This window comes from Tiliqua scincoides, chromosome 5, assembly GCF_035046505.1.
Source record: "Tiliqua scincoides isolate rTilSci1 chromosome 5, rTilSci1.hap2, whole genome shotgun sequence".
NCBI classification, from domain to species: domain Eukaryota; kingdom Metazoa; phylum Chordata; class Lepidosauria; order Squamata; family Scincidae; genus Tiliqua; species Tiliqua scincoides.
This window is the reverse complement of record NC_089825.1, coordinates 103433828-103495135: the sequence shown is the minus strand read 5'-3', so window position 1 is coordinate 103495135 and position 61308 is coordinate 103433828. Positions and strand designations below refer to the sequence as shown.

General features: G+C 46.1%; 2 protein-coding genes and 1 pseudogene across 2 annotated transcripts; 1 reads left to right on the top strand and 2 right to left on the bottom strand.

The window, feature by feature from the left end:
• The first annotated feature begins 16648 nt into the window (after positions 1 to 16648).
• Positions 16649 to 33954, top strand: LOC136652756 (vomeronasal type-2 receptor 26-like). The gene is made up of 8 exons (XM_066629678.1): positions 16649 to 16900; positions 21056 to 21268; positions 21645 to 21771; positions 23953 to 24832; positions 32451 to 32570; positions 32668 to 32813; positions 32977 to 33093; positions 33722 to 33954. The coding sequence occupies exons 1-8, from the start codon at positions 16649 to 16651 to the stop codon at positions 33952 to 33954; spliced, it is 2088 nt and encodes a 695-aa protein (XP_066485775.1).
• A 3928-nt stretch (positions 33955 to 37882) lies between these two features.
• Positions 37883 to 38002, bottom strand: LOC136654837 (5S ribosomal RNA; annotated as a pseudogene).
• A 556-nt stretch (positions 38003 to 38558) lies between these two features.
• LOC136652755 (vomeronasal type-2 receptor 26-like) lies at positions 38559 to 49918 on the bottom strand. The gene is made up of 4 exons (XM_066629677.1): positions 49881 to 49918; positions 47401 to 47689; positions 41309 to 41435; positions 38559 to 39469 (listed from the first exon to the last, which is right to left on the bottom strand). The coding sequence occupies exons 1-4, from the start codon at positions 49916 to 49918 to the stop codon at positions 38559 to 38561; spliced, it is 1365 nt and encodes a 454-aa protein (XP_066485774.1).
• Between the last annotated feature and the right edge of the window lie 11390 nt (positions 49919 to 61308).

Sequence of the window (61308 nt, the reverse complement as noted above, 5' to 3'; positions counted from 1 at the left end):
CTGTTTTAGAACTCCTTTCCCAGAATAACTGCTATAACATCTGCATTTGCAGTCTTTATGAAGTAGGGGTGTATTGATTAAATAAATGAATATAGAAAGATTTGTTTCTCTTTTGTTCAGGGAGGGCTGTGAGTCACACACCAGCAGTTCCTAAGTTTTGACCAAGCTCAAAAGATTTGCCACCACTGGCTTAGTTTGATCCCTTCTCTCCATTCTAAGAGTGAGAGATCACACTGTGTTTGCTTATGGGTAAAGGAAAGGCACTCTGTTCATGCTCAGAAGTACTTCATTCTATTTCATAGCCACTGCCTTGAAAAGGGGACCTGGCCAGAGATGGACCATTTAGTAGTGATAAATGAGCCTGGATAACTGAAAAATAGCATGACCCAAACCAGCACTAACTATAAGGCTAGCCAAGATGAAACTTCAACCAGTCCCCTTAGTCCCCCTAGTCACTTGGGGAAGGAGTAGTATATACTACATACTTCATTTCAAACTATCTTTGACAGCGGAAGTCCCACCCCTCTTTACCGGAAATCCCACCCCCTAAGGGGGTTCAAGTGACCCCTCAAACAACTTCGCCAAGACCGTCGACCACTTGGGAGGGGTTTTGTAGCACCCCGACATTTTGTATGGTGGAAAAGGAGCCTGCCAATAAAGTGTAGGAAAGGGGTTCATGTGACCCCTCAAACAACTTTCCCTGTCCCCGCCGACCACTAGGGAGGGGTTTTGTGGTGCCAGGATATATGGTTTGGCAGAAAGAAGAGCCAGCAAATGAGCTGCGGGAATGGGGTTCATGTGACCCCCTCAAACTACTCACCCCATCACCGCTGACCAATAGGAACGGTTTTCGTAGTTCTTGGACCACCGCAGGGACCCAATGGGAAAAGGGGTATGGGAACAGGCCTGGGCATGCCCCATGTATTTAAGACCCTGGCTGTCAGGGGATGGAGAAAACCTTTCAGCCTGCTGCAGCCATGGCCTCCCCTCTGAAAAGCTCACCCACTTTGCCTGCCAGGATCGAGATTCCCCAGATGGAGTCTGAAACCCCTGCTAGGGAATTGCTCAAGGTGGAGAGCCCTGAAGAGAAGGAGAACATGCCGCCTTCTGGGATGGGACTCCCCAGAAGCCCCCCGCTTGTGAAAGGCATGCTCGGCATGCTTGGCAGTTGATCAAGATGGAGAGCCCCGAAGACCCGGAGACCCTGGTCAGCCCGACTGATTCTCAAGGCCCTCCCGAATCTCCTAACACCAGGGTTCTCAGATCAGTGTTTGAAAACCTCCCCCACTCGGCTTCATTCTCTGAGTGTTTGATGGGATCTCCACCAAGGAAGAAAAGCTGCTGTTGTGAAATCGATGTTAGTGAAGAATTTTGTATGCCGATACCTATGGAGCTTCTTTACACGCTAGCGTGGGATGAAGAGACTGTGCATTTTCCCCCAAATGGCTGTGACTATGGGTTTGTGCTTTTCCACACAGTATCCAAGTTTCCGGAGGCCGTGGCAATCAAGAGTGCGCAGGTAACATTTTTTTTTTTTTTTTTTGCAGACATGATTGATACTCGTTGTATTAATGGGTTAGAAAGACAGAAAATACTAGAAATTAAGTTTGTTTTTTTATTTGTTAAAGGAATCCCCAGAGGAGAAAGACTGTCCCGGTTCTCCAAAGACCCCGAAGGTTCCAGGATATCAAGAAGGCCGTACAACTTTCTTTGACATTTTGGGCCTTCAGAAGACCCCTGTGGAGCATTTCAGCCCAGACTGCCGCTCAGGCGCTATGAAATCACTAATCAGAGCTACGATGTATGCGATTCTTAAACATTGTTATAAGGGGTATTTACTTGACTGTTGCTTTGGATGTAAAATTAAATGCAAGGGTGAGGAAGCCCACAGATGCAGAGATTGGGATAATTGTGATAGATTAGGTTTATTCCAAGTTGTGTGTCAAAGAATCTACTTGCAGGCAATTCTGAACACAGTGATTAATATAGCTTACAGTTTACGGTTTTTGCACGTGACCACCACAACCGTTGATTATATTTTAAGCCTGTTCACTAGCATGAAGGCTTTTCCTGACACCCTGAAATGGCTTGACTCACTGATGAGTGAGGAGGATTCCACTTACCTTGAGTATATACATCTCGTGGTTTCAAAAAAAAGTATCAAAAGTTTCTTGCAAGAGGCCACTGTCATCTAAGTGTTTGTAACAAGTGAAGGAGATGTAAGAAAACAATGTATGTTTTTAAAAAAAAAAAGAAAAGAAAAGAAAATGGAAGATCCGCAATGATTGCTTTTTGAGGGGGAGGAGGGGGGTGAGTGATGGGGGGGTGGGAGGAATGAACCAATAGGAAATGGCTTACAGGAACATGTCTGGGCATGCCCGGCAACAGCTATGTATTTAAGACCCCCACCTGAGTGTAAAAAAATAAAAATAAAAATGGAGACCGTAGACGGGCAGTGCTTAGGTACAACTATCAATTTTTATAACGCTGTGGATCCATACAGTAATTCACTCAAATGGGGTACACAAAAGGTTGATTTAACTGGAAAGGTCCCCCTTGAGAGTGAAGAACCAGAACCCTATATTGGACCTCCAGAGAGGCTTTTATACATGGGTAATTCTCTGCCTGAAAACCAGGAAATTGGATTCAGCACCCTATTGGACGCAATCCATGGTAAGCAAAAGTGTTTTTTGGGGGGGGAGGCAGGGGGGTTGGTTTCGATACTAGGCATATGGGATGGGGTGGTAATAAAATGCAAATTTCTTTTTTTAAAAAACCAGATGCAGGAACTAGATGTTGCGCCACTAGATTGGTCGGCTGATGGGGATACCGGTGAAGATATCTGGAAAGTCCCAAAGAAGACAAAGCCCTGGTGTCCGTGCATGTCTGTATGTAAAATTTTACGGGGGGGGGGGTCTGAAATATAACTAGACACCTCAACCACTGAGGAAAAAAAAATGTGAACGGGGTTGATGAGACATGATTTTTTTGTCTTGTCTAGGAAATTAAAGAGGCTGTTGGGGGTCTTGAAAAACTGAGTCTCAGTGAACTGCTAGGCCGCTCCTGCTCCCCTAAAATTCCGGAGGAATGAAAATAATTGTGAAGGAAAAAAAATACAATTGAATTACATTTTCTGATTGTGCGTGTTTCTGTGCTAAACTGCAGCCATGGAAAAGCATGAGGAAATTTTAAAAAATATATATTATACACCTGAGGCTGTCGGGAGCTTTGGAGGGGTAAACACACTCTTTCAAGAGGCCAAAAAGCATAGTAAATCTCTGACTCAAAAACATGTTTGGGAGTGGCTTGCAGAGCAAAATGCTTACACATTGCACAAACAGCCTCGAGTACGATTTAAGAGAAACAAAACGGTTGTTTCAGGATTGGATGCACAATGGCAGGCTGATTTAGTGGATATGCAGCAATTTTCTAAGTACAACGTGGGGCACAAGTACATTTTAACGGTGGTGGATATACTTTCTAAATAAGCATGGGCCAGAGGCTTGAAAGACAAAACAGGCACAAAAGTGGCTGCCACTTTTCAGCACATTTTCAAACAGGGGAGAATACCACACAAACTGCAGACTGATTCTGGTAAAGAATTTCTAAACCATACTGGGAGAGAACAATAAAAAAACAAGGCGTCCATCACTTTGTTACAGGGAATGAGGTCAAAGCGGCTGTTGTGGAATGTTTTAATAGAACATTAAAAACAAGAATGTGGAGATTTTTCACAGCTAACAACACTTTTAGATACAAGGAAGTGCTGCTGTGGCTTATAAGCAGTTATAACCATATGGTGCACAGAACAACCAGGGTTCGACCTGCGGATGTGAACCATTCCAACACCGTGTTTGTCTGGAAAACAGTGTACGGAAATTGGGTTAGAGGAAGAAAAGAGGTTTCTGTGTTCAGAAAAGGAGATCATGTGAGGATCTCTAAGCTCAAGGGGGTATTTGAAAAAGGTTATGAACAAAGCTTTACCAGTGAGATTTTCAAAGTCGACCAAGTCAGCAGCAAGGGGAGAAGGCCCATGTACAGCTTAAAAGATTACGAGGGAGAGAGCATTGCAGGGACTTTCTATCCTGAAGAATTACAGAGAGTGAGGGCGGGAGAGAATAGGGTTTACAGGGTTGAAAAAGTTCTAGCTATGAGGGGGAGGGGTAAGAAAAAGCAACACTTGGTGAAATGGTTAGGGTGGCCTGACAAATTTAATAGTTGGGTCGCAGACTCTGAGCTGCGTGAAGCTAAGTAGTGAAGGGGGAAATGGCAGAAAACGATTTTTACATCACCCTTCCTAGCAACGCCTGCAATAAAATTTTTCAACAGAACAACAGTGCTGCCTTCACAATCCATCTGGCACGCTCCCTGGATCTGCCGGGGGAGTGGGAAGTGGGATTAGCGGAGATACAGTATCCTCACACCTGGGACACACACACAGATGATAGAAAGTTTCAAATTGATGACGGAAGGACAGAATGGCTATTCACTCTACGGAGGGGATATTACGCTTCAGTCCCTGACATACTGGAAAATATGAACAAGGTAATAACAAACCATATAAATCCACCACCTGATACATCTCTGACCTATGATTCTGTGGATAGGAAGGTCTATATTAACGCACCATCGCTTCACAAAATTGAAGCAGAAGCGGAACTGTCTCATATATTAGGGTTGAACACGAGCTTAGCCACCAGAAAATCAACCTTCACTGAGGATATTACAGGAGGGTTTAGCACCCTGTACATTTACACAAACATTATAGACCACCAGGTCGTGGGGGACTTTTATGTGCCTCTGTTGCGATGTGTTCCTATTAGTGGAGAGAACGGTGAACAAGTCACAATCACTTACGACAGACCGCATTATGTGCTCATAAACAGGGTCCAAATAGACACCATCACAGTGGAGATAAAGACAGACCAGAACAAAAATGTGTCATTTCGTTTCGGCAAAGTGGTTGTGAAGCTGCATCTCCGTCCAAGGAAAAACAGGTTATTTTAAACATGGTCCTTTTAAAACGTTATGGGGATCCCACCCTTTATAGCAACTATTATAGGGTGCAGGCGGGGCAAGGCCTTCAAGGATTTTATGGAGCACCTGTTATGTATGGGGCGGGGGTCGGTGGCATATTCCGAAGTCTTTTTCCAAAGGCAGTTCCCCTTTTGAGGAGGGGATTATAGATTATTAAGCGGCACATAAAATTAACTGCCCACAATATTACCCGAGATGTGGTTGGTTTCTCAGGCCGTGTTGAATAAAGCTATTCCGCAAAGGGGGTTGGGACTGATGTACATGAAAAGAAGGAAAGCGGTTAAATGAAAAGCATCACGAGCACTGCTGACAGGCCCACCCCATTCCTTTAAAAGAAGGGCTAAAACTCGAAGAATGAAACAGAAGAGAAAAGCTCGGAGACTGAGGTGTAGAAAGAGAGCCCTCTCTAGAGACATATTTTAAAACGATCATGGCCTTTATTCATGGCTGCTCAGAAGAGTGTACAAAATCTGAACTAGACCTGTTCCAAATAGCCCCTACGCAGACCAGCATTGAAGGTAGCGTTTATGTGGAAGTGCCACCATTGATGGCGGTGACGGAGTCCTCATCTTTGGAGTTTTTCATTGCTGGAAATGGGGAGGATTATATGGATTTAAACAACACTTTACTATACCTGAAGTACAAAATTGTAAAAGAAGATGGCGGCAACATCGACAGGCAGGCTGAAGTGGCGTTGGTGAACTACCCGATCGCTTCCATTTTTAGTCAGCTGGATGTGACCCTGGGAGACAGACTCATCCGTCAGAGTAACAACTGCTACCCCTATAGGGCTTTCATCGAGGCGGTGTTAAACTACGGCGAAGACACGCTATCCAGCCAGTTCTCTGCAGGGCTGTTTTACAAAGACACTCCTGGTGAACACGACTCAGCGGACCTGGACGGCCACAACCAGGGGTTTATTAAAAGAGCAGGTCTGACTGCTGAAAGCAGAAAAATAGAACTCTTGGGTCATCTCCACGCGGACCTCTTTTTTCAAGAAAAACTATTGTTAAACGGCGTGGACGTGAAAATTAAACTCACACGGAGCAAAGACAGATTCTGCTTGATGACTGATGATGTGAACGTATGCCACAAGTTGAAGATTTTGGCGGCGGCGCTATTTGTAAAGAAAGTGAGAGTCGCTCCGGGGGTTCGGTTGCGGCATGCTGAAGCTTTGCTTACTACCACTGCCAAGTACCCCGTGGACCATGTCAGTATGAAAGTGTTCAGTCTCCCTGTGGGGAGTCGTGTCAGTAACCAAGAGAACCTGTTTCTTGGGCAACTTCCGAAGATGGTCATAATCGGCCTGGTGGACAACGACGCTTTCAGCGGGACCGTCAGCAAAAACCCGTTCAACTTTAAGCATTATGACATCAGTTTTTTGCTATTTACCTGTCAGGCTACCAAATCCCAGCGAAGCCATTTCAGCCAGACTTTCAAGAAGGAAGCTGTGTGAGGGAGTACATGAGCCTGGTGCATGCCACTGGTAAGCACCTGAAAGACAAAGGGCTGATAGTCAACAGAGAAGACTTTGCGAGGGGCTACACGCTCTTCACCTTTGACCTGTCCCCTGACCAGGAATGCAGCGAACACTATTCGTTGATCAACATGGGCAGAAGTACGGTTTGCCAAACCCCTCTCGCAGACCGTTAACATGATCGTATATGGGGTTTTTGACAATATAATCAAAATAAATAACCAGAGGAATGTTCTGTTAGATTATATGTGACATGGACACTCTACAGTTAATGCAGTTGCTGTCCGCTGACCCTGCCACCCGTAAGGTATTCAAGGGATTGTTTTCATGTGACCAACTTCCTAAAGCGAATCAGCTACAGAGACCCGCAGGGCTGGTGGTCAACACGGACCCTCACGACTGACCGGGAGAGCACTGGCTAGCTTTGTACCTGGCAGTAGAAAACCACGTAGAGTTTTTCGACTCCTACGGACATCTGCCAGACCATCCCCGATTCCTGAAGGCAATTATGGATTTTTTAAGAAAATGTGGCCCTGTAACAACATTTCAAGCAAAACAAGTACAGCCCCCGGACTCTGTAACCTACAATTGTATGTTTTTTTCCACGCCAGCTCTGTAAGGGGCTAACTTTCAACCAGATTCAAGAACTCTATTCCGATGATTTGCTAAGGAACGATCGCATGGTAATGCTTTTTGTAAAAAAGAAGCAGTACATGCCACGGCTTGCCCCCCAGTTTTTTTGTCAACCCCAAACCTGTGTGTCATGTAGTAATTTTCATGGTTATGTTTTTCAATAAGAAGATACTCCCGCTGAGGGGTTTAAAAGAAAAAAAAGATCGAAGCAGCTTGTTTTTTTTTTGTTTGTTTTAAAGTGCTTTTATTTTTATAAGGTGAGCCACAGTACAGAACTGGACTGTCTCTGCTTTTTAGAAGATCTTCTGGAAGCCTTGGGGGTATGTTTTAATTCTGTCACAGGGCTGTGGTTTTTCAAGTTCTCCAAAGAGGCCCTGTTTCCAGGGTTCCCAACAACCGTGGAAGGGATATTTAGTTCAGCCATCGCCTTCAGAAAGACATCCCAACCTTTAGGGGTGCGCGCAGATGGCAGCGCATGGATTTGTGTGATTCCTTTCACCAAGTCCAGCATGTTGGAGCCAGGGATAGTTTCCCCTTTGTAAACAAAAGTCCCCTTTTCATTCCACGAAGAAACAGAATTGTTTTGCAGCATTTTGTTTAGCACTATCTTTGCAGGGTTCTTAAATCTGACGGACAAACTGTCCAAGACTTCATGATACATGCTGTCTGGAGCTGGAGAGTCATGTGCTGCGGTAGTTGTCTCAGGGGCTGATGTTGGTGGTGGCGATGGTAACAACAAGCTCAGATGTCCTTTTTCAGCTTCTCCGTTTCACATGAGTTAGATATTTTTGAAGCAGAACGGAATATTGTTTCGCCTTTTCATAGTCCATTAAGTCCCTTCTCTGTAAAACATTTCACATGTCAACATCTAAGGAACTGAGGGTTATAGTTCTGATGTTTTCTTCTCCCTGGGAAGGATTTTTCAGTTGCTCTAGCTGGTGGCTAGGTACAAGGAACATTTTTTCAGCGTGTTCCATCACTGGTTTCGTAAAAGCTCTGTGACTAGGGGAAGAGCGATACTTAACAAGGGTGCTAGAAACCCTCCAGACTGATTTACCAGCTGTTTCTTTTTTCTTATTGATAGCCATTTATTACTCAGTTTTCTGATGAGCGAGCGGTTTTTTCTCAGTTGAGAAATCTGTCTGCCGGATTAGGGGATGTTACCTTTTAAAGTGTTGAGTGCAATTTCTGAGATAGCCGAGACCAGGTCGTGAGGAGCCGCGCACAGAATGGCTTTTCTCTGTCACGGCGGGGCCTTGATAAGCATCTGCAAAAGGGGTAGATTTCTTCTCACGCAGTTAGACATGTTGCCATGAAGAGGACGCGCTTACATTTGAAGGGCGTTGGGGTTAAATCACTTGCTTTTGTAAAGGGCTCCAAGTTTCTTTTTTTTATAGTGTAGACAACCGGCCAGTCTGGTGGGAAAAGCCCCGTCCTCAATCTGTAAGACTCAGGCGTGGAAGCATTTAAGTCTACTAACAGGTAGCCATAAGGTTTTTCTGTCGCATCCTGAAAACTCTCTTGAAAGAACTGAACGTTTCCAGGGTACATCTGATGCGCCAGTGTAACGATCTGTAGTTTGTCCCTGGGGTTTTTGAGGAGCACCATGTATTATGCGTTTAAGGTAATGGTGCAATTGGATTTTCCCTGGAAGAAAATGTTCTGTGTGATGAAAAAAATACTTAAATTACGATGATGCACATACTTGGTAAAAACATCAGCGATCTCAGTGCTGGAAGAAGCACAGGCCATGAGGTCATCCATGATAAACAAGATTCACTTTATTGGGGGGTAATAATTCATCATCATTAAATGTCACAGGGAGCCCTTCCATAAAATGTATGTGGGGGTACTTCTGAAGGAGCTCTTTATACATAGGCTGCCAGCATACATAACACCATACAATATTTTCAGAAACGACAGAGAGCACAGTACGCACATGATCCAACTTGTTTTTTTTATGAAATACGTTTTCCCGCAGTTGCTTGGGCCTGCTAATATGGCCGAAAAGGGGTGTTTCCACTGTACATCCATCTTAATACCCATAAGGTAGAGTTCTGAAGTCTTTCAGAAGGACCCTCTTATCATATACGACCCTTAGCATTTTCTTCAGACCGCCTGTTTCGATACACCACCTTTTTTTATTTCTCAGAATGCCCCTCTGCTGCAGAACAATTTCTTTAGATCCCGTTCCATAGTCCAGAACCAGTTGTTTCAGACTATCGAAATGGACCCTTTCAAAATTCTGTGCGTGGAGCGTAATGCCCTTCACCCGCATGTAAGACCTCGCTGAGGACAGATAATATTCACTGGCCCAAAATTCTCCCCCTTTCAGAGCATGTCTGATCTCGATGGATTCTTTGTGCTCCAGATACATCAGCCATTGTATAGCCGGAGAGGAAAACCTTTTTCCTCTCAGGAGATAGTTGTCCCACGGAAGAATAGCGATGGTATCGCTTTCTAAAAACATGTATCTAAACATGGCCATAGCAGTGCTAGCGATGGTTTGGTACTGAAAGGGGTCTAGCCCATCCCCCTTCTTCAATTTAGTCATCCCTAGGATTTCATCCCTGAACAGCATACAGGCCTTCTGCAGTATTTTTACATCCTGCTGGCAGTAATGCGCTAGCTCTTTCTGGAGATTAAAAGTGTTGTTCTTATTTTCCTCATACCATGCAAGAAAATCTTTTTTCTCTTCAGGCATCATGGTGTCATACCGTTAAAATTTCGGGTGGGGGAGAGGCCTTTGGTAATCCCAGTTTTCAGCAGTGTTAAAAAAGCGGGGAAAATAACCTTTGTAGCCCTCAAACCCCAAAGCCTTGGGAAGCTTCCCAAGCTTCATGGGGAGGAAGTTTAAGCTGTCTACAAAGCGAATTTTTATTTTTTTCACTGCCACACACGTAAGTTTTCCTCCCTGTACAATGAGATTCACCTCCATCCTTTCCTTCACCAGCTGGTTTAAGATAAAGTATTTGTCATAGCCCTTTGCATTATGTGCCAAAAATGTGAATTCTTTGAAATCTGGGGAAATAAAAGTTGTGATGAAGTCTGTAAGACATCCTTCACCCTTGAACTCCCAAGTTGCCCCTTCTGTTGTCCCCATTGCATATATGTAATTGGGGATGTGAATATATGTCTCCTGTGTACATTCAAAATCATAAAAGATATAGTTGTACGAAAGTTCAGGCTCCCTAAGAGGGGGTATGTGACAAAAATGACCAGGAATAGGTATATTAAGACACTCCAAACACATTTGCGGCTTGCAATAATGTCCCATAACAGAACACATTAAAAAGCATATTCCCTGAATAAGCCAGCATTTGGAAGTTTTACTCAGGACAAGAATGCCAAGAGCACATGAAAATCATTTCAGGCCAATCAAAAATTTTTTTCCCCCATTACAGCACACACCACCAATGCTCAGCTGAAAAATGTTCAAATTTCAAGACAGACAGCCCCCATGAAAAAAATCAACATTTCAGAGCAGAAAACTGACTAGTCTGACCCACAGGCCTGAATAAAAAGCAGCAGAATTTAAATCTAACAGGCTCACACAGTCACACACACCCTACAGTGTTGGAAAATTCTCAAATCAATCCCAACCCTTCCAAAAATCAGAGATTTCAAACAAAAATGCCCTGACCATATGTAAAGTGAAAAGACAGACAGGACCAATTTTGAATAAGAGAAACCTCTGATCACACACACACACACACACACACACACACACACACACACACACACACACACACACACACACACACACGCGCGTGCGCACACACGGGCACACCACCAATGCTCAGCTGAAAAATGTTCAAATTTCAAGACAGACAGCCCCCATGAAAAAAATCAACATTTCAGAGCAGAAAACTGACTAGTCTGACCCGCAGGCCTGAATAAAAAGCAGCAGAATTTAAATCTAACAGGATCACACAGTCACAGAGACCCTGCAGTGTTGGAAAATTCTCAAATCAATCCCAACCCTCCCAAAAATCAGAGATTTCAAACAAAAATTCCCTGACCATATGTAAAGTGAAAAGACAGACAGAGCACATGCAATCATTTCACCCCCTCCTCCTCCCCAAAAAAGTGAGTAGCATGACCCATTGAATAGAGACAACAATTTTTAGGGAATCTTAGTTTCACAGAGCCACATAGACACAAACACACACACACAGAGACACAGAATCCTCAGGCAGAATACATGTTCAAGAGAGGCTTATACTCACCAAAAAAGCTGCAGCCTTCTTTCTTTCTTTCTTTTTTGGAAGATGTTCTGCCACAAAAAAGGTGTTCCCTTTTTATAGGAAAAATCTCTGTACCCCTCACATCTGGACATACCAATTAATTTTTGTTCCCAGGCCCTTGCAAAAACAAAAATAATGGTATGATACTGTGTTTTTAATTCCATAAAACTTAAATGAAGTCACGGATGCTTGGATGTTGATACACGTGAAAAAATAGTTTGAATCAGATCAGTTTTCTGACCCCTGGTCATGAACTTATAAACTACCAAATTAGCTGAATGTATATTCACGTGGGTAAACAGGGCAAATTCTCTTCCCATGTCTAAGAATTATAAATTCCCAAACTATTGGAATGCATTTACATGTGAATAAATAGAATGCTTCAGAGCATTTTCTGACCCCTGGTCATGACCTGATAAACTAGCAATCTATTTATGCACGTGAAAAAACAGGCCCCAGAATTTGCTTCCCATGCTCCTGGATTGATAAAATAGCAGATATTTTTTTTTCCCCATCTGGAACAGATTGTGTGATCAGTTTACACATGGGGGGTAAGGACATTGTGTATCCCTGAATGAGCAACTTCTTCTTCTGTTTTATTCTCAGATTCCACCCCCCGCCCCATGTCTTCTAAATTCATTTGAATTAATACTTAATAAGTCCCAGAAAGCAACAAACACACAAGACTTTGATTTTTATTTGATTTTTATTTCCACACACACACAATCAGATGAATCTCCAATGGGATCTTTTATTTCAGATTTCCCCCATATCTCTTCTCTATACTTCTAAGTAAGCATCAGCCCTTATGTTCATTTTTTCCCCTAACATGCATTTAAGCCCTGTTTTTATTTTATTTCCATACATCACATAGATCAATAATAAGCAATCAGCACCAGACATTATGTTGTTAGCATCAGACATTATGTTCATTTTTTTTACCCTAGCATGCAAGATCTGTATTTTAATTCATACAATCCTATTAATAAGCACCCCCCACAACCCCTCCTCTCAGATAGAACCCCCACGATTTTGCTCTCACTACTTTTTCAACAGAAATTAAAAAAAACACGATCTTCAATTATGATCATTTTCTCAATTGCAATGCGAGGTTCAGAACCAGATTGTATTTGTTGAAGCATGCGCATCAAGAATTCTGGGAAATCCTGCTTTATTTCCAGACACCCCAGTGAAAACGCAATACACACGATTGTATGGAGAATGCATGAAATATCTAATTTTCTCATAACTCTGCACATTTTCTCTCTTATGAAGTCTTGAGTCCATTCAAAACAATCATGAGCATCCTGGGCAGGATCCCGTGTTTTGTACCCCTCACATAACACTTCGAAATATTTGGACAGACAGTACTTCACAATAGTGTACAGGCTTGCTCTCAGCACACTTTTTGTGATTCTTTGCCTTGTTTGTGATGTCAGATTGTTATGTATGTCCAGCAGGACAACCCCCAGAATGTTACGTAAAGTTTTGAAAGCGGCTTGCTTCTCATCCAATGGAATAGCCTACAGAAAAAACACAAATAAGTATTTTTTTACCAATTTTAGATTTTACAAATCAGTCAACACAGACACGGACGTGCACACGCATGCAGTCATGCACACAGATTTACCTTTGGCTCTGGCTCATTCTCTGCATCAGTTTCAGGAGGTACAAGTGCATCTTCCACTGCAAACTGGTAAACAAGGTTCAGAGATGGGAACGGTAACACGTCTGACGTTTCATCATCATCATCATCATCATCACGTTTGCGTTTCTGCTTCTTCATAGGTGCTCGCGGTAGGGTTTGAGAATCAGTGGGTCTGTCCGGGGTCTCCAGCCTAGAAGGCGGCATGTTCTCCTTCTCTTCGGGGCTCTCCATCTTGAACAGGTGCCAAGCATGGTTTTCACATGCGGGGGGCTTCTGGGGAGTCTCCATCCCAGAAGGCGGCACGTTCTCCATCTCTTCAGGGCTCTCCATCATGAGCAATTCCCTAGCAGGGGTTTCAGACTCCATCTGGGGAGTCTCGATCCCGGCAGGCGAAGTGGGTGAGCTTTTCAGAGGGGAGGCCATGGCTGCAGCAGGCTGAACAGCTTTCTCCCTCCCCCAAAAGCCAGGGTCTTAAATACATGGGGCATGCCCAGGCCTGTTCCCATACCCCTTTCCCATTGCGTCCCTGAGGTGGTCCAAGAACTACGAAACACCTTCCTATTGGTCAGCGGTGATGGGGCAAGTGGTTTGAGGGGTCACATGAACCCCTTTCCCACAGTTCATTCACTGGCTCCTTTTCCTGCCAAACCATATATCTTTGCGTCACAAAACCCCTCCCTAGAGGTCGCCGGGGAAGGGAAAGTTGTTTGAGGGGTCACATGAACCCCTTTCCTACACTTTACTGGCGGGCTCCTTATCCTGCCAAACCATATATCCTGGCACCACAAAACCCCTCCCTAGTGGTCGGCAGGGATAGGAAAATTGCTTGAGGGGTCACATGAACCCCTTTCCAACACTTCATTGGCGGGCTCCTTTTCCCACCATACCAAATGTCGGGGTGCTACAAAAACCCTCCCTAGTGGTCGATGGTCTTGGGAGAGTTGTTTGAGGGGTTACTTGAACCCACTTAGGGGGCGAGATTTCCAGTAAAGAGGGGCGGGACTTCCACTGTCAAAGATAGTTTGAAATTAAGTATGTACACTATACTACTGGAAGGGCTGAAGGCCCACTGAAGGATCTCCCCCAATTCAATGTGCCTGCATTTAAAGGATTTAACTGGTTCATCAAGGGGATGATTCAAATATCCCTACCCACCCACCATGATGCACCAGTGTGCCAGAGGTGTGTGTGTGGGGGGGGGAGACCTGAACATTCATACTCTTCTCCCCATGCAGCAGTCATACTGTATTAAACAGCCGTAAACTGTGAGCATCAACTCCCTGGCTCATCTTGGCCAAGAACTCACTCAGTGAAGTCTTATTTTCAGATCCCCATCAGTGCTATTAATATTGCATTAATTGCCCAATCCTACTTTTCAGCTTCTATGCAGCTGCAATGCAGCCCTAGGTAAGGGAACAAACATTCCCTTACCTTGAGGAAGCCTCCATGACTGTCTGTCCAACACAGGATGCAACACATGCCCTATTGGCACAGCTGCATTGGTGCCAGAAAGTTGGATTGGGCCCTAAATTAACCCTAAATTAATAGGTTTGCGTCAAGGATTGTTGAGGTTATGTGAAGTGTTTCATGTTAGGATTCTGGTTGGTGGAAGTTTAGGGGGGCAGTAGAATTTTCACCCCAAGCTCCACAGAAATGTTGACAAGAGACTTGAGAGTGGTCAGGGAAGTGGGGCAGGCAGAAGAGAAAGAGAAACACTGAAATGTCTGTTTTTGAAAACATTAGAATAAGCTTTCAGGGACAGCACATGTAACACAAAGCAGTCGACATGGAAAAGCAGGGGACTGGAGAGCCACACAGTATTCTCCTCCCAGGAGGACACTCACAGCAGAGAGTAAAATTTTGAAGACAGGCTGCTACTTAAACTGGGTCTTGCTGTCCCTCTAGTGCAGGACGATCTCCAAAGCAACTACCAGCAGGATATGGAGGCCAGCACTACATATGGTCATTGGTAGAGGTGGGTGAAAATGGTTCTATTTTTTATGAGATTTTGGTGTTTTCCAAAACTGGAAGTGCCGAAAGCAGTGTTATGTGCTTTTATTGCAAGGGAGCTTTTATATAAATTATAATTATAAATTACAATCCCTTTAAAAGACTACTAGGTAGGTGATAAAGATGTTATAATGTTAGCAAATGCAGCCACATGCAGGTAGAGGTGTTAGAGAATATGGAGAAGGCGTTAGAGAGTATTTTTCCCCCTGCAGATTTGAGAAATGGAGAACATGGTGCTATCTGCATGACCCCAAAACCAACCTCTAGTCATTGTTTTTGTCCAAGCATTGTATAGCTCTCTTACACATGCACGTTTTTCTCCTATTATTTCACAGAGAAAGTTTGGCTGAGATGGAACAAACATATCTGTAGTCGCACCATCTGAGCCTGTGTGACCTTAGGGAGAAATGTACGTCTTCTGCCTCAGGGAAGTATTCATCTGCTCCATGATTATTAAAATGACAGGTATTTTCTTCCCTTCCTTTAAAACAAAATTCAGGTGAAAAACGTATGCAGTTAAATCCTCAGCTCACTCCTACGCTTCATGCAAAGGGTCACTCAGCTGTGGAGGGGAGGCGTCACTCAGAAAAGCTGTAGGACTCATTCTGTCAGCTATTGTGCTTCTGGAGGTGACTGTTGCACTTGGGAATGTGATGCTGTGGCATGGCTACACATGTATTCATAGTTAGGGTGCTGTTTGTGGGCCTGTTTTTCCAGTTGATGTACCTTCCTGTCGTGTGCCAGGGCAGAAATGAGTCCTATGATTCTAGTACTTTCCAAGACAATGTGTATAAGCCAGGAGAAGCCATTATTGGGGGGATCCTTTCCTTAACAATTTCTTTATCAAATTTATTTAATTTTAGAGAAGTTCCAGGTAACAGTCATATCATTACTGTGTAAGTTCTCCTTGATTATTGTTTAGTGAAATTGCTATTGGCCTAATGAGGTCCAGAGTATCTACCAGCTGCATGCAGAAGTTCCAGTTTACCTGGAACTCTGATTGAGTTTACCATGTAATGAATCTGTAGTGATTGGGACAGACGGATCCATTCCATTCCTATCTATAATGAATTTATTAGAGGCAAAGAATTGTTCAAGTTATTCTAATTTCCTAATTTTTCAAGTTATTAAAGGGCTTGCAACACTAGAAATGAGCCGGATCAAATCTATTGTTGGAGATTTCAAAATGTCTACCTGCTTATAGACTCTAATACTGATTAAGATTTAATTTTACTTATGATGGTTGCACTTTTGGCCTAATAAAGCATAACTTCTGAATTCTGTCAAGTGTGAAAAATAAACGAGTCAACATTTACTGACCCTGTCTCCACGGGTCAACTTTTAAGCCAAAATATCTATATCTGACAGTAAAAATATAATAATAATAATAATAATAATAATAATAATAATAATAATAATAATAATAATATACTGAATTATACAATTATTATAAGTAGTAATCATGACACATATTTGTGGATCTACAGAGCAATGGTGGTTGTTAAATGTATATTATCTCAGATAGCATTTTCTGAGCCTTAGTGTTAACTTCATTTCAGAAGAGAGATTCGATATTACAGGCATGCCCTGTCCTTGATGTTTGCCATTCACGAGATCAATAAAAATCCCAGGCTCTTGCCCAACACCACCTTGGGATTCCACATCTATGACAACCTGTTTAATTCAAGGAGCAACTACGAAAGAATCCTGGACCTCTTATTCACACAGCCAAAGCTCGGCCCCAATTACAAGTGCGATAGGGAAAATGTGTTGTCTGTCATTGGGGGATTCACTAAAGAAAACTCCCTCCAAATGGCCAATATGTTCAATGTCTACAAGATTCCGCAGGTATGTGTATGGGGCATGGAGGGGCACTTTCCATGTAGATTTAAGGCCCAATCCTATCCAACTTTCCAGCACCGATGCAGCTGCAATGCAGCCCCAAGGTAAGGGAGGAAAGTTCCCTTACTTTGAGGAAACCTCCATGACCGAGTTGGCACAGCTGCGTCAATGCTGGAAGGTTGGATAGGATTCGATCCTTTCTCTTCAGATAAATTACAGTGAAAAGCCTTTTTACTATACAGCAACAGGGGATTATTATTTATAAGCATAAACACTGTATGCCTCATACATTTCTATGACTTATGCTCACTATATTACATTTGCTCAGAGACATCTTCATGCATGCATTTTCATAGTAGCATTTTAAATTTCACAACAGTCAGCTGAAAAGTTGCTGCATTTTCCTTCTTATGACTGGAAAAGGAGGAGCAGAAAATTGAAATTGTCACTTTGGAAGCCGGAAACATTTTCAAGACCCACAGCTGTGTCCTATGGGCCTTCTATAACAGTGGGACTCACATCCTACTGGAGTAAAAGGCCCTTCCACTCTGCCAAGATTACATGACTGCCGGGAGGCTACTGCAAGGCAACTGTAGCCTGCTGCTGTGGATACCTAGACAGCAGTAGGGCTTGTAGACTTGTGTGGAGGGTGGTTCATGGGTGGGGACGGGAACAAACCAGGGGGATGTTGAAGGCAGGTGGGGGTGGATACAGTGTCACTGACTTTCTCTGGATCCTATCCCTCAATTTGCAACCCATCTGCCAGCTCTTCTGGGCATCCACCAGCCAAATGGCTCATGAGGGTCTGAGGAGATCCACAGATAAGTGGATGGCCTACATACCTCCTGCAGACTGTCTGATCGCTCCCTCCCACCATTGCAGGCAGTGTTGTCCATTGGCATGGCGGCATGCTGTAATGTAGTGGGGGAACAGGATTGGACTTTCAGTTATACTCCTGCAGTGTACCTTTCATTGACTGGATGAAAACATACAAATTAACAGAGTACAGGAGGCCCATGTTATCCACAGAACTGGCACTAGCTGATATCATAATCTGCTGTACCAAACCAGGCCCCCCCTCAAGCCCTCCAAACGTAATCAGAGCTGTGCTCCAGTCAGGTCCAGAGGCTTTTCTCAGGCTCACAGCTGCTTCCCACAGAGAGGCCTCAGGGTATACATGTGTTGGGAATTACAATGACCATTGCCCTCTGCTACACGCTGGGGGTAGGGTGGGAGGATTGCTTCAATGGGCCAGCCCTCAACCTCTACCTGGTCACCAGCCACCCTCTTATATAATTAGCCTCCCTGAGTGTCATCAGGGTCTTCTAATTGCCCCATCACCCTTTCTATTCCACCTTTTCATCCCACCATAGCCCTGCCTGAGGCCATTCCCAATTAAAGGGCCTTTCAGCTGCCATTTCCTTACCACCATGGCTTGTTCATTAGATGTCCAATGAGCAGGACCTGATGAAAGGTGAGACAGAAATATTCTCATCAATATGATAATAAATACCTGTGGGATATAATCAAAGTAGAAAGAAGAGAAAGATGTATGACTGAATCATTTGAGAAACCATGTCAGTGGAAACCTGTTATATCTTCTAGATATAGGTAATATTCTTCCTTTCTCTAGTTCACTTATGGTATAGCTGAGAGGCCGGTCAGTGGAAGAACTGACTTTCCTTCCTTTTACTGGACTGCACCAAGAGAATCTCTCCATCACATTGGGGTTGTCCAGCTAATCCGGCATTTCCGATGGACATGGATTGGCCTTGTGGTTTCAGATGATGATGATGGAGAAAGCTTTGTTCAGAGTCTCACACCTCTACTTTCTCTGAACAGCATTTGCATTGCATGGTTGCTGAGGAATGGAGAACAATATTTTGATGAAAGACATTTTTCAAAAATCGAGAAGGTGAAATCCACCATGTTAATAACTAAAGTCAAAGTGATTGTTGTGGGTGAGGACTCAAAGTGGCTCATATGGTTTACATATTACATAGAAATTATTGATTCTAATCCAGGGACCTATATAGGGAAGGTCTGGATCATGCCACCTAACTGGGCTATTGGTTTCATTGGAAAAGCATTGGTAGGGACAAACATTTTACATGGAACATTCTCTTTCTTATTTCACACAAATGCAGTACCAGAATTTGAAGACTTCCTTCTGATGTTAAAGCCTGATGAAACACTCAGGAACTTTCTCTGTATGTTATGGGACTTTGAATTCATATACTGTCAAAAATGTAAAGGGGGAAATAAACTGAGGAAACCGCCCCTGTCCCTCTTTGAGATGAGTATGTCTGGTGAGAGCTATGGTATCTACAATGCTGTCTATGCTGTGACACATGCCCTGCATGACTACATCCACTTGACCAAAAAACGAGCCCTGCAACACAGAAGCAAATCCAAATCTTTCATTTTTCAGCCATGGCAGGTAAAATCACTGTTAGAATGAACATGAGTTGATGTGATGTGGTGGATATAACAGTGAGCTGAGGTTTAGGACTGAATGGATCTCACCTCTCCATTATCACTAAGTGTTGTTAGGCAAGGCCCCCCCCCCTCTCTCTCTCAACTCCCCAGCTGCAATGTGGGGATAATTTGTGATCTTCCCTGATGTCTGAAATCACACAGCAAACTGGTCAGTAGAAAACTTACTGCAAGAAAGTGGGTACAGAGTAGGATAAAAATAGCCAACATGAATGAATACATGTTGAATGTTGTCTAGCTGATAGGAAAGTCTTATTCCTACCCAAACCTAAATTATTGAATAGCAGAATCAGGTGAATCACTGCAGGTTCTTACCAACTTTCTAGCAATCTTTCTAGCAATCTAGCAACAACTAGATTCACTAATGTTGCTAAAGAACACCCCAGTAGATACATACCGCAGTAAATTCATACTGACAAGAAATGATGGCATGATGGAGAGCTGACAGCTGCCTTAATGGAATCTCTTTCTATGCACTTCAGGTACAATGATAAAAAGATTGTATGGCATCAGGATGCTAGACTGTGTGCTTAGTGATTATTCCTGGCAGCTATTTCCTGATTCTATCCCCATCCCAAATGATGTGCTTTACAAATGTCGTAAAGCTGCCTCTCCCAATGAGCGCAGTGGGCCCACCAGTGGGAAGGCCATAGTGACCTCTTGTGCACTTGTGGGCCCATGGACACTCGCTGAAGCAGAAAAGCCCACATAGGGGGTTTGAGGGATGAAGGAGGGGATATACCATGGTAGGGGTGGGTGGAATGGGGAAGAAGTGTGTTGAAAGAGAGTGATGGGGGAGGAGGCAGAATCAATAGCACGGCAATGGCCAAATTCCAGCTCCCTTTCCAGGCCTAATTCACCTGCACAGAACAACATCGACTTGCACCAGTGATTGACCTGGTGTGGGTCTGAGTTGTCCTGTAGCAGCTTCTAGGATGTACACAGGGTCAGGGGGACAAATGTCCCCTTACCCTCAGGAGACCACCAGCAGACAAAAGTCCCCTGTGGAATGCAGTGAAATCTGCATTGCTTTACAGGCACTTAGGTAGGATTGGCTGTAACTGAGCTGTTGCATGACCAGTAGGAACTTCCACTTGTACCACTGGGATGTGGGTTTCCTGGTTTCCCAAGGTTCCCCTGTTGAGGTGTAGCTCTTTCTGCCACATGGCATGCTTTTCTGAAGGGTTTCTGAGATATCTTGTGCAGTGGGCAGAAAGCATTGGAAGTTCCCAATCTGTGTGAGCGGGATATCTGTGAGTGCAGTCCTGCTTGTGCTGTAGGATTCAAATTCAGAAAATTTCAGTCCAATTCTAGGGGGCCACCATGTCACAAAATGTGATGCACCATAGAGCGTAGCCCTGCCTCCACCCTAAACCGTGAGCAGCCATGCCAAGCAACAATGCCGTCTGCAGGAATCCCACTTGGGATGTCTGCAGGAGTTCACTTGGACTTGCACCCGCAATATCGCTAGTGCAAGTCAGAGTATAACCACTGGGCAGCAGAGACCCTGGGACAAGGGAACCTTGACTGATTTAGGAGAGACCTCCATCATTGCCATCCCAACGTAATGAAGCTTGTATACTGGTAGTTCAGTTGCATCAGCAAGGCGGGGGGCAGAGAATTTTGATAGAACTATTCTGTTAATGGTATTTTGTCCCACTCTAGCTCCACCCTTTCCTGAAGAACATCCATTTCAACAATGGTGCTGGACATCCAGTCGTCTTCACAAATGGAGAATTCATCTCTGGCTATGATATCATCAACTGGATCACTTTCCCCAATCAAACCTTCCTTAAAGTCCCTGTTGGAATGATTTCACCCAGCCAAGAATTCAACATCAGTGATGATGCCATTGTGTGGCACAAAAGATTGAAGCAGGTATAGATATACTGCAAATCTGAATTTGGAATATGTGTTGCATGATTATTTGCCATTTTATCTATCCAATTTGTCCATGAACAATTGAGCATATGTATGTTTTCATCCCCATCAGTAGGGCAAGCAGTTGCCAATTCAGTTCCTAGTTCAAAGTCCTATCAGTTGACCTCTCCTACTTTAATTAGACTTCTCATTAGTTTCTTTTCCCAACTTGTTATTTTATGTTTCCTTGCCTAAACAGCCATGATCAGTTTCTTCCTTAGATCTTATTTTGCAATGTATATAAATATGCTTTGCATAACTCAACTGTACTATGAAAGAGTTTATTTGCACAGCTCTGCCAACAACAGAATCATCCAATTGTTTTAATGATTAGGTGCCGCCCCATTCCACATGTGTTGAAAGCTGTCATCTTGGATACAGCAGGATAGTTGAGGAGGGAAAACCCGTTTGTTGCTATGATTGCACACCATGCTCAGAAAACACAATTTCTAACCAGAAAGGTAAGTGTCATCATAGATTTGGTAGATGGTGTCATTTTGAAAGATTTCTTGACATTTTGAAAGACTGTTGCAAACATGCTGTAAAGTATGCTTGTCGGCCCTAGCACCGGGCGAGTGCTGGACCGCTGAGCAGAGGAGAGGTAAGTGGAGGCTTGGGGGGAGGCGGGGAGAAGGCATTCCAGGGTGAGGTTAGGTGGGCAGAGGATTGGGAGAGGGCGGGGAGGAGGTGTTCCGGGGGCAGGGAGAGGGAGGGAGGTGGGTCCGGTGGAGTTTCGCTTCACCTGATCCACAGCCACTGTGCTGGGCTCGCCGCACTACACAGAGGCTCTTGATTCACCGACGATCTTTGGGTTGGTGGTGAATCAAGTAGCCCCATTGCGGAGCTACTCTCTTTACCTGGGGGAAAGGGACAAATGTCTCCTTCTCCTGAGAAGCTGGCGGTAGCTGTCAGGAGCACGCAGGATGTGGCAGCAGCCATTTTAGGTACCATTGCAGCCCCACGCACCGGGCAGCTCAGGATTGGGCTGTCGGTCATTTGTTGGTAATAATCTGAGATGGTTAGAAGTAATCAAGACAGATCTGAGAAGTTCCATTGAGGACAAGGCAGTGGTGGCATAGGTAAGTTATAAAGTATCTTTCTATCTATCTACCTATCTACCTATCTACCTATCTATGTATCCTCTAGCCTCTGTGCCGGCTTCCCCTTCGGTGCTTGCGTCAGCCCCGCAAGCAAAAAAGTTAGGCGTGGGGGGAGCGGGGAGGTGGGAGGGAGATGTTCCTGGGCAGGGGGGAAGGAGGGCAATGAGTGGCCCTGGGAATGGTCGGACGGAGAGCGGCAGGTGGGGCTGGGATCCGGCAATTACGCTGGATCCCAACCCTCATTCCCAGGGAGAACAGAGTGGCTCCCCAAGCCATTTAAGAGGTGGCACAAGAGGCTCAAGAGGTGGTGCAAATCCAATGAGACCATAGGTGCCAGCAGCCCTTACCCAGGGGTAAGGCGAAAAGATTCCTCTTGCCTCTGGCTAAGCCGCCGCTAGCCACAATCCTGCGCTGGATACAGCACAAACCTCCAGGCGTGCCTGTTCCAGTGCAAGTTAGGATTGCACCCTAACACTATCCATCCATCCATCCCTTCCTGGTCAGTGGCTCATAGCTAGCAGCCAGGGGCTGTATCAGCACTGCTGCACAACCTGGGCTGGCACTGGCTAGGATTGGGCTGTCTAGGAATTCATTGCCAGTTGCAGGACTTGTATTCCTAATAAACCACTTGGGATATGCCAAATGTGAAGAACTGTGTATTGAGATTATGGAAGGTGCTGTGCACTGGGGATTTCATGTCTTTGATCTTGCCCTCAACACACATGAGTCTGTGGTGCTTGGTAACTCACATAATTTTGACACATCCTTTCCCCATACTTTTGCCTGTGCATTTTGTTCGTCGCATTACACACCCCTTTCCCATATAAGGAGTTCTTTTTCCCTCCCCTTCTCTCCACTTTGTAGATAATATTTAGAACCAAGCTGCATGATTGCTTTTTTACACAATCAGTTTGTTACACATTTCACCAAGGCTGGATTATGACATTATGACAAAGCACTGAAAAGATTATGGCACCACAATACATACGCAAGTCAAAAACCATAAAATAAAGCATTATCTTTCGTAATAAAACGAAACTTACAGTAAGATGTATTTACAGCAAACATACAGCACCAGTATTATATTGCATTAAAAAATGTGACGTTAAATTGAGAAGACAAAGACGGCTCTAAATCCAATACAGGGAAATTCTGATGTGTGTGTGTGTGTGTGTGCGTGTGTGTGTGTGTGTTCAGTGATTCTCCCTTCTTTTTCCAGACTTTGTTTTGTTTAACAGGGTCTTTCTGCACCATGGTCCCTGGTAAAGAGGCCAAGAATATGAGACTCAGTTTCCTCATGCTGATGGATCGTACTGCAAGTTAATGCCTGTTTAAAGCACTTGCGATAACAAATTTTGCTTCATATATAATCTCACTGATCACTAATCTAATTTAAAAAACTAATCAAAATCAAAAAGTAATCAAAAATTAAAAATTAATCAAAAACTAATTGAAAACTAAATGCTTTTGACAAGTAAATGCATGTATTAACTATCAGGCTATATGACTGAAACCAGCTCCACACCACACGTGTCCTTTCAGATGCAGATCATTGTGTTCCATGTGCAGAAAATCATTATTCAAATGAAAAGCATGATCAATGTGTTCTGAAAACTACAACCTTCCTTTCCTACCAAGAGCCCATGGGGATTGTGATGGCTTCCCTTGCTACTTCCTGTGCTGTGATCACAGGTCTGGTGATGCAAACCTTTCTTAAGAACTGGGATACTCCCATTGTGAAAGCCAACAATCGGAACCTCACGTGTGCTCTTCTCAGCTCCATTCTGCTTTGCTACCTCTCTTCCCTGCTATTCATTGGGAAACCTGGAAAGATGACCTGCCTTCTGCGACAACCAGCATTTGCCATCAGTTTCTCTGTGGCTATTTCTTGTGTGTTGGCAAAAACAATCATGGTGGTCCTTGTTTTCATGGCCTCCAAACCAGGAAGCAAGATGCAGGCATTTCTAAACCAGAAAGTGGTCAACTCCATTGTTCTATCCTGCTCCTTCATTCAAATAGGTATCTGTACAGCATGGCTGTCATCCTCTCCCCCATTCCCAGATGTTGACATGCACTCACAGATTGGGCACATGATACTGGAATGTAATGAAGGGTCCTTCATTATGTTCTACTGTGTCCTCGGCTACATGGGCTTTCTGGCCACCATCAGCTTCACTGTTGCTTTCTTAGCCAGGAAACTACCAGATGCTTTCAATGAAGCCAAGTTCATCACCTTCAGCATGCTGGTCTTTTGCAGTGTTTGGATCTCCTTTCTCCCAGCTTATCTGAGCACCAAGGGGAAAACCATTGTGGCAGTGGAAGTGTTTGCCATCTTGGCCTCCAACACTGGGCTGTTGGCTTGCATCTTTTCCCCCAAGTGTTACATTATTGTTTTTAGAGCTGATCTCAATACCAAGAAACTGTTAGTAGAGAAAAGAAATTATGGACATTGATTTTAAAAGGCTAATTAATTGTGATCCTCTGTATGTATCTGGGATCAACAACTGTGCTTATCACAAAACAGTTTAAGAAAGATCTTTGTAAAGAAAGAATTGCAAAGTAATTTTTGAAAGTGGGGTGTATATTGAGACTGCCACTAAAACAATTCAGATGCTTCAAGTAGGCCAGAACATCACCTACCAGATTGCTGACAGAGATGAAGAGATGGAAGCAGATACTTCCTATTCTGCACTGTCTAGACACGCTGGCAATTGGTTTGCTGGCACAGTTGAAGCTATCTTGGCCTGTAACATTTTTAAAGAAGAGGCAAGAAGAGGCAGGCCTTCTTGGAAGTGTTCCCTCTGTTGTAGAATTCCCTTCCCAGAATGACCGCTAGAACACCTGCACTTGCAGTCTTTTAGCAAGAAGCTGAAAATGTTTTTATTTGACAAGACCTCCCCAACTTTGTAAGCAGTTTAACTCGCACTGTCAGTATTGGTTGTAATACTGCTTCTGTAATGGTGTTATTTTTTTGCTAGAACATAAAGAAAGGACCTCTTGGTTTCAGACGTCATTTCAGGTGCTTTTCATTTTCACTTCTGCTCAGTGCTTTTTTTGTAAAAGAAAAGGTGCAGGAACTCACAACTTGTTAATCTTTTATTTATTTATTTATTTATTATTATTTATTTATTTATTTATAAACCATTTTTTTATTGGAGAAATAAAATATTTTTTTATGTGCTTCCCCCTAAAGATGAACTTACTTCTGAGTAGACATGCATAGGATTGGGCTGTTAATCTCCACATCCCCTCCCCCCTAGCTACTTTTTCTACACATGGGGAAAAATACTGTACAGGTGCACTTGTAGCATGTAGTATGTAGTGTGGCACTACTTCGAGGAGAGGAAGCAGTGAATGGATTCCGGAAAATGGCTTTCATGAGTTCCATGTAGTAAAATTACTCTAAGCAACTGTGGTAGTAAGAACAAAAAAGGAATTCTTACACGAGAGGGGTCCTTAGGTGCACATAGAAACAGCTACGTTTGCAAACAAGCAATTAAATATGGTTTAATTCAGGTATCAGAATACTCTGTGTCTTTGGGAAGGTGCTTGGCATGCAATTGTATGTTCTCTGCTGCCCTGAGCAGCTGCTGTGCATTGCTGGAGAGGAGCTGCAAACGCTGGCTGGCAGAGGGCATGCTTATGGGGGAAGGATGAGGAGGATCTCTGGCAAGGCTGGACAGCACGTTGTACACACATAGAATCCCTTTTCACCTGCCCTTAGCATGTGAAAACGGGTGCAGATATATATCTCTGCCAGGATTAAGAGCCCAATCCTAGCTATGTCTACTCTGAAGTAAGTCTCATTCTAGTCAATGGAGCTTACTCCCAGGAAAGTGCCTAGGATTGCAGCCCAAGAGCCCAGTCCTATGCATGTCTACTCAGAAGTCCACTTTAGTGAATGGGGCTTACTGTGGATAGGATGGCAGCCTCAGGGCCCAATCCTGTGCCTGTCTACTCAGAAGTCAGTCCCATTAGAGTCAATGGGGCTTCCTCCCAGGAAGGTGTGGAGAGGACTGCAGCCTCATAGCCAAAGCCTATGGCTGTCTCCTCAGAAGTCAGTCCCAGTAGAGGCAGTGGGGCTTCCTCCCAGGAAAGTGTGGAGAGGACTGCAGCCTCAGAGCCCTTCCTCTGCCTGTCTACTCAGGCTGCAAGGCTATGACACTTTCCTGGGAGTAAGCCCCATTGAACACAATGGAACTTACTTCTGAGTAGACATGCCTAGGCTTGGGCTATCAGGCTGAAAGGCTATGCACCCTTTCCCAGCAGCAAGCCCCACTGAGCACAATGAGACTTACTTCTGAGTAGACACACCTAGGCTCATGCTGCAGATTGGCACGGCCCCTGCAAAAAGGTGCCGGAACTCCGTCCCCCCGCGTTCCATTAGAAAAAAGCCCTACTTCTGCTCAATAAAATGTGGAAACTGGAATTCAACGTGTTTACCAAAAATTCTGCCTGATGTGAGAAATGCATACTTTGTGTAGTCTTCTAAATCAGTGTTTCCCAAACTTTTTACCACCAGGATCCTCTTTTTTAAATGACATACTATCAGGACCCACCTAAATTCACAAACCTTAAAAGAAAAAGAAAAATGTTTCAGCTTACTAGCTGCTCAAGTCTCTGTTTTTACTGTTTTTACCATGGAGGGGGAGACAGACGACATTTTCTTTTGTCAGCTTTCACTTTTTTTTGGGAGGGGGGGTATGCTTTCATCGGATTGGGACCATTCTGGCGGCATTGCTTTCCTCTTAGCCGGCCCCTCGAAACGGACAGACACACAATCACCCACTGATAATTAAACATGCAAGTGCAGTTAAGTTTCACTTCCCATGGGGCTCAATACATTTTCCTTTTTTGCTGTCAGCTAGTCAGTTTCATGACCCACCAACAATCAGTTCGTGACCGACAGGTGGGTTCTGACCCATAGTTTGAAAAACACTGTCCTAAATTATACTACATTTACAAATTAGGATCTAAGCATTCAACCTTTGCCTTGATCATTCCACTCAACATTGGGCAGGGAAGAAATGCATCCAGGCAGAACAGGTAAAGCTTGCAGGTCACTTGCAAGGCAGGATATGCCTGCTGAATGTGTGCTGTGTTTGAGTCATCAGTCCTACAGTAGGAAACTGCCCTGGAGCCATCAGGAATCCATTAGGGTAACCATTTTCAACCACTGTGCTGTGGCACTCTGGTGTGCCATGGACGGTCCCCAGGTGTGCCGTGGGAATTTGGGGGAGGGTCATTTATCAATAGGACCATTGGGGATGTGAGCCCCCATTGACAGCACAGTGTGCCTTGTCAATTGTCAAAAAGCTGATGGTGTGCCTTGACCATTTTAGTGCCTTGCCAGTGTGCCTCGAGTTGAAAAAGGTTGAAAATCACTGCATTAGGATATGTAAGCCTCAGTGGGTAGACCAGACAAGGTGGTGCCGGTCCTGCCCCCCCCCCAGGCCTGATCAAGCCCCATTCTGCCCTCTCCTGTCCAGAAACACCTATTCCCGCCATCCTCCCCAAACTCCTAAGTTGTACTTCGCCTTACTTACTTGCACCTGCCACCCTGGGGTCAAGATGCAGCACTGGTGGGATGGCACGGGCCTTCCCACTGGTGTTGCTGATTCCCAAGTAATCACGGGTATGCCTTATGGCATGTCTGCGACCCACTGGGAAGGTGCAGCGGCTGCTGTGCTGACCGGAGAGGACAATAAGATGGAACTGAGAGTAGCACGATCGCCCCCTTTAAGGAGGTGATCGAAGTTTGTTATGCCTGACCAGGACACGAGAGCCCCTCCCCAAGGGGGAGGTGTAGGGGGCTGGGTTGGGCAGTTACGGTGGTCCTTTAAAAGGGGACGAGACCCAGCCCTCTGTGGGAATAGAGTGGACCTGACCCCATTCAGCCACCTTAGGACCAGTGCAACTCCCGAGGAGGCCTCCTGCGATGGATCTCATGTGCAGCGTGTTTGATCTGTAAGGTGGGAATGGGGGTTTGGACAGGCTCTGCCCAAGGAAGGATCAGGTGCAGTCCAGGCACACTTTCCTGGGAGTAAGCCCCGGGAGTGCAGGGGGACTGGCTTTCTTGCGAGTAAGCCCCAGGGAGTTTCCCACTTTCCTGGGAGTAAGCCCCGGGAGTGCAGGGGGACTGGCTTTCTTGTGAGTAAGCCCCAGGGAGTTTCCCACTTTCCTGGGAGTAAGCCTTGGGGATGGCAGGGGGACTTGCTCCAAGCAGATATGCTTGGAGTGTGCTCTCAGTCCCTGGCCTGGTGGGCGGAGCCGCCTTCTAGCTCAGAGCCAGGACTCCCTGCTGGCCTTGCCCGGGTCTCCAGCGCACATGGCGCTCCTGCTGCTGCTTCCTGGGAGGGTGCCCACAAAGGTTGCAGGAGAGGGACGCTGTGAGCGCAGGGCTCCTGCCTGCCCAAGTAGCAGGTCGCAGTGCGCTCCACATGGGAGCAGGCTCTGCATTGCAGGAGCCCTCCTGAAGGCGCAGGTGCCTGACCGTGCAGCTGCAGGACTGCTGCAGCTTCCTGCATGCGGCTGCAGGCCAGCACAGGAGCCCTGAGCCCTGTTGCATGCAGGATCACGCACATGGGGAGTCGCCATGGGAGGCTGCGCCAGCTCAGCGCCTCCACATCACCCACTTTCATGCGAGTAAGCCCCAGAGACCATAATGGGGCTTGCCTCTGAGGAGCCAGGCAGAGGCTTAAATGCTGGGGCTGCAACCCCAACCACGATTGCCAGGGAGGAAGCCCCTTAGACTATAATGGGGCTTGCTTCTGAGTAGGCATGCAGAGGCTTGGACCATAGAACTGCAGTCCTCGCCCCACTTTCCAGGGAGTAAGCCCTTTGGACTATAATGGGCCTTGCTTCTGAGGAGGCAGGCAGAGCCTTGGACTCTGGCCGTAATCTTATGCCCCATGGTCTATGGGCCTTGATTCTGGGGAGGCAGGCAGAGCCTTGGACTCTGGCAGTAATACTACACACACTTTCTTGAGTGTAGGCCCCATGGTCTATAATGGGCCTTGATTCTGGGGAGGCAGGCAGAGCCTTGGACTCTGGCTGTAATCCTACACACATTTTCTTGAGAGTAAGCCCCATGGTCTATAATGGGCCTTGATTCTGGGGAGGCAGGCAGAGCCTTGGACTCTGGCCACAGTCCTGGAAACACTTTCCTGAGAGTAGGCCCCATGGTCTATGGGCCTTGATTCTGGGGAGGCAGGCAGAGCCTTGGAGTCTGGCCACAGTCCTGGACACACTTTCCTGAGAGTAGGCCCCATGGTCTATGGGCCTTGATTCCGGGGAGGCAGGCAGAGCCTTGGACTCTGGCCACAGTCCTGGACACACTTTCCTGAGAGTAGGCCCCATGGTCTATGGGCCTTGATTCCTGGGAGGCAGGCAGAGCCTTGGACTCTGGCTGTAATCCTACACACACTTTATTGAGTGTAGGCCCCATGGTCTATAATGGGCCGTGATTCTGGGGAGGCAGGCAGAGCCTTGGACTCTGGCCACAGTCCTGGACACACTTTCCTGAGAGTAGGCCCCATGGTCTATGGGCCTTGCTTCTGAGGAGGCAGGCAGAGCCTTGGACTCTGGCTGCAATCCTAGACACACTTTCCTGAGAGTGGGCACCATGGTCTATGGTGGGCCTTGCTTCTGAGGAGGCAGGCGGACTCTGGCTGCAGTCCTACACACACTTTCTTGGGAGTGGGTCCCATAGTTGAGCACTTCCTTTGCTTAAAGTCTCAGTCATCAAGTTTCTAGTCCACAATGAGGATTTTTGGTGGCTTGCTGAATGGCTGGGCAGGATTCTGGGCCTTTGTCCCCAATAGACAATGAGCCAACGTGGTAAAGAGATTTTCTGCTTTGTTAAATACATAGGGTTGCAAAAAGGTTACAAAGGCAGCAAATGCTAGAGGCATAAAAGCTTCTAGGAAACATCAGCATAGAACAGCAGAGCTGACTGGCTAACTCTATTGATCTCTGACTCTCACCTGGGTCATCTTCTTTTGTGGATCCTCAGTTACCTAAGAGGCCACATGGTCCTGGTGGGGCAGGATGTGCACCCACCACCTCTCTCACTAGAGACAAGGAACAAAAACCCTGTCCTTCAGAAGTGGGGCTGGAAGCTCACCCTCTCAGCTCTTCCCTCCCCCCTGGAGATCTACAGCTGCATTCCATCCTTGATGGATGGGCGTCTTTCTGGCCGCCCAGGTGCTACATTATCACCTTCTATTGAATTGTAAATCCTGGCAGCTAGGACTGCAAGCCCCTTGCAAGCCCCTTCTGTGTTACTGGGTTACGGTGGTTCAGGCTTTGCAATGTTACTAGGCCTAAACTGTACATATTCATGACAATTCTGAACAGGCACACAGAGACTCAGTCATAGGGTTGCAGTCCTCGCCCACTTTACGGGGAGTAAGCCCCTGGGGGATAATGGGGGCTTGCTTCTATTGGGGCATGCAGAGGCTTGGAGCATAGGGCTCAGATCCTGGCTCCAACTTCCAAGGAATAAGTCCCAGGAGTATAAGGGGTCTTGTATCCGGGTAGACATAGCTGGACTTAAGGCTACAATCCTGTCCACACTTTCCTGGGAGTGTATTCCATTGATTTTAATGGGACTTAATGATGAGTATACGGGCATAAAATGAGCTCCAATGAGTGCAAGCCAGTACAGATACACCAGCCCAACCACCCGCAACAATCTCCTCCCAGGCACCTGACCTCCTCCTTGTTAATACTTCATCAGTTTTGGAGGATATTTAGAGGCATATGGGGAGCCCCTGGCCATCTCGGATTGCTTACAGCATACACTCCATCTATGTGGGAGCAGCTTTGAAAGCTGCCTGGCCAGGCTTCAGCACCCAAGGAATGGGGCAGAGTGGATGGGGCATTTAATATGTGAGTATAGCATTTAATATTATGTTTTCCCTGGGCATCAGCAGGGCATTTAGTAACTCGCTTGGTGGGCATGCTGCCCTTGCTCCTTGAGAGAGGAGATATGTGTGCCACCCCCTACACCTTTAAGGGAAGAGTGGCGTTCTATTACCAACCTGCTTAACAGGCATGCTACCCCTTCTCCTTAGGGGAGGATGATGATCTGTTACCAGGCTGCTTAATGGGTGTGCTTACCCGACTTTGGTGGGGTTGGTGGTGTTCGGTCAACAATGTGCTTACCAGGAGTACTGCCCCTACTCCTTTCAGAGAAGGGGGGTGTTCTGGTGCAGACCCACTTAGTGGGCATAATGCCACTAGGCCTTTGGAAGAGGGGAGGAGGTTTCTGTTAACAACCCGTGTAGTCGTTTCTCCTTAGAGAGGGGTGATGTTTCGTTACCAGCCCACTTAATGGGTGCACTGTCCCGGCTCCTGGGTGAGGGGCAATGTTTGGTTACAACCCCCCTTACGGATTTGTGGCCCCTTCTTCTTTGAGAGGGGGCGTTCTATTAGCAACCGTTTAATGGGTGCTCTGCCCCCACCCGGGAAAGGGGTAATGTTCTGTCGACCAGTATTGCACGGTTCACTTCAGTGACTCTGGTGTTCTGGGCATTCCCCAATCTGTGGGGGAGCAGCGTGGAAGGGATGCCTTGCTATAACCTCTCTGCTTTCATCTTGCAGGACGCTGTGGTGGCCCAGGGCGTGTGTTAAGCTGCGGCAGCAGCAGCAGCAGGGATACCTTGCATTAACATCTCTGCTTTCAATTTGCAGGACACTGTGGTAGCCCTGTACGCGTATTAATCTGCGGCCACTCCATGGTCTTTTTGGGCCCGCAAGAGGGCGGCTGCAACCCCCCCCCCTCAGATCGCACTTGGGCCTCAGCCCGGCAGTGCAGGTCGCTTGGTTAGCCAAGAAGGGGATGAGATGGGGCCAGCTGCTGCCCACGTTGATGAAGTTACTGAACCGCCAACCGGATGTTTTGGGTGCTCCACCTGGGCGAGAATGACCTTTGCAGAATGTCTGGTCTGGCTCTGATGAGCAGAGCCCGTGAGGACATCAGCACCCTTATGCGTTGGCTGCCTGGTACCGCCTTGGTCTGGCCGGACCTCTTGCAGCGTTGTGGATGGCGAGTTCCAGAACGCCTCGGTGCGTTTTTGGTGCGACAACCAGGCAGTGGTGGCTGTAGTGAACTCGATGTCTTCCAAATCCCCCAGGGTCATGAGGCTGGTGTGGCAGTTCGTATTGCAATGCCTGCGCATTAATGCTCTTTTTGTAGCTCAGCACGTCTCAGGGGTTGAGAATTGCATCGCGGATGCTTTGTCTTGATTTCAGGAGGAACGATTTCGGGAACTCGCCCCTGGGGCGGCGCCATCCCCGGACCGCATGCCTCCTTGGCTCTGGGACCTTGGCTTACAGAAGTAAACGAGGTCATATGCGCCTCTCTGGCGCCCAGCACGCAGAGGGGCTACTCACGGAAGGTAACTGAGTTCGCTGATTTAAGACTGACAGCCGGCTTGCCCAGCCTGTGGCCAGCAAAGGTTGAGCGCCTGCTGCTTTTCCTTCTACACCTGCAGCGGTCAGGAAGGGCGGTTAGCTCCCTCCCGGGCTTCATGTCTGCCATAGCTTTTGTTTCAAAATCAGGGGGCTACCCCGATTTCACTCAGGACTTCAGAGTGCGGAGGATGCTGGAGGGTTTCGCTAAGAGAACACCCCCTGTCCGGGACCACAGGCGCCCCATCACGCCAGAGTTGCTCAGGGGTATCGCAGGGACCTTCACGACCCTTTGTTCATCGCCATATGAGGTTCAACTTTTCAGGGCAGCATTGCTTACAGCCTTCTTTGGTGCTTTCGCCCCAGCGAGTTCCTGGCAAAAAACAAGTCTGATAAATCAGCGCGGGCCCTCCTGAGGGCGGACCTAACCTGGGTGCCCGGAGGAGTCTCAGTTAACCTCAGGCAGTCCAAGACGGACCAAAGGGGCATTGGTTGCTCGGTGACCCTTAGGGAGGTGGTGGGAATGCCATTGTGCCCAGTTGCGGTGTTAAGGGAGTATTTTGCACTCTCGGGGGAGCGCTCAGGAGCCCTGTTCCACCATAGGGATGGTTCTCCTCTCACGCTGTTCGTTTTGGGCAATTTTCTCACGAGCCCTGGGGGTTTTAGGGTTGCAGCCTAGGGAGTTTGGCTTACACTCCCTCCGCATTGGCGCAGCCTCCGCAGCAGCTGCCTTGGGGCTGTCAGGGGAGGACATACAAAGGCTAGGCTGTTGGCGTTCGTCAACCTACAGGCGCTACGTGCGCAAATGACGCGTATAGAATCCGGGCATACCCCACCTGTGGGGCGAACAGCGAAAAGTGGATGCCTTGCAATAACATCTGTTTTCATCTTGCAGGGCGCTATGGTAGCCTGATACGCGTGTTAATCTGCGGCCACTCCATTATCTTTTGGGCCCGCAAGAGGGCGGCTGCTACTCCCCTCGGAGTGAATCTGGGCCTCAGCCCGGCAGTGCAGGTGGCTTGGTTAGCCAAGAGGGGCATGAGATGGGGCCAGCTGCTACCCGCGTCGATGGAATGTGAATGTGAACCCCCCACCGGACATTTTGGTGCTCCACCTGGGCAAAAATGACCTTTGCAGGATGTCCGGCCTGGCTCTGCTGAACAGAGCTCGTGAGGACATCACCACCCTTATGGGTTGGCTACCGGAGACCACTTTGGTTTGGTCAGATTTCTTGCAGCATCGTGTGTGGAGGGGGGCTTTCTGCTGCGCTAAGGTTGAGAGGATGCGCAGGAAAGTTACCAGGAGTATTGGCAATTTGGTGTCTCGCGCTGGTGGCAGGGTGGTCCTGCATCCTGCGATTGTGTTCTCGCTGCCTGACATGTATAGGGGCGACGGAGTTCATTTGTCAGAGAGAGGCGCAGACATCTTTCTTAAGGACCTGCAGGGCGGCCTTAAGTCGCTTCTGCCCCTGTTTGGGAGCGGGGGGGGTCAAGCGCTAGGCTGACCCCTCCTTGTGGCAGGTGGTGCGGGTTTGGAGGCGTGAATGGGACTCTGGCATGCACCTTCAGGCGGCTCAGGCAGGGCAGAACCCTATTTCAGTCCTCAGTGGCTTGGCGGCACGAGGACTTGGACGGGGCCCTGGCCGGGATAGCAGATCCCACCTCAGAGGCTTAGCGGCTCGAGGTGGTGCAGGCTGCGGTCCAGCTGCCTTTCCCTTAAGGGATAGACATGGACGAGACGCGCCGTCCCAGCAGCGGGGCGCGACTCGGAGTCGGGTGCATGCCCACCTGGGGGCAGAGGTTTCTGGTACCGCCCAGAGGTCCCCTCCCCGCACCACAAGGGGCTTTCGCTGCCTCGGGTACTGCAGGTCTCAGCCTCTGCTCCTCTTGTTTATGTTAAATAAAGTGGCCCTTTCTTCCATATCTGTTGTCTCGAGTGTTCATTGGACAGTGCGGGAACAAGCACGATCGCCCCCTTTAAGGAGGTGATCGAAGTTTGTTATGCCTGACCAGGACACGAGAGCCCCTCCCCAAGGGGGAGGTGTAGGGGGCTGGGTTGGGCAGTTACGGTGGTCCTTTAAAAGGGGACGAGACCCAGCCCTCTTCCTCTTTGTGCACGTGGGCACTGTGGGAATACCCACCCGCCCGCCCTAGAGACAGTCTGAGTTTAACTGGTCGCCGTTCGGGGCCGGGTAGGAATTTTTTGCTGCCTGCCAAGATTGGCCAAGGGGCAGGCAGTTTTTTCGCCTACCCCAGACTGTTAAGGGCTAGGGGTTACACCCCCCTGTTTACAAACTGCCATCGGTCACTTTAAGAGGGCAGGTGGTGCGGGTTTGGAGGCGTGAATGGGACTCTGGCATGCACCTTCAGGCGGCTCAGGCAGGGCAGAACCCTATTTCAGTCCTCAGTGGCTTGGCGGCACGAGGACTTGGACGGGGCCCTGGCCGGGATAGCAGATCCCACCTCAGAGGCTTAGCGGCTCGAGGTGGTGCAGGCTGCGGTCCAGCTGCCTTTCCCTTAAGGGATAGACATGGACGAGACGCGCCGTCCCAGCAGCGGGGCGCGACTCGGAGTCGGGTGCATGCCCACCTGGGGGCAGAGGTTTCTGGTACCGCCCAGAGGTCCCCTCCCCGCACCACAAGGGGCTTTCGCTGCCTCGGGTACTGCAGGTCTCAGCCTCTGCTCCTCTTGTTTATGTTAAATAAAGTGGCCCTTTCTTCCATATCTGTTGTCTCGAGTGTTCATTGGACAGTGCGGGAACAATAAAAAGGTACTTAGACTCATCTTGATTTTGTGTACTGTGGAGGGAAGAGGGATGGAGCTTTTCCCTGAATTTTTCTGATTTTTAGGGCCACCCCGTTTTGAGCACCAGGGGTGCAATGTTGACAGTTTCAGGTTTCTGCCCCTCTGAGCATTCAGTGTTTCCCCCAACACTGCAATTAAAAATCCACTTGTGACATATTTTGAAGGGTCAGGGAGTAAACTTTGTAATTCACTTTGATTAGAACCTCTCATCAAAAGGTAAGTGCCTATAATCAGCAGTGCAGCATAGTGTTGCATTCTTGCTTCTTTGGGACTTGCAGATGTCAGAGCCAATGGATTCCTCTCCAGGCCTCTATGCCTCATCTCCTCTTGTTCTTTTGGTGCGTGTACTGGTTATTATTCACATATATCTCTGTCAGTTGATCATGGGAGAGGCTCAGTGAAATCAAGGTAACATTTCAGGCATTTGTTTCAGTCATCAGCTGCTTTACAGCTCTTTTGACAGGCGATAAGAGAGCTAAAACTCTGAGCTATTCAGATGCTTCCTTTTTCAGGACAGCTGAAAGTACTCTGAACCTCTCTACTCTCTATTGAGAAAGACACAAAAGATGTGTGTGTGTGTGTGTGTGTGTGTGTGTGTGTGTGTGTGTGTGTGTGTGTGTGTGTGTGTGTGTACATGCATGTGTTTGAATCCTTGTCCTCAGCTTATTTATGCCACAAGATTTATGCCAGCAGAAAAATTTCAGGTGTTCCCATATACTTGAAAGAAAATGTTGCGTTTCTGCAACTCGGAGACTTTGATGGGTCAAAAAGCCTATCGACTTGCGTTGTAGCTGTCAAAGAATGTTACTTTGAATATGTATATAAACCTTTCCTTAATAAAGTGACCCTGCTTTATACCAGGTATTGCCTTGTCTTTTGTGATTTTTGAGGGGCGGGGGGTACTTGGGCAAAGATGAACTTACATGACATTCTCACAACTTTTATCAGGAACTTCTGTATAATTAAGTAAATGTGGAAAAGTAATTATTGAGAGAGAATTCCCGCCAATGATAACTTCTCCTGACTTATATGCATTGACTTGGTTGCTTCCAAAATGACATTTACCCTCTAAGTCCAGGTACAGAAGAGGAAGGAACATTAACTGGTGTGACAGCAGCAGTAGCAACCTGAGCAGAAACACAGGGCTACCCATGTCATAACCTCTCATCTGCCTTCTTCACCACTCTTTCCCTGCTCAGGTTTATATATTCCTGCAGAACTAAACCACTGAGAACCTTCAGCATACACAATTCAGCAATTGTCCAGATTCATTCAATTTAAAAGACATCAGCTACTGGGTCTGCCTTCATACCAATCATTGTTTTTGATCACCAAGGATTCATCTGCACATTGGTTTAAAACTGTGCATTTGAAGGCATTTGCTTAAGTTTTCTTTAAGCCTTGTCAAATAAAAACATGTTCTGCTTCTTCCTAAAGGCTACAAGGGCAGGAGTTGCATGAGTCATTCTGAAACAGGAATTCAACATCACTGAGGCCATCTCCAACAGGAGTCTGCCTTTTCTTGCTGCCAGGTTGTTAACAGTTTTAAAGGTGGAGACAGTTTTAATTGTGCCTGCAATCAAAATGCCACACAGTGAAGAAGGTAGAAAATAAGTACTATAAGCTTCCAGTTATCTGTCTCTGTGGCTAATCTGGTGGTGGTGCTCTGGCACAGTTAAAGCTTTGCAATAATTCTCAATCGCAACCCCACATACAACCCATTAGGGTACTCTGACATAGAGGTTTCAGAACACGGATGATACTTCCTAGTGGCCCAATCCCATTGAAAGGCAGAGGCAGCAGAATGTGTTTTCCAACAGCATTGGCTGTCACTAAAGCATGGTAAAGCACATTGTGGCAACATAGGAACTGATGCACCAGCAAGAAGGCTGAAATCTTCCCACATTAGTCAGCAGAGTGACAGAGGTCCGCTAGAGCAGATAAGCCCAGGTAAGCCACTGGGGTGGAATGGGGAGGGTGGAACAGGGAAGAGATGGGAATGGGCGGATTGGGTCCAGCAGGGGGTGGCTTTGGTGGTGAATCCAAACCCCTTTTCTGGGGCTTATCTGCCTGCATGTATCACTGCAGGCTTGCAACAGCGAGACTTCTGGTGCAGGTTGGAGTTGACTAGTTGCAGCTGCAGGAGCTTACCCCAGGGCAAGGGGATAAATGTTCAGTTGCCCTGAAAAGACTGCCAGCAGGAAAAGTCCCGCAGTGGGAGGCAACCTTCAGTCTCGGAAGACTATGGTATAAGCCTACAGCACCCGGTATTCCCAGGCAGTCTCCCATCCAAGTACTAACCAGGCCTGACCCTGCTTAGCTTCCGAGATCAGACGAGATCAGGCACGCACAGGGTAACAGTTGCTGCTGGGGATGCAGTGGAAACCGCCCTGGCAGTGCTTCATCGCTGCACAGGATTTAGGTAGAATTTCAAAGTAGGAGCACAACTGAAGAATCAGCCAAAGCTTGCAAGAACAATCCAAGTGACAGCTGCCACTTGGGGCTTAGGGACAGTGGGGAGCACAGGAGGACTGGCAAGCTGGGAGTGCATATATTCAGTGGAAGTGCAGGTCCATCCCAGAGTGACCGGAGCATTTCCTGCATAAGTCACCAAGGCCTTATTTGAATTCTGCTTCAATTTTTTTTACCCTGAACAACTCTGACTCTCACATGGTCTATATTTGGTTTCTGGTTTCTGCTTGTAGCTTAGTTGCAGTAAAAAAAATGAACAGGGAAAACCCTGAAGACTTTTAACATGTGCAATCTGATATACATGGAGATGTTACTACAACCATGTTATGTATTATTATTTTGAAGAAATTCTTTCCAGTTCTTTTTCAAAAAGATCTTTGTTGAGCTACCCTCTAAAAGATACAGATAACCATCCCAGAAACATAAAGAGAACCATATATATGTAACCTTTTTAAATCAATGCTTATAAATTCTTTTCTCTATTAGATGTTTCTTGGTGTTGAGATCAGGTCTTAGAATTATAATATAACATTTAGGGGAAAAGATGCACACCAACAGCCCTGTGTTGGAGGCCAAGATGGCAAACAGTTCCACTGCAACAAGTGCTTTCCCCTTACTGCTTAAATAAGCAGGAATAAAGAAGATCCAAACACTGCAAAAGACCAGCATGCTGAAGGTGATGAACTTGGCTTCATTGAAGGCATCTGGTAGTTTCCTGGCTAGGAAAGCCACAGTGAAGCTGATGGTGGCCAGAAAACCTATGTAACCCAAGACAGAGTAAGACATGAAGGCAGACCCTTCATTACATTCCAGTATGATTTGCCCAATCTCTGAGTGCATGTCAGTGTCTGGGAATGGTGGTGAGATTGATAGCCATGCAATACAGATGGCCACTTGGATGAAGGAGCAGGACAGAACAATGAAGTTGGACACTTTCTGGCTGAGAAATACCCGCATCTTGCTTTCTGGCTTTGAGGCCACAAAGATGAGGACCACCATGACTGTTTTTGCCAAGATGCAAGAAACGGACACAGAGAAACTGATGGCAAAAGCTGGGTGTTGCAGAAGGCAGCTCATCTTTCTAGGTTTCCCAATGAATAGCAGGGAAGAGAGATAGCAAAGCAGGATGGAGCTGAGAAGAACACAGGTGAGGTTCCGATTGTTGGCTTTGACAATGGGAGTATTCCAGTTCTTGAGAAATATTTGGATCATAATGCTTGTTATAACTGAAAACGAAATTGCAAGGGACACCAAAGCAATCGCCAAAGGTTCTTTGTAGGAAAGGAAGGTTATAACCTTAGGAAAGCAGTGGTCATGAATCCTGTTTGGATATTCCTCTTTGGGGCACTGGAGACAATGATCTGCATCTGAAAGGGACAAATGCAGTTTCAAGAGCTCATTAATATAGTGCTATTTATGTTATGTTGAAATGGTTAATTGTCAAGGGGCAATGGTATTTACGGATGCCTGAAATCTCTCATTGTTTTCTTATTGATGGGTTTTCTTAGTGAATATTTGCAAAAATTCCAGCGCTTTCCAGAGGTTCCTTGAAACTCTTGCAAAGGAGGACAGGCGATCAAAGGGCTACCACAGCTGAAATGTCAAGGAGCAATTGAGAGAATGATCTTCAGCTGAAACAGACTAGCACGTTTTCAACAGCTCATTAGTCTTAGCTTCAACAGTCTTAGTATCTATGCAGTATAAAACTTGATCACATGTGCACTGACCTCCTTTATATAGAGAGTAACTGTTATCTATAGCTGTGGTTCTCAATTTTTTTAAGGGCCCTAGAGGCTGCTGCCTGGTTTATAAAGGGGTGTGGCTATAATTGTGATTGGGCAGCCATGCCCCCCACCCACATAGCAGCTTTATTAACCCTTGATGTACATATCCTAAACTGTCCTCTCAGTTTCACAAAACGCCAAAGATTGGATCATTGGTGGGTTCCGGACCCACAGTTGGTCTATAGGTAGAGAAGTGTTTGAGAACAGTGTTACTTACCTTACTCAGTCCATTATGTTCAGTAAGACTTGGACGGTAATCCTATCTTACTCACCTGAAAGACACACCTCTATATAGATTACAGTAGTGCCTAGTGGTTAGCACACTCACCTTCCTGCTCCCCTTTCTTCCCTGGTTGGACATGCAACTGAATGGGGAAAACTCTTGATAGAATATATCTGCTGCCACCTGAGCAGAGGAGCTGTGGGATCTCATGCATCCAGCATTCAACCGGAATGGCTGCAAGTTAAACCTGAAACTTTGTATGTTTGCTAGAGTGACTGCCAATAAGCAAAAAATAACATAAGCCCTTATGTTCGCTAGCTAGACTTATTCCCTGTCTTAAGTACCTGAAGAATAGGACCTCCAGCACTTTTTACTCACTTCCCCGTGTTCCCTCTTCTACCAGGGACTCACTGCATGAGTTCGGGGGCAACTAGAATGAAGAACAACTCCTTCTTTCTAGCTTGGAAGAGTTATCAGCTGTAATGAAGGTCATCTATCTAACTCAGGGGTCTCCAAACCATGACCCGGGGGCCAGATGCAGCCCACAGAGAGCCTCTATATGGCCCGCGACCAGCCTCTGATCCCCTGAGAGCCTCTGGCCCAGTTGACCAAACACAACTAGAGTTGTGCTTGTGGGGTGGGAGAATAGGGGTCCATTTAAGGGTGCTTTATTTTTTTGGGCTGTGTTGGTGCTTGGAGAAATCCTAGACATTTGAGCCCATTCATTTTTGTCATTCATCTAAGTTCCATCTCTAATGTATTTATTTAAATTTTATATTTAATTTTTTTTTCCCAGCCCTTGACACTGTACCAGGTATTTGATGCAGCCCTTCAGCCGAACAGTTTAGAGACCCCTGGTCTAACTTTTTGGATGAGGGAGCCCACCTGCCTTCTGCCTTCCCAGGAGGAGAACTGGTGGGAAGAATGAATCAATTTTGTGACACAAACTGCACTGACCCTCATTTGTTCTCTCTCTTTTTTATATATGGGGGGAGAGAGAGATCTTGGCTCATCTTCCCTTCTGAAGGACTAGACCTTGTGTGTGTGAGAGTAAAACTGTAGTGGATCAATTGCTTTGCACTACAAAAGAAAGTCCTGGAGAAATGCAGTCATGTGTCTCCATGTGAAATGTAGCTCTACCCTGAGAGGAACAACATATCTGAGACAATTCCCATGCAAGTCTGTGCACTGTGACTTGCCTGTCTCGTTAGCAATCATGTCTTCTGGGCACGGAGTGCAGTCATAGCAGCAGACCGGTCTCCCCTCTTGAATGATCTTGCTGTGTCCAACATGGCAGCGTTTGACACACGTGGAATAAGGGACCACCTAATTGTAAAAGATGATATGGTTATAGCACCAATCTTTCTACATCTGTTACTAGGGTCAGTGCCAGGAGAGTTCACATTGTGCAGCTGTCCACAAGGACCTTGGGCCATCAGGCAAGTCCACAGCTGATCACTGCAACCTTCTCTGTGTCCATGAAAAGGAGCAGGGCAGTTGGATTAGGTTCTGAGGAACCTGGAACCAGCCCTGCCTATTAGACCAGCCCTATTGCTGTTTGTTATCATAGGAAAATGTGACTCCAGATCTATAGCGTATAGAGATATACTGTGATTGAGGCATGCAGGCTTTAGAAAGTAGTTTGGAGTCATCCAGTCATTGCACCACTGTCACATTGCTTCTGGGAACCCATCTGCCACCAAACATGGCATGGAGTCCCTCTCTGCAGGGACTCTGGCGGTGTACCTGTCACCCCCATCCCACCCGGGGGCATGGCACTTGGGGCAGTCTGCCTCAGCCGTCCCTGCATAGCATCGCCACTGCTTATGCCCATTCAATATAGCTAAATGATGTAACATCCTTTCCAAATTTTTATTTACTTATTTTTTTTCTTGGAATGTATATCCCACTTTGGGAAACTTACAACATTTAAAAAAGTACGGTGCAGTAATAAAACTCTCAGGTCAGTGCTTGTCTCTTTAGGAGCTGGTGTTATAAGCCTCTCTGGCATGAGCACTTCTTTTTCCCCCCTTAGGGAACACAGATCTTAAGCTGTTCCTAGAACGTAGTCCCTGGAGGAGGGACTACTGTGTGAAACTGGATATTTGATTTTACAATGGCTGGGAACTCTGATGCCACCTCTCATTCATGATATGGCTACATCTACATAAAAGAATACAACAATGGCTCCTCACCTGTAGCAATTAACCCCAAATTTCATTGAAATTCCCTCTAAAGAAGATGGTACCTTCAGCAGTGCTATATCATAATGGCTTTAAAAATAAGTGTCTTATGTGAGTGTCTTATGTAGAAAATGTTTATTTACCCAGCGTGTAATTAGCCTATGGAACTCCTTGCTACAGGATGTGGTGATGGCATCTGGCATAGATGCCTTTTCAAGGGAACTGGACAATTTTCTGAAGGAAAAGTTCATCACAGGTACCATGATAGTTATGACCATGATAGGTATGTGCAACCTCATGGTTTTAGAAGTAGGCTACCTCAGAAGGCCAGATACAAGGGAGTTGCAACAGGAGCAGGTACCTTGTTGTCTTGTGTGCAACTGAGGTATCTAGTGGGGCACTGTGAGATACAGGAAGCTGGACTAGATGGGCATTTGAACTGTTCCAGTGGGGCTCTTCCTATGTTCTTAAATTTTTATGAGATATTTTTGGCATGGGCCTAGATTTACCAAACAGGCTCCACTCTGTAAAGCTCAATGGGACAAAAGAACTGAACTTCCACAACAGTAGAGCAATAACCCTTGTACAGCAGCTCCATTTTATTCAGCTGTGGCTTTCAGAAGGGCATGTTCTCCCTACCTGCTTAAATATATGATTCCACACAATGGCATCCTCCCTGATGGTAAACTCCTCTTTTGGAGATATCTTTCCAACTTGAACTTTAAAAAAGGATTTATTTGGGAATGTGACCCAGTTGATGATATCATAACCAGCTGATAATTCCCCATTTGCAAATAAGACTTCATGACCAGCACCATTGTTGAAGTGGATGTTTTTCAGGAATGAGTGGAACTAGATAAGAAGAGAACATTACTAGCTTTCTAGAATGGAAAATACTGGGTTCCATCTAAAGAAAGAGATTCCTGACTAAGCACCACAGAAATCAACAGAGACAGATTAGTTGTGACTAACATAGGTCCTGTTGACTCCAATGATGTTTAGTCAAGATTTGTTTCCTTTGGATTTGACCCACATTCCTATGAGCTCAATCCACCATCCAGTCCTAGCATGGAATTATTTTACAGTTGGACCTGATGTACAAAGGAATAGGGTCCAAGGGTTTTCCTTGAACTCTCTGTCAACCTACCACTGTAAAACGAACTGGCATCTGTATGATGGGTAGCCCAATCCACTTTAATTTCACATATGGCGATGCCTGCTGCATTCTGCTGGGAAGTTTTGGCCTCCAGATGCCTACTTTGGGCAAGCCCCGACTAGTCTGGTTGGTCTACTTGGACCTGCGTCAGTGATATTGCTAGCACAAGTCTGCATGGACCAGTGAAGGCACATCAGGCCCAGAAAGGGTGTTTTGATATGGCGGACACTGCTGCTGCTAAACCCTGTTCCCTTACCAACCTGAATCTCCTGTCCCACCCACACCAGTTGCCTTCCATCCAACCCCATTCCGACCACCTTCTAGGCTTACTTGCCAGGGCTGACAGGTGTCTGGCCAGACCATGCGTTACATTTTGAGACAGCCAGGAAGTGCCTAGTGCCACTGGAACAATCATTTAGGTGGCACTAGGTTTGAATAGGATAGGGTGGTTAATTGTTAAAGGAGAGGCATCTCACTCCTTAGCATTGTAGGAAAGCTGTTTGCCCGAGTTGCACTAAAGAGGCTCCAGGTACTTGCAGAAAGCATCTATCCAGAATCGCAGTGTGGCTTCCGAGCCAACAGGTCCACCACTGATATGGTATTCTCCCTTAGATAACTGCAGGAGAAATGCAGGGAACAATGACAGCCACTCTTTATAGCCTTCATAGATCTCATGAAGGCTTTCAACCTGGTCAGCAGAGACAGCCTCTTCAAGATTCTCCCCAAGATCGGATGTCCACCCAGGCTCCTCAGCATCATCAGATCTTTCCACAATGACATGAAGGGCACTGTTGTCTTCGATGGCTCCACATCAGAACCCTTTGACATCCAAAGCGGAGTGAAGCAGGGCTGTGTTCTTGCGCCAACCTTGTTTGGGATTTTCTTCGCTGTCCTGCTGAAGCAGGCCTTTGGAACTGCAACAGAAGGCATCTATCTCAGGACCAGATCAGATGGAAAGCTCTTCAACCTCTCCAGACTGAGAGCAAAGTCTAAAGTCCAGCTGAAATGTCTGCGTGACTTCCTCTTTGCCGACGATGCAGCTGTCACTACCCACTCTGCCAAAGATCTCCAGCAGCTCATGGATTGTTTTAGCAAGGCCTGCCAAGATTTTGGACTGACAATCAGCCTGAAGAAAACACAGGTCATGGTTCAGGATGTGGATTCACCTCCCTGCATTACAATCTCTGCGCATGAACTGGAGGTTGTCCATGATTTTGTGTACCTAGGCTCAACGATCTCCGACACTCTTTCTCTCGATACTGAGCTAAACAAGCGCATCGGTAAAGCAGCTACCACGTTTTCCAGACTCACAAAGAGAGTCTGGTCCAACAAGAAGCTGACGGAACATACCAAGATCCAGGTCTACAGAGCTTGCTTGTCCTGAGTACACTTCTGTACTGCAGCGAGTCATGGACTCTTTGCTCACAACAGGAGAGGAAACTGAACACTTTCCACATGCGCTGCCTTCGACGCATTCTCAGCATCACCTGGCAGGACAAAGTTCCAAACAATACAGTCCTGGAATAAGCTGGAATACCTAGCATGTATGCACTGCTGAAACAGAGATGCCTGCGTTGGCTCGGTCATGTTGTAAGAATGGATGATGGCCCGATCCCAAAGGATCTCCTCTATGGAGAACTCGTGCAAGGAAAGCGTCCTACAGGTAGACCACAGCTACGATACAAGGACATCTGCAAGAGGGATCTGAAGGCCTTAGGAGTGGACCTCAACAGGTGGGAAACCTTGGCCTCTGAGTGGCCCGCTTGGAGGCAGGCTGTGCAGCATGGCCTTTCCCAGTTTGAAGAGACACTTGGCCAACAGTCTGAGGCAAAGAGGCAAAGAAGGAAGGCCCATAGCCAGGGTGACAGACCAGGGACAGACTGCACTTGCTCCCGGTGTGGAAGGGATTGTCACTCCCGAATCGGCCTTTTCAGTCACACTAGACGCTGTTCCAGAACCACCATTCAGAGCACGATACCATAGTTTTTTGAGACTGAAGGTTGCCAACATGGTTAATTGTTGTATGGAGTGGAATTAGAGTGGTCGAGACAACAATGATTATAAAATGTGTCCTACATTCTGTTCAGTCTTTTCACTAAAGACTTGAATAGTGGAGGGACAGGACACAGCAGGTTCCCTATCTTCCGATCACCACCGTACAACAGGGTCCCATCATCTGTCAGCCCAATCCTATAAGCACTTTCCTGGGAGTAAGCCCCATTGACTCTAATGGGACTTACTTCTGAGTAGACATGCATAGGATTGGGCTGTGAGTCACTTATTTTATTTGATTCTCAACCCAAGGTCTCCCAACAAGTTGGCTAAGCCAACCGACATGATTGCACTCCTACAAAGAAATCAGTGATGACTTTACCTGCCATGGTTGGATGGTCAAATGTTTGCATTTGCTTCTCTCCAGCACCATTCTGTGTCTGGACAGGTAAATGCCATGCAGAGCATGAGCCACAGCATAGACAGCATTGTAGACACCATAGCTCTCACCAGACATATCCAGCTCAAACAAAGGTGTGGGTCGATTTTCCTGTTTCTCCTCCTCTGTACAGTGTTCACACTGCACAAATGCAACTTGCCAGAACAAACAGAGAAAGTGCATCAATATCTCATGTGGCTTTAAGGTGTGAAGAAAGTCTCGGAATTCTGGCACTGAACTTGTGTGACTGGAGAAAGACAGAGCCCCATTGAAAATGTTCATACCAACAAATTCTCCACTGCATGTAGTGGAGAAGTACCATTTAGATAGCATAATCCATACCTTGCCTATATGGGCCCTAGCGTCAGAGTCAATATTTTCCAAAAATTGGGTTAAAATAAAGATTAGTTGAGAGTTCATACTGAGAACAATCACATTGACTTCAGCTAATAAAAGCGTTAATTCAGTCTTTGAGATACCCATAATGGAATTTGGTTTGAAGTTTGTTGTTGTACCCCTTAGCAAGAATGCAAGACAGATGCTGTTCTGGGCAAGCAAAGGAGTGAGATTCTGCACAAAGCTTTCTCCATCTTCATCACCAGAAGCCACAAGGCCAATCCATGTCCATCTGAAATGCAAGAGTAGCTGGACAATCCCAATGTGATGCAGAGATTCCCTTGGTGCAGTCCAGTTTATGGAAGGCAAATCAATTCTACCACTATCCGATCTGTCAGCTATACCATATGCGAACTAGAGAATGGGAAGATGATCACATTTAGAGTCAGCCCATCAAGAGATACTATGCACGTTTCTTAGATTGTGACCTCCACTTTGGGACAGATCATTCTCTTGTAAAGCTTTTCCCAAGAAATTCTCTTCTTATTCCTTCTGTGTTAAACCACTTGGAGACTGTCTTATTTTTGGTAAAGCTGTAAGTATTCACAACAATGACAACAACAATAATAAACAGTTGCTCTGTTTCAAGCACTCTACGTGCAAATGGGATGTTACTACACATGAATAAAAGCTCCCCCCCCCCCCGATAAAATGAATCAACAATTTGGTTATAGGCGCATTAAAGGAATTCCTAACTGCCATCATATTATAGCAGGTAACCATGTCAATGTTCCCAAACCAGGTCTTCCCCTCCTGCTATTATATGAAATGGAATACACACAGAGAGGACGCAAGCATATATTTTATGTTTTTACTGGGAACTTCCGCCTCCAAAAAAAGAAAAAAAATCATTAATCCACTCTCAAAAATTAAGCTGCTTTAATTCAGCCACTTTTCAGATGAATACTGTGAAATTGAAAACACACTTGTTCATCTAGATGCCTCTTACCAAACATCATATAATGATAGCAAGACATACAGTTATATGAGGAATATAACTTCCATGCTTATAAGAGTCAGACTTTAATTATACTGCCTGCAGTCCTGCTCTTCAGTGAAAGGGTATTTCATTACAGTACAACTCAAGAAGAACTCTACACAGAGAATGCCCCATTACCCCCATACCTGTGGAATTTTGTAGATATTGAAAATGTGGGCCATTTGCATAGAGGTTTCTTTAGTGAGCCCGCCAATGACAGACAACACATCCCTCCTTTCACACTTGTAATTGGGGCTATTCTTTTGCTGTGGGAATAGTAGGTCCACGATGCTCTCATAGGTGATCCTTGAATTAAACAAGTTGTCATAGATGTGGAACCCCAAGGTGAGATTGGGCAAGAGCCTGGGATTGCTGTTGATCTCGTGGATGGCAAATATTATGGCCAGGGCATGCTGGTAATATCTAATCTTTGTGCTACAATGAGATTGACACCAAGGCTTAGAAAATTCTGTGAAATGCAATATCTCATGGATTGTCACTAGCAGCACAGCTACATAGCCTGCTGGAATCCCCTACAGCAGGGGTGCCCAAACCCCAGCCCTGGGGCCACTTGTGGCCCTCGAGGACTTCCAATGCACCTCTCAGGGAGCACCCAGTCTCCAATGAGCCTCTGGCCCTCCGGAGATTTGCTGGAGTCCACACTGGCCCAATGCAACTGCTCTCAGCATGAGGGCGACTGTTCGACCTCTTGCGTGAGCTGTGGGATGAGGGCTCCCTCCACTGCTTGCTGTTTCACGTCTGTGATGCAGTAACAGCAGCAAAGGAAAGGCCAGACTTGCTTTGTACAAGGCCTTTTATAGGCCTTGAGCTATTGCAAGACCTTCATTCATTCATTCATTCATTCATTCATTCAAATAAGTTCATTTTTAATATATACATTTATGCAAACATATGTAAATTTATTCAAATTTTAAATGTAAATTAATTCTTTTTCCCCCCGGCCCCCGACACAGTGTCAGAGAGATGATGTGGCCCTCCTGCCAAAAACTTTGGACACCCCTGCCCTACAGTAATAGAAAGGAAGAGGATTGCGCTCTATCAGCACTGGCTGTCTCAAATGTGCCGGAAAGCATGTTGTGACAGTGGAGTAGTTCAGGGTGGTGACAGGAAGCCTTTATAGCAAGTGAAAAATTGAATTAATTTTCTAAGCAAGTAAATAATTTATGTTTTAATATTTCTGTGTACTTTTAAAAATTTTGGCTCCTTTATAACATATGCCTCAGGCTCTGCAGTATCTTAATCCAGCCCTAATAGATTCATTTTGAAGCTTAGAGAGTCATCCCTTGATAAACGGTATCTCTGGAACTTCCTCATGCAACTGGTTGACACCCTGATCTCATCAGGCAAATGGCAATATTACTAAACCATCAAGAAGAACTTACAAGTTAATCTGATGAGTCTTCTCTGGAACATCTGTATAATTGAGCAAACACGGAGAATGAAATGTTAGCGAGAGGATCCCACCAATGATGACTTCTCCTGGCTTGTACAAATTGTCTTGGATGCTTCTAACAAAGCTACATGTTCCATTCGTGTCCTGACACACAAGAGGTGAGAACAACAGCAGAAAAAACAGCAGCAAGAAGAGCCGCTTGAGTGTAAATACGTGCCTATTCATGTTTCAGCTATACCTCTGCCTTCAACACCACGCTCCTAACTCCCACTATCCCCATCACAGCAGATGACAAATGGAGTCCCAACACCTCTCTACCACCTCAGCTGAGTGGCACATTGCAGCTGCCACAGACGTCATCTGAGAATTTAGAGGTCTATATTTTTCGACTGGTTTGTTTTTTGAAGGAGAGATAGAGAAGCTGTTATTTTAATAATTACAGGGCAGGTAAATACCCGCCTGAGACAGGCCAGTGAAATCTCACTAAAATTGGATAGGCTTATGTTGTTCAAGTTGGAAAAAATATGTTTGTTCCATCAGAGCCAGACTGGCACCTGCTTCTCAGTCAAATCATATGGGGAAAGTTGGCTGCTTTTGCAATACGTGAATGCTCTGCAGTGCTGTCCTTCATATTGTTATCAGGTGCGGTTTTAAACATGTGTTAACTTGTGCACTTGGGAGAAAGCTATCTTGCGTGTTGGGACCCTGAGTAGTGACCAATAACACAGCTCAGTGGTTCAGTGGGGAAGGAGGAGAGAGGTGAGACTCAACATGCAACAAAGAAAGCTTTATTGCAGGGATAGTTTTACAAACAAAGGCAAGGGGAATCAGAACAAAAAGCAGTTTTGATGCAAACACGTATATTTCGCAACCCATGTTAAATCATAGAACACGTTAAAGGGAAGTGTCTTATCTATGGACGCATTCTGTTTTGAAGAACCGTGACTTTTGTGCAACCGTTGATAGGATTAGCTTCGTTGACAGCAGCAGCTGATGCCTCTGCTTTGCCTGAATTTCTCCAATTTTGTCATCCAAGTTCCCCTATGGATGAGAAAAGACAGACAGGTGGGCCAGCAAGCAAACAGTTTAGGGCACCTACAGTTAGGGAGCAGCAGCGGACCTCCCCAACCCTGCACCTGGGCAAAGGTCCAGGATAGCGCCCCCCTGTGGCTATTGCCACCTCCCTGCACAAAAACCCACCCCCCTACTCACCTGAGACTCACAGAGCCTCGCGTGACTTCCACCCGCATCAGAGAAACCTCTCTGAGGTTCCCCGATGCTATAAACCGTACTTCCGGAAAACTGGAAGCACAGTTTCTGCCCCCGTCGGGAACCTCAGAGAGGCTTCTGTAGGCCCCTAGTGCCTCGCCGCTGGGGCTTTTGCCCTGTCGGACCTTATGTTAGGTCCGCAACTGCTAGGGAGGAGGACAGGTATCTGCACCCCTTTAGTCACCATCTTTCCCATCATGCTGCTCCTATGTGAAATGGAAAGGAGCAGTGTGCAACTGGAAGCACGAGCTGCACCTGTTCATTTCCAGAGGCACTGAGAAGGGAGAGAGGCTGTGCAGGAAAATTTGTGAAATTAAAGGGAAGGGGATAGGATCCAGATTACCTCTTTGCCTACTGGGTCTTTCAGAAGCACAGGATGGATGGAAGAAGGAATCTGGAGTTACCGCACCTCTGTTTTTCCTCTCCCAAATGCGCTGGGGGTGTGTGCAGTTGCTACCATTCTCCACTTCTGGCTTGTTGGAAATTTGGAAGGGGATCAGAGCTCCTAGTGGAGTGGCAGGCTAGAGAGGGCAGTGGGAAGTTGGACTGGGGGCTTGTCTGTTCACCACCCCTCCAAGGGTGCTGCTCCATGGCATGGTCCATGTTGCTCCATGGCCAAGTCCTCCCTGTACGGAACAGCATCTTGTTTTTCATTGCTTTGCTCTGCTAGCAAACTCAGCTCCCATATCCTATCACTGTAACCAATTCTGATCCGCTCCCACTGGTCAACACGGACTTGTGCCAGCAACTTAGTTGGCACAGGTTCGAATAGACCCATTGTACAAGCGGGGGCTTTCCCCAGGAAAAGGGCTCAAATATCCCCTTACCACAAGAAGACTTTCCACCTTCCAAATTCCCCTGTAGGATGCAGCAAACGTCATGCTGGCTCCTCTGCATTGTCACAGGGAAACTTAGGTAGAATCAACTGTGTGTGTGAGCATGTTTTGTTGTTGCTCCTGCTCTGAACAGTTTATGAAAAGTATACACCACTTTTATGCATGTGCTTAAAGAAGTGTACTATAAAAACTTTCAAATAAACAAAACCCTTGTTAACATTAAGCAGTTAAGCAAATACAAAATAAAAACTACAGCCTAAACCAATCTACTTCATCAACTAGGCTAAAGCCTTTGACTGTGTGGATCACAACAAATTGTGGCAAGTTCTTAAAGAGATTGGGCATACCAGACCACCTCATCGGTCTCCTGAGAAATCTGTATGCAGGTCAAGAAGGAACCGTTAGAACCAGATATGGAGCAACTGATTCGTTTAAAATTGGGAAAGGAGTACAACAAGGCTGTATATTGTCACCCTGCTTGTTTAGCTTATATGCAGAGTACATCATGCGAAAGTCTGGGCTGCATGAATCAAAAGCTGGAGTTAAGATCGCTGGGAGAAATATCAATAACCTCAGATATGCAGTTGATACCACTCTAATGGCAGAAAATGAGGAGGATCTAAAGAACCTCTTGATGAGGGTGAAGGAGGAAGGTGCAAAATGTGGCTTGAAAGTTAACATTAAAAAAATCTGAGATCATGGCATCTGGTCCCGTCAACCCATGGGAAATAGGAGGGGAAGAAATGGAAGCCATGACAGAGTTTATCTTCTTGGGCTCCAAGATCATTGCAGGTGGAGATTGCAGCCAGGAAATTAAAAAAAAAAACAAAACGCTTGCTTCTTGGGAGGAAAGCTATGGTAAGCCCAGACAACTTAATTAAAAGCTGAGACATCACCTTGTCAACAAAGGACTGTACAGTCAAATCTATGGTTTTCCCAGTACTAATGTATGACTGTGAGAGCGGGACCATAAGGAGGGCTGAGCGTCGAAGACAAGATGCTTTTGAATTATGGTGTTGGAGAAGACTTTTGAGAGTCCCCTGGACTGCAAGGAGATCTAATCAGGCAATCCTAAAGGAAATCAACTCTGACTGTTCAATGAAAGGACAGATGCTGAAGCTGAAGCTGAAATACTTTGTATATCTCATGACAAGAGAGGACTCCTTAGAAAAGACCCTAATGTTGGGAAAAATTGAAGGCAAAAGGAGAAGGGGACGGCAGAGGATGAGATGGTTAGATAGTTTCATGGAGGCAATGACCATGAATTTGGACAAACTACCAAAGTTAGTGGTAGACAGGGAGGCTTGGCATGCTGTGGTCCACGGGGTCACAAAGAGTCGGAAATGACTTAACGACTGAACAACAACAAGGATAAAGCCAATAAAAATCACATTCAGCATGACAATTCCTGTCTCAGGGCCTGATCCTGAACATTGCCATCACCAGTGCTGAGCCCTAGCATTGAGTACTGTAAATGTACCATAAAGTACACTTATGGCACGCAGTGAGGAAGGAGTAAGGAGTACCTACACTGGGCCCAACGCCAGACAGATAAAGACATGCTGCCGCTGGGGACAAGTGAAGCCACCAGGCGGCTGTACGATGCCAGGGTGGGCAATGGGGTGGGAGAAGGGTGGAATAAGGACAGGGACAGGGAAGGAACCAGGGCAAGAGGGGGGCAGGATCAGCATAGCTCTGCTCCGCCATTTTCTGACCTCTATGTTGTGCCTAAGGTGGTTTTGAATGATCAGTGATATAGTGTGCATTGAGCCCTAGTTACAAAGCTAGCATAATACTGGAGCTAGCATAATACAAAGTCCTTCAATGTTTATATCAGGAGTGTCAAGCATAAGGACCGTGGGCAGAATGCAGCCTGAAGAAGCAATTTCTCCTGTCCCTGTTAGAATTGGTCTCTCCCAGAGTGATAACTGGGCTCTCTCATACCTTGAAAATATGTACAAGTTTTGCACATTTTCCCTTCATTCATGTGCAACATAGATGATGCAAAGTAGGACTTATATGATCTCACTTCTTGGCCTTGCCACTAAACTGGTACTTGGGTTCTGACACAATTAAAGCTTCTAAACAGATTTCAGTGGCAGTCCAACATACAGTGTCTATGGATAGTTTAACTTGGATATGTTTCCCGCATGGATGAGAGAGGCTAGGTCTGACATGGGTCCTGATAGAGTCATTAAAAAAATTTGGGAACCACAGCCTGTTATGTGGCTAGGTCCAAAATATAAGTAGCTTCTATTTAAACTATAGCCCCAATCCTATCCCTTGCCATGTTATAGCTTGCAACCATGTCAATATAGATTACACTATGTGCTATAATGGGGGGCACTGGACAGCCTGCAGGAAGTAACAATATTTTTTTTTACTTACCCCCAGCTACCTGATTACCTTTGGTTCTTCTCAGACCATACAGCTGGTACAAGTTTGAGGAGAGCCGGGGGGGGGGGGTGCGGTGGGCTGAAAAACAGCTACCAGATCCATCCCCTCCCTCACCCAACACCCCTCCAGTTCCTCCCCCAACATAAGCCATTATTACCTCTCCTCACTCACAACCCCCCCCCTTTTCCACTAGCTCACCTGCTCTGGTGCAGGTTGGCAGCTGCAGCAAAAGGGCTGTGCTGCTGCTGCTTGGGACAGCTCAGAAAATGGCCACCACTGAGGGCAGGAGTGCTGGTCTAGAGGGTAGAGCCTCCGTTAGCCAGAAGATAACATCAGAAGGTTGCCAGTTTGAGGACACCGGCAGCTCCTTGGACGGCTGAGAATGGCGAGACCTTGAAGCAAGTGACAAGCCCAGCTGAGTGATTCCACCTGCTCTTGGTGTGAGCAAGAAGTGTCTGTGCTGCCCTCCATGTGAGAAATGGAGCTGCTTGTCAGCCTGCATGGGAGAACCGGAGGCCAGAAGTGAGACAAAACCAGGAAGATTCATTCTGAAATGCTGTTGGTTCTTGAAAAAGAATTTTTATGATTGTAAAAATCCCCTTGAAGGATTTAGAAACACCTACCTATGTAAACCGCCTTGAATAAAGTCAGAGGAGTAATCTGATGACTAGAAAGGCAGTATATAAATACCTAGTTATTATTAAAAATAAAGAGAGAGAGAGAGAGAAGAAAATGGCCACCACTGGCACACATACCACACTGCTGTAAAGAATTTTGTGACAGCAGGTCTTGTCCCACCAGCATTAGGCATCTCAAAGGACTTGAGATGAGTCAGCAACATATAGCCTGGTTCCATTCTGGAGGTTTTTCCAAAAATGGGAATGGATATAAGTCAGAATGGCACGATTGCACCTGCACAAAGCACTATAATGGATAGACTGTGGGCTGAATCCTATCCAACTTTCTAGCACCAGTGCAGCTGCAATACAGCCCCAAAACAAGGGAACAAATATTCCCTTACCTTGTGGAGGCCTCCAAAACTATCCTCCCACCACAGCATGCAGCACACATCCCATTTGGCATGGCTACACCAGGGCTGGAAAGTTGGATAGGATTTGGCCCTGTACCTACTCAGAAGAACCTAGTTGGCCGTCCATAACTTGGAATGTCTGTAAGTCAGACTTTGTAATTTGGGGACCGATTGTGCACATGAAAAAAAAGTCACAAAGAAACCCTTCAAAGGGAATAGGAGCAAACGATGGCACAAGAATGGGAAGAAAAAGGAGGTGGAGAAAAGTGTGTAGGGAGTTCAGAAAGGCTTCCCAGGCTGGAGAAATTGTGATTTTGAGGTAGTGGGAAAGGAGGATGAGAGGAGGGGAACCGGGGGAATAACAGGACAGGAGTGGGAAGGTTACTGACATTTGGGTCATGGCCAGAATTACAGATCTCTGTAGGTTGAACCAGGGTCTACAAGGGTACCAGTTTGTTACTTCATCTGCACTGCATTTCTTTTTATTTATTACAATATTTTTATACCACTTTTCTCAGTAGTCTCAAGGTGGTTTACGTAGGCAAGCTGAACAGAAAACCATTTTCCAATGAGATTTTTACAAGCAATATTCCATGGGACAATCTCATGGGACCTTCTTTTCTCCAGTTGTTTCCCTTCATATTGTAGTCATCACTCTTGCCAAGCCTTTTGTAAGCAGCTGCAACCTTTTGCTCCCTTACTTTTGTTCCCTTACCCTAGGGCAAGCCTCTGCTGCCATTTTGCAGGTGCAGGACTGAGGAGAGTAAGGGAGAGGAAAGAAGAGAGGGAATGGGGCTAGGATTTTGGTGCATGGAGGTGTTGCCAGGATCCACCCCTTCTTCATTCTTCCTCTTTCCCACTCCTCTCACTGCCCAGACATCCCCATCCCTTTCCCTTCCCGCTGTATTCTTCTCATTGCCTGCCCTTGCTGCCCACTTACAGGTGCTGCCAGTGGGAGGCCTCTTTTCTGGCTCACACCTGTGGACCCCAGCCATTTACCTCAGAATGCCAAATGCAAGAGAGGGCACCAGGATGCAGGTTTCCTGCTGTCTTATGTGCTCTCTGAGGCATCTGGTGGGCCACTGTGTGATACAGGAGGCTGGACTAGTTGGGCCTTTTGCCTGATCCAGCCAGGCTTTTCTTAATATGTTCATGTGTGCTCATAGCCTTGTCATGTGCACCACCACAGCAGCTCTTCCATAGCTTGGCTGGCATTTCCATCAGTGGAAGGCATGTCCCACTGGTGGTTCCCTTAGTTGGAATTGGGCTGTAGAACACTTCTGCGCCTATTCAGAGCTGCCCATGACAGAAAATTTAGTCAGTTATTTGCACATATGTTTTGATGCATGCGTGTATATTTCTCTACCTGTGTTAAATCATAGAACATGTTAAAGGGATGTGACTTATCTATGGACACATTCTGTTTTGAGGAACCATGACTTTTGTGAAAACTTTGATAGGATTAGCTTCCTTCACAGCAGCAGCCAATGCCTCTGCTTTGCCAGAATTCCTCCAATTTTGTCACTCCTTTCTCATCCCAGTTGCGTGCTTGCCATAGAGTGAGATGGGGTAGATGCCCCTGGCGCTGGCCGCTAGGACCGCGTGGAAGCCTCTCTGAGGCTCCTGACAGGGGCAGAAACTGTGCTTTCAGTTTGCCAGAAGCACAGTTTATAGTGCCAGGGAACCTCACAGAGGTTTCTCCAGCGTGAGTTGCAGTAATGCGAGGCTCTGTGAGCTTCTGGTGAGTGGGGAGGGGGGGTGGATTTCTGCATGGGGGGCAGCAATAGCCCATGGAGGGCACCATCATGGAGCTTTGCCCTGAGTGCGGGGCTGTGGAGGTCCGCGGCTGTCTCATCCATGTTCCCCTGCAGATGAGAAGAGACAGGCAGATGGGCCAGCAAGCACACTGTTTGGGGTCATTGTGCACCTATGGCTAGGGAGGAGGATGTGAGGCATCCGCACCCCACTTCCCTCTAGTAACCACAGCATTGTGCACACCTTCTTTCCCACCATGCTGCTCCTATGCGAAATGGAAAGGAGCAGTGTGTAATTTGAAGCATGAGCTATACCTGTTCATTTCCAGAGGCACTAAGAAGGGAGAGAGGCTGTGCAGGAAAATTTGTTAAATAAAAGGGAAGGGGATAGGATCCAGATTACCTATCCTTGACTACTGGGTCTTTCAGAAGCACAGGATGGATGGAAGAAGGAATCTGGAGTTACGGCACCTCTATTTTTCCTCTCTCAAATGTGCTGAATGGGTGAAGGATGTGGTTGCTTCCATTCTCCACTTCAGGCTTGCTGTCTGAAATTTGGAAGGGGAGCAGAGCTCCTAGTGGTGGAGTAGAAGGTTAGAGAAGGCAATGGGAAGTTGGACTGGGGGCTTATGTGTTCACCACCCCTCCAAGGGTGCTGCTCCATGCAACTATTCCATGTTATTCTATGCAAAGTCCTCCCTGTATGGAACAGTGTCTTGTTTCTCATCTCTTTGGTCTGCTAGCAAACTCAGGTCCCGTATCCTATCACCATATCCAACCCTGATTCCCTGACATGGGTCAACGTGGGCTTGTACCAGCGATTTAGCTGGCACAGGTCCGAATAGACTCATCGTGCAAGCTGGGACTTTCCCCCAGACAGGGGGACAAATATCCCCTTCCCACAAGAAGACTTTCCACCTTCCAAATTCCCCTGTAGGATGCAGCAGAAGCCATGCTGGCTCCACTGTATTGGCACATGGAAACTTGTTAAGGGCTGATTGTGTGTGTGTGTTTTGTTGTCGTTGCTGCTCTGAATGGTTTATGAAAAATATACACCACTTTTATGAATGTGTTAAAGCAGCATACTTTAAAAACTTCCAAATAAACATAACGCTCGTTAATATCAAGCAATTAAGCAACTACAAAATAAAAACTACAACCTAAACAAACAAAAATCACATTCGGCATGAGAATTCCTCTCTCAGGGCCCAATCCTGAACATTGCTAGTACCAGCGTGGAGCCCTAGCAGCAGCCCTGGGTGCCATAAATGTGCCATGAAGCATGTTTTGGGCAGCCAGCAAGGAAGGAGCACAGGCTCCAGGCTCAGCGCCAGCCAGAAGAGGATCCTCTAAGTGAGGCTACCAGGTGGCGGTGCGGGAATGAGGGTAGGGAAGGGTGGGAAGGGGGAGGAACTGGGGAGGGAAAGGGTGGGATAGGCCGAGCTCTGCTCTGCTGTTTCGTGACCTCCATGTCAGGCCTTCCTTCCCACCACGGAGTCTCTCAACTCTGCACCAGCAAAATAGCAGGCAAAGACTTGAGAAACCCCATTGCGGGGCTTGGGAATTTCCCCAGGGGAAGGGGATGAAAGTCCGCTTCCCCCAAGGAGCCCTCCACCTGATTCTTTGCATTCACTGGATGCAGTAGTAGCTGCTTTGGCACCTCTGCTCCAGCAGGCACCAGAAAGCTCAGGATTGGGCTGCCCATGAGGTCTTGGTTAGGTGGTGGAAAAGCGGTGACAGTAGTTCTAGCAGCACTAAGCCTCATTAGGATTGGGTCACCAGTTTCATATAGAGAACCACAAATAATTTGCCTTTCAGAATCAGGGTTCATTTCTTTTCTCTATGACAAGCTTCTTGGTGTTGAGATCAGGTCTTAGAACAATAATGTAACACTTGGGGGAAAAGATGCAAGCCAACAGCCCAGTGTTGGAGGCCAAGATGGCAAACACTTCCACTGTGACAACTGTTTTCCCCTTCATGCTCAAATAAGCTGGGAGAAAGGAGATCCAAACACTGCAAAAGACCAGCATGCTGAAGGTGATGAACTTGGCCTCATTGAAAGCATCTGGTAGTTTTCTGGCTAGGAAAGCCACAGTGAAGCTGATGGTGGCCAGAAAGCCCATGTAGCCCAAGACACAGTAGAACATGAAGGGAGACCCTTCATTACATTCCAGTATGATTTTCCCAATCTCTGAGTGCATGTCGGCATCTGGGAAGGGTGGAGAGGATGACAGCCATGCAATACAGATGGCCACTTGAATGAAGGAGCAGGACAGAACAATGGAGTTGGCCACTTTCTGGCCTAGAAATGCCCTCATCTTGCTTGCAGGTTTGGAGGCCATGAAGACAAGGACCACCATGACTGTTTTTGCCAAGACAGAGGAAACTGCCACAGAAAACATGATGCCAAAGGTTGGTTGTTGCAGAAGGCAGGTAATCTTTTCAGGTTTCCCAATGAATAGCAGGGAAGAAAGATAGCAAAGCAGGATGGAGCTGAGAAGAACACAGGTGAGGTTCCGGTTGTTGGCTTTGACAATGGGAGTGTTCCAGTTCTTAAGAAATATTTGAATCACAAAACATGTTATTACTGTAAAAGAAATAGCTGTTGAAACCAAAGCAATTGCCCAAGGTTCTTTGTAGGAAAGGAAAGTTATGACCTTAGGGATACATCGATCGTGATTCTTGTTTGGATACTGATCTGTGGAGCATTTAAGACAGTGGTCTGCATCTGAGAGGGACAAAAACAGTTTCAGCATCTCATTAGTTTAAACCTGTTTTCATTTTGTAGAAATGATTAATTTTCATAAGCAATTGTTAATTCAGAAAGCATGACTCTCTCTCTCTCTCTCTCTCTCTCACACACACACACACACACACACACACAAAATGTGTGACTTGCAATGGTTGTTTTTAGTGATGGTTCAAAAATTTTTAGTTCTTGTGAAGACTTATTGGCTCAAATGTATTCATAACAGCTTATGTCTTTGGGGAGAGATCAAGGGGCTCACAAAGGCCGAAAAGCCAAGCACAAAAAGCTCCCAAGCTCCTTGGGACTCTGCAAGGAGGCCTGTGTCTGTCTCTGTTTTGGTCACAAGCATCACAATAGTGGTGTTTGCTCTTTTTAAACCCCCCCCCCATCAAAAAGCCAGGACTACTGATATTGAATATGAACCAATCACATGTGCATTGACCTCCTTTACATAAGGAGTCATAAGTGCATCCAGATACTGATTGGAGTGCATCACATTGATGGAACAGAAGAATGACATGAGCTGTATGTTTTCAATAACACTACTTCAATGTAGCAAAAATATATGTAATATAAAATTGGTAGTAAAATGTAATGAAATAAATATAACAATAACATAGCAATCCAAACTTAGACTTGATCCAACACAGGCAACCTGTGCTGGCTCCTAAGTGTCATGAATGTGCAGTAAAATATGTTTGGGAGGCTTGCACCACTGGCATAGGCTTGATCCAGCCCCGGACAGAGGGGAGGGCCATTTTTGAATGGGGGAGGGAAGGAGGTGGACCAGACCAGGGAGAGTGTGGTGTCATCCACAGCTGCATCAGGGTTGGAGGGGAACAGGATGTAACTCCACATGAAATGGAACTCTGTCCTGGCTGCAAACACATATTTCAAACTGGCCCTGTGAAAATTGAGCATCACAACTTGCCTGTCTGGTTAGCAGTCATGTCTTGTGGGCATGGACTGCAGTCATAGCAGCAGACAGGACTCCCATCTTGAATGATCCTCCTGTGTCCAACACGGCAGCTTTTGACACATGTGGAACTGGGGACCACCTAATCACAAATAATGGAAAGGATGCAGCACGAATCTCTTCATAACTATTAGTGCCAGAAAATTTGACATTGTTGGTTAACTAATTCCCAATGAGCCCCAGCACAGTTGAGTCAGCAGGGGGGGGAGGCAGGAGGTGGGCAAAATGGGGCATGGAGGGGGAGCGGAAAGGTGCAGGGAGAGGAATGGGGAGGTGACCGGGCAGGGAGGAGGATGGTTCAGGACTGGGATGGGAGATTGTATTTGCTTTTGACAACACAGTGTGTGGCACTGTGACAGCAGTGCCACACACACGCACCCAAAGTGTGCCCTCTGGCCTCATTACTGGGCATCTTCTTGATGCTTGCCTAACAGCCACCAAGCTGATTCCACAGCTGAAACAAATGAATATTTCAAATGTGCTTTAAAACAAATTCCAGGGGAAAAAAATGTTGTAACTGTTGTCTTTTATTCTCCAAATGTGGACATTTCATCCTCAGCCCCAGTGTTTGTTGTTGATGTAGGAGGATAATTGGGGGAGGGAGTAGAAATATAACAAAGGGGATACTTAGAACTGTTATTTAAAATTGATTGAATGAGGAGAGGTGACAGATTGGACCTCATACTTTTCCTATCCCCCTTCCTGGCCTCAATCAGCATTCCTGGGACCATTGAACCATTTGCATAGCTGGCAGAGGTCCAAGTAGACCCAGCAGAGCAGCTGGGTTACTCCCTAACCTCAAGGAGGTCATTGTGACTTGAAGCTTTGATTTGGCTAGGAGCTAGGTGGGGTTGGGCTGACCATCAATGCTATATTCTTATGGCTTCAAAAATAAATGTGTTTTTTGAGAAATTTTGGCAGGGGTCTAGAGCTACCCTACAATGTGGGCACTGTAAAGTTCACAGAGATACAAGAAGAGGGTTTCCCTAGCAGCAGTGCAGCAACACATGCACAACGGCTCCATTTTATTCAGTGGTGACTTTCAGAAAGGCAAGTCCTCCCTACCTGCTTAAATTTATCGTTCCACACAATGGCATCCTCCCTGATGGTAAACTCCTCTTTTGGAGAAATCTTTCCAACTTGAACTCTAAGGAAGGATTTATTTGGGAAAGTGACCCAGTTGATGATATCATAACCAGTTGACAATTCTCCATTTACAAATAAGACTTCATTGCCAGCACCGTTGTTGAAGTGGATGTTCTTCAGGAAAGAGTGAAGCTAGATAAGAAGAGAACATTATTAACTTTCTAAAATGGAATATACTCAGTTGTGTCTTTCAACAGTCCTGACTATGCACCACTGAAATCAACAGAGATAAATTTGTTGCATCTATCTTAATTCCCATTGATTTGAGGCAACAACAAAAAAATTCCTTTCATACAACCCACAGTGTATACCATCCAGTCCTACCATGGCATCTTTTTACAGCTGTTTTCCCTGAACTCTCTGTCAACAAACCACTGTGACATGAGGTGGTATCTGGATGAATTAAGTGTTATTTGATGTGGCATTAGTGCGTATGCAGTGTACTCAGTTCTCTCAAAATGTTCACTCTACTGTTCATTCTAT

Bases quoted from the DNA above. Each gene is read 5' to 3' on its own strand.
- LOC136652755 (XM_066629677.1), bottom strand. From the start codon at position 49,918: ATGCGGGTGGAAGTCACGCGAGGCTCTGTGAGTCTCAG. The intron at 41,436-47,400 runs GTATGGGGGTAA...TTTTACAATTAG, and splicing joins ATATCTACAAAATTCCACAG to GTGGTCCCTTATTCCACGTG. The intron at 39,470-41,308 runs GCAAGTCACAGT...TGTCCCTTTCAG, and splicing joins CATGATTGCTAACGAGACAG to ATGCAGATCATTGTCTCCAG.
- LOC136652756 (XM_066629678.1), top strand. From the start codon at position 16,649: ATGTTTGCCATTCACGAGATCAATAAAAATCCCAGGCTCTTGCCCAAC. The intron at 32,571-32,667 runs GTTCGTATTGCA...TCTTGATTTCAG, and splicing joins GTCATGAGGCTGGTGTGGCA to GAGGAACGATTTCGGGAACT. The intron at 32,814-32,976 runs GTAACTGAGTTC...TTTCAAAATCAG, and splicing joins AGAGGGGCTACTCACGGAAG to GGGGCTACCCCGATTTCACT.